This window comes from Conger conger, chromosome 3 (genome assembly GCF_963514075.1).
Source record: "Conger conger chromosome 3, fConCon1.1, whole genome shotgun sequence".
Lineage (NCBI taxonomy): Eukaryota > Metazoa > Chordata > Actinopteri > Anguilliformes > Congridae > Conger > Conger conger.
Genome location: NC_083762.1, coordinates 13,945,058 through 14,017,146, shown reverse-complemented (window position 1 = coordinate 14,017,146; position 72,089 = coordinate 13,945,058). Strand labels below are relative to the sequence as shown.

Below are 72,089 nucleotides of genomic sequence, written 5' to 3'. Positions count from 1 at the left end.
TTGAGTCAATGGCCAGAGAGACCATACCACAGAGCCAAGCATTCTTCCAGCAAGCAGGTCTCAGGATGTTAGAAACAGTCTATAATTAAAACTGACAATGCCCTGAAAATAGTTTTATTTTGATATTGAAAATGATATTCATCATTGCAAGCAGTATATCAGAAATATGAAGGATGCACACAAGCTAAAAACATATGTCTAAAACAGCATAATCAGACCAAAATGGCGTCAGTCTGAAGAGTTTTACATTGTATGCTGTTCTGCTCCCTACTGGTAAAATTCTGAATTGCACACATTTTAGAAGAAAACGTGAATAATGATAAAAAATTTAAGTAAATAGCCCTCTTTAACTATAGAGGGCAATACCAATCTTTTGTCACTAGAATTTAAGCACAATTTATGCAGGAACAGATTTTTTATTATTTGTATTTTGAAATGTTGTTTGTGCAGTGTTTTAAAGCCGCTCTTTTCTAGACAGTTGAAAAATGGAAAGATGGTCTAAGGCATGAGGGGGGAGTGCCAGTGTGGTTTCAGTGCTGAGAGAGGGAGGTGTGAACACAGCTCTCTACTGCAGGTCAGTCTTCCTGTGTAGCTCTGTCTGAGTAAAGCTGAATATATAAGGCTGTGGGTGGAAAATAAGTGAACCCCTGTCCCCACCACAGAACAGTCTGAAACGGACAAACGCATTGTACTTCTGATGAGTTTCTATGAGCTTTTTAGAGACAAGTTAATTTTTTCCAACAAAATTACCCCAATGGCTGACACACTCTTTCTCGATAGCATAATCTCTTATAACTGCTTGTGCTGGTGTTTGTGCATGTGTGTGTTGCGATATCTTCATGATATTTTTCCGTCCATAGACACAATTATTAGAATTTTCTAGAATTATTTGAATTTAGGTCATGAGAAGACAGTTAGCAGAAGCACTGGGGAGGATGGGCTCCCCCTTCAGTCTGGATCCATCCAAGCAACCAGAATCAAGTTCCTTGGGATGAACTTCTGTCACCAGGGAGTTTTTTCTTGCCACTGGTGCCCTAGGCTTGCTCTTATGAGGGTTTAGGTCAGAGTTTTTTAAATGTGTGAAACACATTTAAAAAATTAAAATTTAAAATCTCAACATTTTGTTGCAGTTTCGATGAGTTAGCGAGAAGCAGGATTTTCTTTCAAGTGTAGCATGCATCTGGAATCAAAGTTACCCCAATGGCAGACGCACTCTTTCACAATCTCGTATAGCACAAGTTTGACTCTGTGACATTTCTTTACATTACATTACATTATTGGCATTTGGCAGACGCTGTTATCCAGAGCGACGTACAACAAAGTGCATACCCATAACCAGGGATAAGTTCGCTGAAAGACCCTAGAGGGAAGTACAATTTCAACTGCTACCTGCAAAACAAAGATAAGGACAAGGGCCATTTTAAATACCGATACACAAAGCAAGTCACAGAGACAACAATTAAGGTTCACAGGGAGGTAGGGAGGGATGGGGAGAGGTGCTGCTTGAAGAGGTGTGTCTTCAGCTTGCGCTTGAAGGTGGGGAGAGATTCTATAGTTCTGACCTCAACGGGGAGTTCGTTCCACCACCGTGGAGCCAGAACAGACAGTAGTCGTGAGCGTGACTTTGTGTGTTATAGTTGTGTTATAGTTCAATGTATGAAATGCAATCAAGAGTATGTTCAAAAACATGTAGAAAAGTATTTGTCACGTTTCAGGTCTGTCTTGCCATGTTTTATGTTTATTCATTTTGTCTTAGTCACGTATTGTCTTATGTATTATGTTAGTCTAGGTTCGTTATGTTGTTTAGTTTATTTCTTGTTACGATTTATTTTCTCGTCATGTCTAGTTATGTTTCGTTACGATTATATTACCTTGTTATGTTGAGTGGTTATCATCTTAGTTTCGTTTTGTGTTAGGTTTTGATTCATGTTTATTGTTACGTAGACTGGTTACTGTTTAAACATTCACTTTTACTTTTACTTTTATGTCTTTCCGCAAACCTTGCATTCCGCCTTTTCTCTCTCTCTCTCTTTCTGTCATTCACACCCTAATTGTTTCCATTTGTCTATTTACTAAAACTACTAACGCTAGATCAGGATTGGGTAGAACTAACAAACTAATTATGTGTTCATGTTACCTTACGTTTCTCGTGCATGTCATTTACTAATTTACTAATGCTAGGGCAGGATAGGTTTATTACTAACGATTACTAATTACCTCGTTAAACTCGTCATCCATCGCACCTGTTTTTCATTTCCTTTCTGCGCTCTAAACCAATTGTCTACACCTGTCTATACCCGCATTTATAGCCCAGTCGCGCAACTGTTCTTGACAAAATTGTTTGCCTCTTGTTATCAACGCAACTCTTGAGCATTTACATTATTGCGTACACGTTACGATCCAAGCCTGTTTTACCGACCATTGATTATTGATTTCTGTTTTGTTGACCATCGTTTGTTTTTGACCACGTCCTCGCCTACCGATTTTGTACTTTTGCCTCGCTGTTTGTTTTATGGTTTCGACTTCCGCATCGCCCACGACTATGACCCTGCCTGCCGTCCGCCTGTACTTCAGCCTCGCTGCCAGCTTTCCTGCTACCGGACCTCCCTGCACGTCTACCGACTACGAGTTTGCCTCTTCCCTCGGCGCCGTGCTTTTTGTTTGTTTATTGTTTGTTTGGCTGGATCTTCGTGTATGGACTTTGCTTGTGTTGCCCACTCTCCTGGGATTCGTCCCGAATAAAGCCCTGACGGGACTTTATCTACTCATTGTTTCTGAGTCGTGCATTTTACATTTTTTACATTACATTATTGGCATTTGGCAGACGCTCTTATCCAGAGCGACGTACAACAAAGTGCATACCCATAACCAGGGATAAGTTCGCTGAAAGACCCTAGAGGTAAGTACAATTTCAACTGCTACCTGTAAAACAAAGATAAGGACAAGGGCCATTTTTTTTTTTTTTTTTTTTTTTTAACAAACAAACAAACAGAGCAAAAGTCACCAAAGTTAACTATCCAAACACTGCTTACCTAGCCAACTAAAATACCGATACACAAAGCAAGTCACAGAGACAACAATTAAGGTTCACAGGGAGGTAGGGAGGGATGGGGAGAGGTGCTGCTTGAAGAGGTGTGTCTTCAGCTTGCCCTTGAAGGTGGGGAGAGATTCTATAGTTCTGACCTCAACGGGGAGTTCGTTCCAACACCGTGGAGCCAGAACAGACAGTAGTCGTGAGCGTGAGGTGGAGGTTCTGAGAGGGGGAGGTGCCAAGCGGCCTGTGGAGGCTGAACGAAGAGGTCTGGCAGGGGTGTAGGGTCTGATGATTTTTTGCAGATAAGCTGGGGAAGACCCTTTAACTGCTTGGAAGGCTAGCACCAATGTTTTGAATTTGATGCGAGCCATGACAGGCAGCCAGTGGAGGGAAGTAAGCAGAGGGGTGACGTGTGAGTATTTGGGAAGGTTGAAGACCAGACGAGCTGCTGCATTCTGGATGAGTTGGAGGGGTCTGATGGCGGACGCTGGGAGGCCAGCCAAGAGGGAATTGCAGTAGTCCAGGCGGGACAGAACCATCGCTTGGACCAGGAGCTGGGTCGAGTAGGGGGTGAGAAAGGGGCGGATTCTCCGTATGTTGTATAGGAAGAACCTGCAAGACCGGGTCACCGCCGCAATGTTCTCGGAAAGGGACAGTCTGCTGTCCATCACCACGCCGAGGTTCCTTGCACTGGGTGACGGCGTGAGTGTGGTATCCCCGAGGGAAATGGAGAGATCCAGATGGGGAGAGGTATTAGCAGGGATGAATATCATTTCAGTTTTACCTGGGTTGAGCTTTAGATGGTGGTTGTCCATCCAGCTCTGGATGTCCCTCAGGCAAGCAGAGATACGGGCTGAAACCTGCGTATCAGACGGCGGGAACGAGACGAAGAGTTGGGTATCGTCCGCATAGCAGTGGTAGGATAGCCCATGTGCAGTGATCACAGGGCCAAGGGAGCGAGTGTAGAGAGAAAAAAGAAGTGGGCCAAGGACTGAGCCCTGGGGAACTCCTGTGGCGAGGGGCCGAGGTGTCGATACCGAACCAGCCCAGGCAACCTGGAAGGAGCGACCAGAGAGGTAGGACTCAATCCAGTCCAGGGCTGTGCCACAGATGCCCGGGTCCAACCCCAACGCACCCATCTCAGTATTAACACTAAAATAACATGCAATTGAAATGTTTGCCATCTTATTTGTGTGAGCCATTATACCAGTCTTATACCAGTAATTTTGCACATGTAGAGTAAGAGTCAAAGGATGTTATGATCATGCTCAGCTCTCTAAGTTAAATACTTTACTAAAGTCCATTCTGGGTAAGGGCATTACTCTCTCTTTGTTTCTCTAGATTATAAGTCCCTGTGAACACAGGAAGGTATCTGCCACTGAGTCATTCAGTCAGAAATTGCATCCAGTTCTCCTAAAACACACTGCGCAGCATCAATAACTGACAACACAAGAAAGCTGTCGCTGTGCATACAGGAAGTGCTTTGGCTATTGAAGGTACAGAGAGGGCTCTGGCTGCAGGAGGGGCCTTGTCTTCAGAAAGCATGTTCAGCAAAACATGCAGAAGAGTACACAGATTCACAGTGACCCTGGCTTAGAAGTGGCAGATTTTGTACTGTATGCCAGACGTGCTGGTGTGGATGTGCAAAGATACATTATCTCCACATGCCTCTCTGCTGTATGTGGAGTAAATATCCCTGTAAAACTTAAAATGACAGTATTTATACATTAAGCTGGATTGTGATAGCAATTCCTGACTGTCTGATCTGACCCCCCCCCCCCCCCCCCCCCCCCGCCCCCATACCAACAAAAACCTTCCCAGCAGGAATAAAAACACTCAAGTAGGAACAAGAAAAAACTTAGCTATCCTCTGCTATGTAATAGTTGAAATATAATTAAACTGCTTTTCACTCATAAAAAAAGACATGCAATTAACCTGGGTGCCCAAATGTTTGCACACCACTGTATTTCATGTCTATGATATTATATGAAAAGAGGTCGGGGCAGAATTTGACCTTTCACAAAGAGTTGGGAAATGACACTACTGTCCCCAGCAGACACTAGGCCTATTAACACTAAAATAAATGACTCTAGAACAGAATGTATTTTTATCACTGACTCTTTCCGAGCAGCAAAAACTGCATTCCAAAGCACTATGATCCTTTCTAATCAGTGAATCACTGATGAAACATTAGCAGTCTGATCTTGTTTTATAGTCTAATGTTTCACTTTTCCATCTCTGTTTAACATCACATTACTGGTATTTAGTAGGCTCTTTTACCCAGAGTGACTTACACAATTCTACATGTGTGCAGTTCCATATTAAATATACACTGAAGTAATTCAAGTTAACAGCCTTCTCAAAGGTACAAACGCAGTACATGACCTGAATGAGACTCACCTCCTCTTCCCTAACCACTGCAATACACGGCCGCCCTAAACTGTGTCAGATTTAGTAACATTGAACGACATAAACCTTGTGTTGTCTTAAGGGTGAAAAATGACCTGCCACTATGTTTAATAGCAGATAAAACTCCCTAACTGTTCTTTTTTCAACTTTAAATTTGATGACAAAGTTTGAGATGAGTGACAGATTGTTTTTTATGGCAAATTTACCGTTTACAGATACTGTGAAGGAGGACATAATTGTGATCATTCTTGTGATGAAGATGGATGGATGTGATGAAGCTTCACTCGTGGTGTTTAAATATCACAGCTGAATAAGCCGTTTCTCTCTCTTCCTCCCTCTTCTTCCTCCTCACTTTGGGTTTCTTCGTGGTGAAAGTCAAAGCAGCGTAATTCATCGCTTCATCTTGATGCTAAAAGGAAACGCATGAGACAAAAAAAATGGTTACTCCTCATTCCGATGATCATTTTACCAGGATGTTCAACACAGAAATTGCTTTAGTTTATTAAAAATATGAAATATAATATTTGTACCTGTTCGCCCGACAAGGACACTTGGTTATTTGATGCAGCCCCTGTTTGAGTAAAATTATTAATTTCTTTATTTATTATTCATTTATCTATATTTAACCAGGATAAGCTCATTGAGATTAAAAATCACTTTTTTCAAGAACAACCTGACCAGAATAGGCAGCAGCAAGTCAAAAGTTACTGAAACATATGCTACCACAAATTACAATACATGACAACAAATTACAAATAAATATAAACCAGTAGAATCTGAAAATAATTATTCAACTAATGCAACTACTTTATTATGTGTAATCAACTATGTAAGCAATATTTCCCCTTATTTTTATTATTATTATTATTATTATTATTATTATTATTATTATTAGGATTATTATTATTGTTGTTATTGTAGGGGTGGCCTGTAGCGTAGTAGTTATGGTACATGACTGGGACACGTAAGGGCGGTGGTTTGATCTCCGGTGTAGCCACAATAAGATCCTCACAGCCTTTGGGCCCTTGAGCAAGGCCCTTAACCCTGCATTGCTCCAGGGGAGGATTGTCTCCTGCTTAATCTAATCAATGGTGCATCGCTCTGGATAAGAGCGTCAGCCAAATGCAATTAATGTAATGCAATGATTATTTTAACTGACAGTACGTCATTTTATTCATGACAATAAGAGCAGTTTGTTTTCATACAGAGCATCCTATTCACCACAGTAGGGATTCAAACTTTTTGGTGGTCAGAATAATCTGCACGGTCTTCATACCTTTCGCTCAAGAGCCATTTTATTTTCACAATGAGTGACTGTCACATCACAACTGCCTCACATATCAAGTGGCTATACTTTAGTTCATGCCAGCTGATATACATTAATAAATTATCAGAAGCTGAAGTTTCATAAATTCAAGTGAGATTTGGCTTTTACATTACATGTGATACTGTATGACTAGATGTGCACATACCTACAGCACCAGTAGTGTGAGACAGTAATCTGTACCGATGGAGTAGCTTTACTTGTTATTTGGAGAACTGTACAGGGACTGCATATAAATATTACTGCATGCTATTCACAAAATGGCCTGACAATATTGTACTCAATTTTGTTAAACTACTTTACACAAACACTTAACATACTGTTCTCTCTTATTGAGTGTAATTGTGTATAAGCTGTTAAATAATACATATTACATGTACCACACATTGGTACCTTGGTCTCTTACCTTTGCAGTTCTCACAGTTTTTTCTCCTGCTCAGGGTGAGGATGATATTCACAATCACACTCAACATCAAAGCTGCCACCAAGCCATATGGGAGGACTTCTATTTCTGATATTTTAAAACAAGATTTAGTTTAGAGTACTTAACGAGTAATATTAACCAATTCATATGTGAGCTCATATACTGTATGTGATTACAGTGTTATTAACTGAACATTCTAATGCTGATGTCACAATCATTACAAATAATGGAAGGCAATATAGTTCTTGAACATTGACTTGGAATTTTTGGGAAAAAATAAAAATTTCAAGAAGATCATAATAAGACAGTGACAAAAATAGTATGAATTGATCTGGATAATAATAAGATGGAGGATATAAAAACTATTACAAAGTGACAAAATAACAAATTGCCAAATGTTAAACAATGATCAAATGACATTTGATGAATGTTCTAATAGTTTAAACTAAATATTAATGAATTGTTTTGCTCTAGTCTCACAAGAAAGTTTTCATTTCATGATTGATTTTGTTCCTACCCTTAAAGTCCAGCTTGGTCCCGTTCCCAAACAGGATCTCCCCACAGGTGGCCACAGCACAGTAGTAAGTCCCAGCATCAGAGAGGCTGAGGTTCCTCTTGGGGAAGTTGTAGACACAGCTCTGTGTGGGAGACACAGTCCCAGAGCTCCTCTGGCACTCATCACTCCTGTGTCCATGGGTGTGAATGATTCCTGGAGGGGACTCTCCTGAGCCTGGTCTGAACAAGTGCACACTGTGTTCTCCTGCACAGGTCTCAGTGTGTACTGTACACTGCAGAGTCACAGAGTCTCCTGGCTGCACTGACTCAGACACTACTGTCCTGCTCTGGGACTCTGGCCCTGTCAAAAGTTAGCACTCATTACACTCAATACAGAATTGTCCTTTGGATTCCACTGTATAAGGTTTACATATAAATGCGGTATGGCTTTGTATTATTGTAGGTTATACAGAGAGCTGAAGATGACTCCACTGATTATAATATAAAGTGCAGCATGTTTTTGCACATATGTGTGATTCAGCTGCAGTTGGTGCACTAGCAATGTTGTGTTAAAACGATTATTGATTAACTCAACGACATGTATTTTATTATACTAGAAATTAAGACCATTGTACTGAATACATTTTTAAAATTCTTTTCAAATGAAGCAATTCATTTTTAATGCTTCAATGTTTTCAACGAGAGGAGAAATGCTTAATATCTCTAAAAAAGATGACAGAGATACACTGCACACACTGAAACTTAATAAGAAATAAATGCAATTTATACAATCAGTTTTGAATGCTTTATTTTTGAATGCATTTTGAGTGATTGATTTCATGTTCAAAGAAACAATGGGCTACAGCTGATGCACCAGCAAAGAACAATGTTGAGAACCAACAGGACCCGACCGGACCCGGGTAGATTTTATATTTTTACTTTTTTATTTTTATTTTTTCATATTTTCTCATTGTGACGTGTCATGGATTCATAGCTGAACGATAGATGAGTATTTGAATATTCCAAATCTGCGCTTATCTCATTTTCAACCAAAATCGAATCAAACACAGTGTTTTTAAGTATTCTGTAAAACTGAGAACTCCACGATGTTACCCCCTTGGTCTCACATTAATAACCACACATTACAACAGTAGTATGCAGAAGAGCATCTCTGAACACAACATGCCAATCCTCTAAATGGACAGGCTGCACCAGCAGAAGACATATTAAGTCTAAAAAAAGTCTAGTCAAGTGCTCACTGAGTATATAAACGTAGCCTTTAAGATGTACAGCAAATGGCAGCTCTGCTTTTGGCGAAAGCATCACCATAAACAGTTCATATTGTAAATATACATTTTATGGCAAGGGACTTCAGAGTGTTTTTGTCAGATGAATTGAATCAGTACTTAATTTTCCTAAAAGTATTAGAAAAAAGAAGCATAGTTTCAATTTATAACGTAGAATTTAGACAAGTTAAGCTATGGAAAAATAAAATTTATACTTACCCATCACCATTAACGTACTTCCATCTCCAAAGCTGATCTCATCCAACACCATAAAAGTGCAGTAGTATGTCGCTGAATCTGATTGCTCTACATGTGAGACAGTCAGGTTAAAGGTTCCCTTTGCTTTCTTAGCTCTGAGACGTGTACTGTTTTTAAACTCATTCAAAAACACAGCATCTGATTGATAGTTCACCATCTTTGCGAAAGGCTGAGGCTGCTGTCCAAGTGGTTGCTTTATCCAGCTGACTGTAGGCACTCCATCATCCTGATAGAAACACGGGAGAGTCACGGTGTCTCCAAGCTGAGCTGTCACCACAGCGTTGGGCTGAACTACACTACCACCTGGAATACAACAGAAAGCAATAATTCAACTTCACTGACAATGGGGAGAAAAGACAAAGCAAAAACACCCACCATTCTCTGTGAACTCTCCGTACACTACTTAAAATGATTGTAAAATGATTTTGGTCAATAAGTCAGAAACAAGTAAACACTTACGCAGTTTGCTGAAAAACACAAGAATAACACAGAGGGATGCCATCGCTGTATCTGAGCTCTTCTGTCCTTGAGTCTCTCCTCTGGTTGAGACCCTGTTGTACCCTGCACTGTAAAACTCAAAGTGTACAGAGTAGGAGGACTTGAGCTGATCATTTTCCAGTGGGAGGTCACAAGTCAGGGGGAGATATTATTGGCTGTTCAAACAGGTAATTTATTGGGTGATAAAATTCCGCACGCGAACACTTTCAGTGCAACAAGAGAAAATGCTATTTCCAGTTTGATAAGAGGTATGTGTTATGTACATACTGGAGTCGTGTGGAAGTCTGAAAAAAAACACACTGAACCTCAAAATTTTACCCAGAGTGACTTACACAATTCTACATGTGTACAGTTTCATATTAAATATACACTGAAGTCATTCAAGTTAACCTTGTTAGCCTTCTCAAAGGTACAAATGCAGTACATGACCTGAATGAGGCTCACCTCCTTTGACCCTAAGGACAAGGGGAGTATGCAGAATCTTAAGACTACACAATGCTTAAAATGCAAACACATCAGTGTACAATTTTTGAAGTTTTTATTTGTTTATTTGAAAAAGCATTTAAGAATAAGCACCGCTCCAAGAGACTCTTTTAGTTTTTTATGGCAAATTTACCGTTTACAGATACTGTGAAGGAGGACTTCAAAAAAAAAAGGGGCACCATCAGCTCCACTGTGTTCTCCCTGTGCTGCACATAGATTTTTACTGGATTAGAGGAGGGAGAAGTGTGTCTTTCACTGAACCAACAGCTCCACATCCACCAATGCTGGGCTTCCTCAGACAGCTCATATGAGCCCTGATCAGACATAACCTGTGTGTATGTGTGTGTGTGTGTGTGTGTGTGTGTGTGTGTGTGTGTGAGAGTGTGTGTGAGTGTGTGTGTATGTGTGTATGTATGTGTGTGTGTGTGTGTGTGTGTGTGCGTGTGTAAATATGTGTGTGTATGTGTGTGTGTGTGTGTGTGCGTGTGTGTGTGTGTCTATAAATATATGTGTGTGCATGTTTGTGTGTGTTTTTCTGTGTGTGTGTGTAAATACATGTGTTTGAAAGTTTGTGTGTGTGTGTGCACATTTGTGCATGTGTGTGTATGCGTGTGTGTCCACGTTTGTGCGTGAGTGTATATGTGTGTGTGCACACATTTGTGCATGTTTTTGTGTATATGTGTGTATGTGTTTGTGTGTGTGTGCACATTTGTGCATGTATGTGTGTGTGTGTGTGTGTGTGTGTGCGTGTGCACGTTTGTGCTTGTGTGTGTGTATATGTGTGTGTATATGTATGAGTTTGCACGTTTGTGCACATGTATGTGTGTGTGTAAATATATGCGTGTGTGTGTGTGTGTAAGTCTATGTGTGGGTGTGTATGTGTGTGTGTGTGTATATGTAGGCATGTGCACGTTTATCCATGTGTTTGTGCATGTGTGTGTGCGTGTGTGTGTGTGTGTGCACGTTTGTGCATGTGTGCGTATATGTGTGTTTCATGTTTGTGCAGGTGTGTGTATATGTGCATGTGCGCACATTTGTGCATGTGTTCGTGTATATGTGTGTATGTGTGTGTGTGTGCACATTTGTGCATGTGTGTGTGTGTGTGTGTGTGTGTGTGTGTGTTTGTATGTCATGCAGCACTATGGACACGTGGCACAGATGAGGGAAGAGGTTGTGCGGTTGTAGTGGGAAAAAACTGTTTCATTTTACAACAAAGGTAAAAAGTGGAAACAGTTGTGGTAGAAAGGTATACAGAGAGGTGTGCTGCATGGTGGAAGCAGAGCCAGCATGCTGTCATGCCCATGAGTCTGTTAGGCTTCTCTGTCTGTGAGGGGGAGGCAAGTTCTGAAACTGAGTTCAAGAACTGCCTCTCTGGGAGGCAAACTGGTATTATCTAATACCTCTTTCGCACTAAAGCAATGAATGAGGAACCTGTGTTTGCCATCGCTGTGAATGAGGAAACCTGTGTCATTTGACCTGGGAGCACAACCCTAGTCATGACCTGAATCCTCAATCTTCTCGTGTTTAACTTGGGCAGAAATGATGTTCTGATGCCTAAAAATAATTTCTTCAGCAGTGACATGTACAGTTAAGATGAGCCCCAGTGCCCATGGGCCCTCCCAAACCAGGGGCCAAAGTGCCCATTGGCCCTCCCATACCAGGGGCCCCAGTGCCCATGGCCCCTCCCAAACCAGGGGCCCTGGTGCCCATGGGCCCTCCCAAACCAGGGGCCCAGGTGTTTATACCCCTGCTCAAACCAGGGGCCCTGGTGCTTTTGGTCCCTCCCAAACCAGTGGCTCCAGTGCTTATGGCCCGTCCCAAACCAGGCGCTCCAGTGCCCATGGCCCCTCCCAAATCAGGGGCCCCAGTGCCCATGGCCCGTCCCAAACCAGGGGCCCCAGTGCTCATGCCCCCTCCCAAACCAGGGGCCCCAGTGCCCATGGACCCTCCCAAACCAGGGGCCCTGGTTGCGCTGCACCTATATCACCTCCACTGGACATGTATGAAAGTTCACTTTGGGCTCCTGGGTCTTGAGTGAATGGTAAGGACCCCATTCTTTCCCAAGAACACAAGAGTTTAAATGGGACAAACGCATGTTTCGGTACCTCATGTGATCCCTGGGTTTTGTGTCTGAAAGTGGGCTGTCCCGGCTTGAGGAGCAGGGTGCTGAAGTTTCTCCTGGTCCTGCAGGCACTATCCGTGGTTCTGAATGTCCCTGCTGTGGAAAGGAAGAGGAGGAAGCCATATGTGTTGTTGGCACCTCCTTAATCAGATGCCTTTGAAAAACCTACTCATTTAATTAAAGAGTTTGATATGAAATATTGATTCTGTTTCACGGTTGATGGCCAAGGACAAAAAAGGCCTTGCAGAGCATGTTGTCCCTAGTAGACCTACCTGCTGGAACAGGAAGTGAGGTTTTCCAGGGTATTTAATTTCACATCCTGCTGCAGTTTCCCAGTGGTGAATTTTATAGCAGCGTAAAGTTGATAACAGTTTTGATCCTATTCACTAGAAAGGATCATGCAGGATGTCATGAGAGGATTGCAGGTTCCACTTTCCAAATTCTGAAAGACAAAACAAGGGTCAGGACAGCCCTATTACAATTGAAATTCCATTTCAATGAACCTTGGAATGAACACTGGCATTGAATCTACACACAGCTGGCACTTTATTCAGCATTTTAGACTTAGTTTTTAGACTTAAGTCTTCTGCTGCTGTAGCCTGTCCACTTAGAGTGATGATGTGTTGTGTAGTCAGAGATGCTCTTCCGCATGCCACTATTGTAATGTGTGGTGACTTTTCTGGCCTTTCTCCACTGATCTCTCTCATTAACAATGTGTAAGTTTCAGCCCGCAGAACTGCTGCTCACTGGATGTTTTTTGCACCATTCAATGCATGCTTTTACGCATTTAGTTGCTGCCACATGATTGGCTGATTAAATATTTGCATTAACACGCTGGTTTACAGGTCTGCCTAAAGTGATCACTGTGTGTACGTCCCTCATTTGGCAAAAACATTGCTCAGGCTGTAATTTTACACTGAAACCAGGGTGAGGTGTCAGTAGTTTCATGATTTTGTAATCATAATTGAAAAGTGTAGCATTTTCTGAACAAGCATCATCAATGAAACATAAGTAACTTCATAAATTCTGCCCATAATGCAGTTTGTCCATGACAAAGCACATGTGTCATCATCAGAGGCCTGACAGTCTGACACTTGAAGACCTATTCCCCACCCCCTCAAAACCAAACAAAATGAAACAATGCAACCAAAAATAAAGAGAGGAAGAGAGAGAAAGAGAGAGAGCAGAAAGAAGAGTGAGAATGAGAGATAGAGAGAGGTGCATGCTATGTTTGTTTTGAGTCAATGGTCAGAGAGACCAAACCGCAGAGCCCAGCATTCGTCCAGCAAGCAGGTGTCAGGATGTTATGAAGTTAGAAACAGGGATGAACTGCACACATTTGAGAAGAAAACATGTGAATGATGTTAAAAGCCCTCTTTAATTCAAGAGAGCAATACCAATATTTTGTCATTAGAATTTCTGCACTATATTTGGAATCTTGGGGACAGATTATTCTTTTTTTTTTTTTGGAATACAAGTGCACCGTTTTCATGCTTATCTTTTCTAGAATGTTGTTATGGAAATGTTGTCTGAAGGTGGTCGAGTTTGATTGGAGTTTGAGCGTCATTGTGGTTTCAGTGCTGAGAGAGGGAGGTGTGAACACAGCTCTGTGTTGCAGGTCAGTCTTCCTGTGTAAAGCTGAATATATAAGGCTGTGAGTGGAAAATAAGTGATGCTCCCCTGCCACCACAACAGAACAGTCTGAAACAGACAAACACATTGTACTACTGATGAAAAACAGAGCTGTGCATAAAAGATTTCAACAACAATAAGCAGCACAATGACCTTGAATGATTTTGTCTCCAGAGCATACTTTAGTAAAGAATCCTTGGGATGAACTTCTGTCACACTTCTGTCACCAGGGAGTTTATTCTTTCCACTGGTGCCCTAGTCTTGTGGGGGTTTAGGTCAGAGTTTTTTAATGTGTGAATTGGGAGTACTAGAGGAGTTACCAGAGGAGACCAGGGTTACCGGACAAGACTAGATAAGTTACCACTGAGGACTGCAGGTTCCACTTTCCAAATTCTAAAAGACAAAACTAGAGTCAGAACAACCAATGAAAATCATCCATTGTTCCATGCTGTATGTTCTATGAAACGATTATGCATAACAATATTGAGTGGAAACATATTGTGCATACTTATTTTCATGGATCAGTTACTGATTTCAAGTACATTTTAATTTCAATTCACAATGAACACTGGAAATGACATTGAATAGACACACAGTTAGCACTTTATTAGGTATTTTAGACTTCATTTTTAGACTTCATCTTTCTGCTGCTGTAGCTAATCCACTCAGAGGTCTGATGCGTTGTGTGTTCAGAGATGCTTTTCTGCCTACCACTGTTTTAATGCCTGGTTATTTGCATTACTGTCACCTTCCTGTCAGCTTTGACCAATCTGGCCCTTCTCCTCTGACCTCTCTCATTAACAATGTGTAAGTTTCTGCCCGCATAACTACTGCTCACTGGATGTTTTTCTGGTTTTTCGCACCATTCTCTGCATGCTTTTATGCATTTAATTGCTGCCACATGAAGCATAATCAATGAAACAGAAATAACTACATAAATTATTCGCATAATGCAGTTTGTCCTTGACAAAGCACGTGTATCATCACCAAAGGCCTGAGGGTCTGACACTTGATGACATCACAATGGCCCCATTAAGGGGACTTCCGCTTTCATCTCACTGGCCCTGTCTGAATGAAACACCAGGTAGACACTAAAATAATCATCTTAATAACCATCCATAAGGATGTCTAAGTTAGATGTCTAAGTTAAAGTGCAGTTAAAAAAATTAAGAAAATGCATGTAATTACTGTTCATCTGAAAAGAGCATGCATAGTTCTGTGTGAAGGACTGTAGGAGATGAGAGATAGAGAAATAGAGAGGGCAGAAAGAAGAGGGAGAGACTTTTGATGTTCCTTTATTGAAACACACAACCATCCAAAATTGCCTTAAAAACCATCTCCCACCCCCTCAAAACCAAATAAAAAGAAACAAAGGAACCAAAAATAAAGAGAGGAAGAGAGAAAGAGAGAGAGAGCAGAAAGAAGAGACAGAGAAAGTGAGAGAGAGGTGCATGCTATGGAAACCACAAAGGTGGAGCACAAGGGTTTTCTTTTGAGTCAGTGGCCAGAGAGATCAAACCACAGAGCAAAGCATTCTTCCAGCAAGAGGGTCTCAGGATGTTATGAAGTTGCCCTGAAAATGGTTTTATTGTGATATTGAAAATGATATTCATCATTGCAAGCAGTATATCAGAAATCTGAAGGATGCACACAAGCTTAAAACATTTGTCTAAAAGAGCATAATCAGTGCAAAATAGTGTCATTCTGAAAAGTTTTACAAATCACACATTTTAGAAGAAAACGTGAATGATGATGAATACAGAATATTAAAGTTAAAAGCCCTCTTTAATTATAGAGGGCAATACCAATCTTTTGTCTCTCGAATTTAAGCACAATTTATGGAGGGACAGATTTTAAATCATTTGTATTTTGAAATGTTGTTTGTGCAGTGTTTTAAAGCCGCTCTTTTCTAGACAGTTGAAAAATGGAAAGGTGGTTTGAGGCATGAGGGGGGAGTGCCAGTGTGGTTTCACTGCTGAGAGAGGGAGGTGTGAACACAGCTCTGTACTGCAGGTCAGTCTTCCTGTGTAGCTCTGGTCTGAGTAAAGCTGAATATATAAGGCTGTGGGTGGAAAATGAGTGAACCTCCCCTGTCACCACCACAGAACAGTCTGAAACGGACAAACGCATTGTGCTACTGATGAAAAAGAGAGCTGTGTGTAAAAGATTTCTGTCAGTTTCTATGAGCTTTTTTGAAACAAGTAAATTACCCCAATGGCTGACACACTCTTTCTTGATAGCATAGTCTCTTATAACGGCTTGTGCTGGTGCCTGTTTGAAGCATTTTTGAAGCTGTTATGCTTCAATGTATCAAATTCAATCAAGAGTACACTTGATCTCAACACAGGCAGTGTATCAGCAATAGGTATGTCCATGTGACATTTACTGCCTGCTTTTTTTACTGTCACCATTTTTCTAGGGTGATATTTAGTCAAAAAGTCAGATTCTCTCTCCAGATCATCCTAAAAACCACAAAAATGTTCTGCGTATTTTTGGGAGATTTTCTGAAAATTATATGAATTTAGGTCATGAGAAGACAGTCAGCGGAAGGACTGAGGAGGATGGGCTCCCCCTTCAGTCTGGATCCATCCAAGCAGCCCGAAGTTCCTTGGGATGAATTTCTGTCAGCAGGGAGTTTTTTCTTGTCACTGGTGCCCTATTCTTGCTCTTATGGGGGTTTAGGTCAGAGTTTTTTAAATGTGTGATTTCAAACATTTTGTTGCAGTTTCTATGAGCTAGCTAGAAGCAGGATGTATTTTTAAAGTGTTGCCCACATCTGGAATCAAAGTTACCCCAATGGCAGACACACTCTTTCACAATCTTGTAAAGCACTGGTAGAAGTTAACCTGGAGTGAAAGACCCGTTGGCTTAGCTGAGTACAGTATGTGCTTGTTTATTCAGTCTAATGAGTTTGACTCTGTGACATTTCTTTATGTGTTATAGTTCAATCAATGAAATGCAATCAAGAGTATGTTCAAAAACATGTAGGAATGCTAAAATCAGATGCAATTGAAATCTTATTTTTGTGTGATGGCCATTATACCAGTCTTATACCAGTAATTTTGCACATGTAGAGTAAGAGTCAAAGGATGTTATAATCATAATAATAATTATAATTATAAGCCCCTGTGAACACAGGAAGGTATCTGCCACTGAGTCATTCAGTCAGAAAATGCGTCCAGTTCTCCTAAAACACACTGCGCAGCATCGATAACTGAGAACACAAGAAAGCTGTCGCTGTGCATACAGGAAGTGCTTTGGCTATTGAAGGTACAGAGAGGGCTCTGGCTGCAGGAGGCCTTGTCTTCAGAAAGCATGTTCAGTAAAACACACAGAAGAGTACACAGATTCACAGTGACCCTGGCTTAGAAGTGGCAGATTTTGTACTGTATGTCAGACGCACCGCTGGTGTGGATGTGCAAAGATACATTATCTCCATATGCCTCTCTGCTGTATGTGGAGTAAATATGTGAGCTTACAATGAAAGTATTTATACATTAAGGTGGATTGTAATAGGAATTATGTATGTACCCTGACTGTCCGATCTATGGAAAGCATGAACAATATTTACCATGACAAATAATTCTGCATTAAACTTCATGGAAATATATCACATTTTATTTGTATAGAGCATTTTAAAGAGGCATTTTCATAAAGATGCTTTGAAGTTCCTTCCCAGCAGGAATAAAAACACTCAAGTAGTACATGGCTGGGCATTGGCATGAAAGGGGGGACATGGGTTGGGCTACTACACTCGGTAAAGTTAGTTAGTTGAACAGATCCTCAATCTTTGACCTGGTTGCCCAAATGTTTGCACACCACTGTATTTCATGTCTATGATATTATATGAAAAGAGGTCAGGGCAGAATTTGACCTTTCATAAAGAGTTGGGAAATGACACGACTGTCCCCAGCAGAAACTAGGCCTATTAACCCTAAAATAAATGGCTCTAGAACAGAATATATTTTTATCATCGACTCTTTCTAAACCTCAAAAACGACATTCCTTTCTAATCAGTGAATCACTGATGACACATTAGCAGTCTGATCTTGTTTTGTTGTCCTAATATTTCACTTCTGTTTGATATCACATTTCTGGCATTTAGTTGGCTCTTTTACCCAGGGTGACTTACACAATTCGACAAGTGTGCAGTTTCATATTTAATATACGCTGAAGTCACTCAAGTTAACAGCCTTCTCAAAGGTACAAACGCAGTACATGACCTGAATGAGAGTCACCTCACCTACCACCCTAACCACTGCAATACACTGCCGCCCTAAACTGTGTCAGATTTAGCAACATTGAACGACATTTAAACCTTGTGTTGTCTTAAGGGTGAAAAATGACCCACCCGTATGTATAATAGCAGAGAAAACTCCCTAACTGTTCTTTTTTCAACTTTAAATTTGATGACAAAGTTTGTGATGAGTGACAGATTGTTTCTTCATGCAAAATACATTTGGGATTGAGGGGTTGAGTGAAAGTGGACCATTTTTGACCCTTAGGACAAGGAGAGTATGCAGAATCTTAAGACAACACAATGCTTAAAATGCAAGCAGATCAGTCTACAATTTTTAATTTGTTTCTTTGAAACAATTTTAAGGCAAATTTACAGTTCACATATACTGTCATGTGCACCAATGCGAAGGAGGACATGTTTGATAAATTGTGATCATTCTTGTGACGAAGATTAATTTTGATGGAAAGCTTCACTCGTGGTCTTTAAATGTCACACCTGAATAAACCGTTTCTCTCTCTTCCTCCCTCTTCTTCCTCCTCACTTTGGGTTTCTTGGTGGTGAAAGTCAAAGCAGCGTAATTCATGGCTTCATCTTGATGCTAAAAGGAGATGCACTTATGATTTCAGCACATATGATTATAGTATATTCACCGGATAAATTTTTGCAGCCCCTGTTTGAGTAAAATAAAAAGTAAAAATACAAAACAATTAATGCAGTGATTTTTTAAATGAGAAATGATGATGATGAGTATTATTATTATTATAATTATTATTATTATTATTATTATTATTATTATTATTATTATTAGTTTTATTATTTTCCTTTTGTAATTGTTAGGCGTGAAAATGTGTGCAAATGGGGTCAATATTACTCAATGTGACTCAAATCAAGTCAAAATCTGACAATGGAGTTGATTTAACAGATTTAATACTACTGTGCAGAGGTCCCCAAGGCAAATGTTGAACACAGGAATATCATACAGCCTGACCCTACTGTGTTAGCCCCTTGTAATACAATGCAGTATGCACTAAAAACAGTTCATGGGCTTGCAGTTGTACAGTGTTTAAGTATGTATGCAGCTTACGTTCTGATCTTAGCTTGGCCTTCTGAAACGGTAGATGATGACACATATCATCACAGCGCCAAAAAGAACCCCGGTCCTCAGGATGGACAGCCGGGAAAGGATGGTCACACCTCCTGGGTGAAATAGCATTAACCAATGCATATGCACTTTTTGAAGTGGGATTACTGTAAAAACTGTATACTGGATTTAAATACTGTATATTTAAAGCTGCGCGGCACGGATGGTGCTGTGGGTAGCACTGCCGCCTCACAGCAAGGATGTCCTGGGTTCGAATCCCGGTTGGTCGGGGCCTCTGTGTGGAGTTTGCATGTTCTCTCCGTGTTTGCGTGGGTTTGCTCCGGGTACTCAGGTTTCCTCCCACATGCTGGGATAGGCTCCAGCCCCCCCGCAACCCTGTTCAGGATAAGCGGATTATGATAATGAATTAATTAATTAATTAATATTTAAGGCTTACTCTCAACATCCAGCTTGGTCTCGTTCCCAAACAGGATCTCCCCACAGGTGGCCACAGCACAGTAGTAAGTCCCAGCATCAGAGAGGCTGAGGATCCTCTTGGGGAAGTTGTAGACACAGCTCTGTGTGGGAGACACAGTCCCAGAGCTCCTCTGGCACTCATCACTCCTGTGTCCATGGGTGTGAATGATTCCTGGAGGGGACTCTCCTGAGCCCGGTCTGAACCAGTGCACACTGTGTTCTCCTGCACAGGTCTCAGTGTTTACTGTACACTGCAGAGTCACAGAGTCTCCTGGCTGCACTGACTCAGACTCGGGCTGCTGCAGCACTACTGTCCTGCTCTGGGACTCTGGCCCTGTCAAAAGTTAGCACTCATTACACTCAATACAGAATTGTCCTTTGGATTCCACTGTGTAAGGTTTACATATAAATGCAGTATGGCTTTGTATTATTGGAGGTTATACAGAGAGCTGAAGATGACTCCACCGATTATAATATAAAGTGCAGCATGTTTTTGCACATATGTGTGATTCAGATGCAGTTTGTGCACTAGAAATTTTACTTTACTAGAAACTAAAACCATTGTATTAAAATTTTTTTTAAATTTGTATTCAAATGTGTTGTGTTCTGAATACTCGCCAGTAGGTGGCGAGAACACAATATGCATAGTAAATATGTAATGTCCAGAAGGAGAGTGAGAGTTGGAGCTGTTTATTCATTAGTATATGTATCTACAGTAGCCTAACTTTAGTTCAGTCTTTACACGTGCAAACATAACAAAATGAAGCAATTAATTTTTAATGCTTCAATGTTTTCCACTCGAGCAGAAATGGTTAATATCTTTACAAAAGATGACAGGGACACACTGCACACACTGAAACTTAATAAGATAAACAAGAAAGAAATTAAATTTCTACAATCAGTTTTGAATGCTTTCTTTTTTTATTCAAAAAATGTAAAAGCTATACAATTTTCTAAAGCTGCTTTGTTATATACAGGATGCAAACCATCATGATACATCATCATACAATGTACATCACAAAATCAGTCATCCGATTCTAGTGACAATAATTAATCCCACAAATCTTCAACATCTTCATCACGAGGGCAATTTCAGTGAATGCATTTTTAGTGATTGATTTCATGTGCAAAGAAACAATGGGATACAGCTGATGCATCAGCAAATAAGAATGTGAAGAACCAACAGGAAATGTGACCGGACTCGACTAGATTTTATATATATTTTTTTTTTCTTCATATTTTCTCATTGTGACGTGTCATGGATTTATTGCTGAACAATAACATGTCAATCCTCCAAATGGACAGGCTACACCAGCAGAAGACGTATTAAGTTTTAAAAAAATGCTCACTGAGTATATACACTTAGCCTTTAAGATGTACAGCAAATGGCAGTACTGCTATTGGCAAAAGCATCACCATAAACAGTTCATACTGGAAAAAATCTATTTTATGGCAAGGGACTTCAAAGTGTTTTTATCAGATTAATTGAATCAATACTTAAGTATTGTAAAAAAGAAGCATAACGTCAATTTATAACGTAGAATGGCAAATTACAATTTCAACAAGTTAGGCTATGGAAAAATAAAATATGTTTCATACTTACCCGTCACCATTAAGGTACTTCCATTTCCAAAGCTGATCTCATTGAAGAGGTGTATAAAAGCGCAGTAGTATGTTGCTGAATCTGATGGCTCTACATGTGAGACAGTCAGGTTAAAGCTTCCCTTTGCTTTCTCAGCTCTGAGACGTGTACTGTTTTTAAACTCATTGAAAAACACAGCATCTGATTGATAGTTCACCATCTTTGCGACATCCTGAGGCTTCTGTCCAAGTGGATGCTTTATCCATCTGATCGTGGCCGCTCCTTCCATATCAGAAAAGAAACATGGGAGAGTCACAGTGTCTCCAAGCTGAGCTGTCACCACAGCGTTGGGCTGAACTGCAATTTGCCCAAGCAGACCACCTGGAATCCAACAGAAAGAAATATATCAACTTCACTGACAATGGGGGCAAATAACAAAGCAAAAACATCCACCATTCTCTGCGTACTCTCTGTACACTACTTAAAATGATTGTAAAATGATTTTGGTCAATAAGTCAGAAACAAGTATGCACTTACACAGTTTGCTGAAAAACACAAGAATAACACAGAGGACTGCCATCGCTGTATCTGAGCTCTTCTGTCCTTGAGTCTCTCCTCTGGTTGAGACCCTGTTGTACCCTGCACTGTAAAACTCAAAGTGGACAGAGTAGGAGGACTTGAGCTGATCATTTTCCAGTAGGAGGTCACAAGTCAGGGGCAGTTTTTATTGGCTGTTCAAACAGGTAATGTTTTGGGTGAAAAAGTTCAGCCCTTTAACTATAAAAAGGGCACCATCAGCTCCAGTGTGGTCTCCCTGTGCTCCATATAGATTTTGACTGGATTAGAGGAGGGGGAAGTGTGTCTTTCACTGAACCAACAGCTCCACATCCACCAAAGCTGGGCTTCTTCAGACAGCTCATATGAGTCCTGATCAGACATAACTTGTGTGTGTATGTGTGTATGTGTGTGTGTGTGTGTTTGTGTGTGTGTATGTGTGTGTGTGTGTGTATATGTGTGTGTATGTGTGTGTGTGTGTGTGCGTGTGTAAATATATGTGTGTTTTTCTCTGTGTGTGTATATATGTGTGTGTGTGTGTATGGCTATAAATATATGTATATATTCAATCCCTTATCAAGACCTATACACCAAAAAGACCCCTCCGTTCTGCCACTTCGTGCCTTCTGGCGCCTCCCCCTCGCCACACCTATAGATATCGTTACTTGTATAGGTATTGTTGTTTTTATTGGCTGTTGTATTGTTGTATTCTAGCTGCCAACTGTGGTATGCTAGTTTGAAAGTTGATTATACTCTTCAAGGGTTCTGAATTTCTGTATGTTTACACTTGGACTGTACTGTCCTCTCAGGTCCACTTTTGCACGTGTTCTTGTGTTTGATTTGCACTTTGTTGTACGTCGCTCTGGATAAGAGCATCTGCTAAATGCCACGTAATGTAATGCAATGTAATATTTGTGTGCATGTTTGTGTGTGTCTTTGTGTGTGTGTGTGTGTGTGTGTCTGTGCGTGTATAAATAAATGTGTGTGTTTCTGTGCGTGTGTTTATGTGTGTGTGTGTGTCTATAAATATATGTTTGTTCATGTTTGTGTCTGTGTGTCCCTGTGTGTGTATATGTGTGGATGTGTATGTGTAAATACATGTGTGTGAAAGTTTGGTGTGTGTGTGTATGTGTTTATGTTTGTGTGTGTTTGTTTGGATGTTTATGCATGTGTGTGTATGTGTGTGCACGTTTGTGCATGTGTGTTTATGTGTGTTTGCACATTTGTGCATGTGTGCATGTGTTTGTGTGTGTGTGTGTGTGCATGTTTGTGCATGTGTGTTTGTGTGTGTGTGTGTGCACGTTTGTGCATGTGTGTGTGTGTGTGCACGTTTGTGCATGTGTGTGTGTATATGTGTGTGTGTGTGTGCACATTTGTGCATGTGTGTGTGTGCATGTGTGCACGTTTGTGCATGTGTGTGTGCATGTGTGTGTGTGTGCATGTTTGTGCATGTGTGTGTGTGTGTGCACGTTTGTGTATGTGTGTGTATATGTGTGTGTGTATATATGTGTGTATGTGTGTGTGTATGTGCGGTTGTAGTGAAAAAAAAAGTTTAATTTTACAACAAAGGTAAAAAGTGGAAACAGTTGTGGTAGAAAGGTCTACAGAGAGGTGTGCTGCATGGTGGAAGCAGAGCCAGCATGTTGTCTTGCCCATGAGTCTGTTAGGCTTCTCTGTCTGTGAGGGGGAGGCAAGTTCTGAAACTGAGTTCAAGAACTGCCTCTCTGGGAGGCAAACTGGTATTATCTAATACCTCTTTCACACTAAAGCAATGAATGAGGAGCCTGTGTTTGCCATTGCTGTGAATGAGGAAACCTGTGTCATTTGACCTGGGAACACCACCCTAGTCATGACCTGAGATTTATGTGGTTGCATAAGGCACATGACTGGGCTTTGGCATGAAAGGGGGGACATGGGTTGGGCTACTATACTTGGTAAAGTTAGTTAGTTGAACCAATCCTCAATCTTCTCGTGTTTAACTTCGTCTTTGTTCTGAAGCCTAAACATAATTTCTTCAGCAGTGACATGTACAGTGCAGGCAGCTAGTTAAGATGAGCCCCAGTGCCCATGGGCCCTCCCAAACCAGGGGCCCCGGTGCCCATAGGCCCTCCCAAACCCGGGGCCCTGGTGCTCATGGCCCCTCCCAAACCAGGGGCCCTTGTGGCGCTGCACCTGTATCACCTACACTGGACATGTATGAAAGTACACTTTGGGCTCCTGGGTCTTGAGTGAATGGTAAGGACCCCATTCTTTCCCAAGAACACAAGAGTTTAAATGGGACAAACGCATGTTTCGGTACCTCATGTGATCCCTGGGTTTTGTGTCTGAAAGTGGGCTGTCCCGGCTTGAGGAGCAGGGTGCTGAAGTTTCTCCTGGTCCTGCAGGCACTATCCGTGGTTCTGAATTCCCCTGCTGTGGAAAGGAAGAGGAGGAAGCCATATGTGTTGTTGGCACCTCCTTAATCAGATGCCTTTGAAAAACCTACTCATTTAAAAAAAGAGTTTGACATGAAATATTGATTCTGTCTCACGGTTGATGGCCAAGGACAAAAAAGGCCTTGCAGAGCATGTTGGCCCTAGTAGACCTACTTTGCTGGAACAGGAAGTGAGGTTTTCCGGGGTATTTAATTTCACATCCTGCTGCAGTTGCCCAGGGCTGACTTTTCTAGCAGTTCTGAATCAGAGTAGATCGCAGTAATGTTGATAACAGTTTTGATCCTATTCACCATAGATGATCATGCAGGATGTCATGAGTTAGGTTTACTGGGAGAGGACTGCAGGTTCTTCTTTCCAAATTCTAAAACTAGGGTCAGGACAACCCTATTACAACCCTAGTACAATTGAAATTACATTTAAATTTCATGAATTCTGGAATGGACACTGGGATTGAATCTTCACACAGCTGGCACTTTATTCAGCATTTTAGACTTATTTTTTAGACTTAAGTCTTCTGCTGCTGTAGCCTGTCCACTTAGAGTGATGATGTGTTGTGTATTCAGAGATGCTCTTCTGCATGCCACTATTGTAATGTGTGGTGACCTTTCTGGCCTTTCTCCACTGACCTCTCTCATTAACAATGTGTAAGTTTCAGCCTGCAGAACTGCTGCTCACTGGATGTTTTTCGCACCATTCAATGCATGCTTTTATGCATTTAGTTGCTGCCACATGATTGGCATAACCAATGAAACAGAAATCTTCAAAACTTCATAAATTCTAAACAATCATTGTTACATTCATTGTAAGTGCAATTTTATTGGGATATCGGAAAGGGCCGGGGGGAGGGATGGGGATCAGGAGGGAGGACTAAGTTAGTTTGAAACAGTGTGTTTTTAGTGGGGAGGGCGGATTCTGAGAGAGAGAGAGAGAGAGAGAGAGAGAGAGAGAGAGAGCAGAAAGTAGAGTGAGAATGAGAGATAGAGAGAGGTGCATGCTATGGCGGAGCACAAGGGTTTTGTTTTGAGTCAATGGCCAGAGAGACCAAACCACAGAGCCCAGCATTCTTCCATCAAACAGGTCTCAGGATGTTATAAAGGTAGAAACAGTCTATAATTAATACTGACAATGCACTGAGAATGTTTTTTTATTTGAAAATGATATTCATCATTGCAAGCAGTATATCAGAAATATGAAGGAAGCACACAAGCTAAAAACATATGTCTAAAACAGCATAATCAGACCAAAATGGCGTCATTCTGAAGAGTTTTACTTTGTATGCTGTTCTGCTCCCTACTGGTAAAATTCTGAATTGCACACATTTTAGAAGAAAAACGTGAATGATGATGAATAATTAAAGTTAAAAGCCCTCTTTAATTATAGAGGGCAATACCAATCTTTTGTCACTAGAATTTATGGAGGGACAGATTTTTAATTATTTGTATTTTGAAAAGTTGTTTGTGCAGTGTTTTAAAGCCGCTCTTTTCTAGACAGTTGAAAAATGGAAAGGTGGTCTGATGCATGAGGGGGGAGTGCCAGTGTGGTTTCAGTGCTGAGAGAGGGAGGTGTGAACACAGCTCTGTACTGCAGGTCAGTCTTCCTGTGTAGCTCTGGTCTGAGTAAAGCTGAATATATAAGGCTGTGGGTGGAAAATAAGTGAACCTCCCCTGTCACCACAACAGAACAGTCTGAAACAGACAAACACATTGTGCTACTGATGAAAAAGAGAGCTGTGTGTAAAACATTTCTGCCAGTTTCTATGAGCTTTTTAGAAACAAGTTCATTTTTGCCTACAAACTTACCCCAATTGCTGACACACTCTTTCTTGATAGCATAGTCTCTTATAACTGCCTGTGCTGGTGCTTGTTTGAAGAATGTTGTTATGCTTCCATGTATCAAATTCAATCAAGAGTACACTTGATCTCTGCACAGGCAGTGTATCAGCAATAGGTATCTCCATGTGACATTTACTGCCTGCTTTTTTTACTGTCACCATTTTTCTAGGGTGGCATTTAGTCAAAAAGTGAGATTTTCTCTCCAGATCATCCTAAAAACCATAAAAATATACTTTTTTGGGAGATTTTCCAAAAATAATTTGAATTTAGGTCAAGAGAAGACAGTCAGCAGAAGCACTGAGGAGGATGGGCTCCCCCTTCAGTCTGGATCCATCCAAGCAACCAGAATCATTCCTTGGGATGAACTTCTGTCACCAGGGAGTCTTGCCACTGGTGCCCTAGACTAGCACTTATGGGGGTTTAGGTCAGAGTTTTTTTTTTTATGTGTGAATTTAAACATTTTGTTGCAGTTTCTATGAGGTAGCTAGAAGCAGGGTTTATTTTTAAAAGTGTCGCCCACATCTGGAATCAAAGTTACCCCAATGGCAGACACACTCTTTCACAATCTTGTATAGCACTGGTATAAGTTAACCTGGCCAGAAAGACTAGTTGGCTTAGCTGAGAACAGTATGTGCTTGTTTATTCAGTCTAATGAGTTTGACTGTGTGACATTTCTTTGTTAATGACATTTCTTTTTGTTCAATGTATGAAATGCAATCAAGAGTATGTTCAAAAACATGTAGAAATGTATTAACACTAAAATAACATGTATGAAATGTTTGCCATCTTATTTATGCGTGATGGCCATTATACCAGTCTTATACCAGTAATTTTGCGCATGTAGAGTAAGACTCAAAGGATGTTATAATCATGCTCAGCTCTCTAAGGTAAATACTTTACTAAAGTTCATTCTGGGTAAGGGCGTTACTCTCTCTTTGTTCTCTAGATTATGAGTCCCTGTGAACACAGGAAGGTATCTGCCACTGAGTCATTCAGTCAGAAAATGCGTCCAGTTCTCCTAAAACACACTGCGCAGCATCGATAACTGAGAACACAAGAAAGTTGTTGCTGTGCATACAGGAAGTGCTTTGGCTATTGAAGGTACAGAGAGGGCTCTGGCTGCAGGAGGCCTTGTCTTCAGAAAGCATGTTCAGTAAAACATGCAGAAGAGGACACAGATTCACAGTGACCCTGGCTTAGAAGTGGCAGATTTTGTACTGTATGCCAGACGCACCGCTGGTGTGGATGTGCAAAGATACATTATCTCCACATGCCTCTCTGCTGTATGTGGAGTAACACACAATCCCTGTAAAACTTCAAATGACAGTATTTATACAGTAAGGTGGATTGTGATAGGAATTATGAATATACCCTGACTGTCTGATCTATGGAAATATCAAAGAAAAAAGCATGAACAATATTTACCATAACAAATAATTCAGCATTAAACTTCGTAGAAACATATCACTTTTTATTTACATAGAGCATTTTATAGAGGCATTTTCACGGGTGGCCTGTAGCATAGTGGTTAAGGTAAATGACTGGCACACGCAAGGTTGGTGGTTCTAATCCCGGTATAGCCACAATAAGATCCACACAGCCGTTGGGCCCTTGTACATTGCTCCAGGGGAGGATTGTCTCCTGCTTAGTCTAATTAACTGTACGTCGCGTCTGCCAAATGCCAATAATGTAAAGATGCTTTGCAGTGGAGCAGGAAAAGGAGTCCCCCCCCACACACACACCAACAAAAACCTGCCTAGCCTGAATAAAAACACTCAATAGTAACAAGAAAAAACTCTCAGCTGCCCTCTGCTAGGTAATAGTTAAACTAGAATTAAACTACTTTTCACTCATAAAATCAGCAAGAGATGCAATTGACCTGGGTGCCGAAACTTTTGGACACCACTGTATTTCTGGTCTATGATATTATATGAAAAGAGGTCAGGACAGAATTTTCCATTTCATAAAGAGTTGGGAAATGACACTACTGTCCCCAGCAGAAACTAGGCTTATTAACCCTAAAATAAATGGCTCTAGAACATAATGTATTTTTATCACTGACTCTTTCCAAACCTCAAAAACGACATTCCAAAAATGCTATGATCATTTCTACTCAGTGAATCACTGATGACACATTAGAAGTCTGATCTTGTTTTGTAGTCCTAATGTTTCACTTTTCCATCTCTGTTTAATATCACATTATTGGCATTTAGTAGGCTCTTTTACACAGAATGACTTACACAATTCTACATGTGTACAGTTTCATATTAAATATACACTGAAGTCACTCAACTTACCAGCCTTCTCAAAGGTACAAACGCAGTACATGACCTGAATGACAGTAACCTCCTCTTCCCTAACCACTGCAATACACGGCCGCCCTAAACTGTGTAAGATTTAGCAACATTGAACGACATTTAAACCTTGTGTTGTCTTCAGGGTGAAAAATGACCAACCACTCTGTTTAATAGCAGAGAAAACTCCCTAACTGTTCTTTTTTCAACTTTAAATTTGATGACAAATTTTGTGATGAGTGACAGATTGTTTCTTCATGCAAAATACATTTGGGGTTGAGGGGTTGAGTGAAAGTGGGCCATTTTTGACCCTAATCGTAAGACTGCACTAGGGTTAAAATGCAAGCACATCAGTGTAAAATTTTTGAAGTTTTCATTTGTTTATTTGAAAAAGCATTTAAGAATAAGCACCGCTCCAAGAGACTCTTAGTTCTTTTGGGCAAATTTACAGTTTACATATACTGTAATCTGCACCAATGCGAAGGAGGACAGGTTTGATAAATTGTGATCATTCTTGTGACAAAGATTAATTTTGATGGAAAGCTTCACTCGTGGACTTTAAATCTCACACCTGAATAAACCGTTTCTCTCTCTTCCTCCCTCTTCTTCCTCCTCACTTTGGGTTTCTTTTTGGTGAAAGTCAAAGCAGTGTAATTCATCGCTTCATCTTGATGCTAAAAGCAAACGCATGACACAGCGCATATATTATGATTATTCCTCCTTCTGATTATCATGTAATATTCACCACAGGAATTGTATATTTTAGTTTTTTTTAATATAATTTCACAACATAATACAGCATTTGTACCTGTTTACTCTTCAAGTCTGTTCTGGACACTTGGCTTGAGGCAGCCCCTGTTTGAGGAAGATTAGAAAGAAACCACTGAAGGTTCATTAAAATAATTTGAAGTGTCTTTTTATGGTGTATATTCAAATAAGAAAGCAGTTATTTTTCTTCTTCTGCTTGATTATTATCATTAATATTTTTTTTAATTATTATTCATAGTAGTCGTTTCAGTAGTGGTGGTAGTTATTCATACAGCTAATTATATTCACCACGGCAGGAAGGCAAGTTGCTACAAGTTGCATGGCAGCCAATTGCCGTTGGTGTGTTAGTATGTGTTTGAACGGGTGAATGAGAAACATCAATTGTACAGCACTTTGGATGAAGGTGCTATATCAATACCAACCATTTACCATTAAAAAATGAATAAATACAATTTTGCACTCATGATTTGATGTTTTTAACTTTAAGTTGCTTTGGATTAAAAGCATCTGCTAAATGACTAAAATGTAAATGTAATCAGTGTACATAAGTTGCACCAACCTAAAAGTAACTTTTTGCGATGTCATTTTACAGCTGTGCAGGGATGCTTTAAGATGTTGAGTATTTTTATGATCTTGTAGGTGTCAGACTAGTCTGATTTCAGACTTATACCACACATTGATGAATTGGTCTCTTACCTTTGCAGTTCTCACTGTTTTTTCTCTTGCTCAGAGCGAGGATGATGTTTAGGATCACACTCAACGCCAAAGCTCCCGCCAAGCAATAAAGCGGGAGGACATCATTTCCTGATATTTTAGTAGCAAAATTTAGTATGACAAAAAAATGCACAAAAACAAGGTTTCACAATGTGACTGTGTTGTTCCTACCCTTAAAGTCCAGCTTGGTCCCGTTCCCAAACAGGATCTCCCCACAGGTGGCCACAGCACAGTAGTAAGTCCCAGCATCAGAGAGGCTGAGGTTCCTCTTGGGGAAGTTGTAGACACAGCTCTGTGTGGGAGACACAGTCCCAGAGCTCCTCTGGCACTCATCACTCCTGTGTCCATGGGTGTGAATGATTCCTGGAGGGGACTCTCCTGAGCCCGGTCTGAACCAGTGCACACTGTGTTCTCCTGCACAGGTCTCAGTGTGTACTGTACACTGCAGAGTCACAGAGTCTCCTGGCTGCACTGACTCAGACTCGGGCTGCTGCAGCACTACTGTCCTGCTCTGGGACTCTGGCCCTGTCAAAAGTTAGCACTCATTACAATCAATACAAGTTGCCCCTTGGGGGCTGTTCTGTAGGTTTCTATATAGATATGACTTGTAGTATTTCAGGTTATACAGGTTAAGATGTACTAAGGCCTGTTTTTCATTTTCACATCTATACTGTTAATTGCATTTTTTGTTGTTCCCATAAGAATTATTTGTCTATGGGTACAGGATCAATGCAATTATCAGTGTCAATTATTTTTATTATTAAATTATAAATCTCTTATCAATACATTTTGTCAATATAATGTGTAATTAAGCAAGATTAGATGAGTGTGCATTCTTTACCATGCCAGCCAAAAGGAGAGTTCTTCCATTTGTGTCGACTGCTTCAATTTTACAACAGATTACCGCTCAAATTTAAAGCTAAAAACTAGAGTTACACCAGTGATGGAACAGCCCCCAGTCTATAATCTCAGAATCTTAGACACAAAAAACATGAAAGGTTAAAACTGTAAAGCAACTGACGGTTGAGGGGGTGCTTACAAGTGGAGGAGTAGAAGATGCCGAAGAGGTGAGCGATAACTGTAAGATAAGGCTGTTGCCCCTCTCTTTACCACTAGTTAAGCATCAGCAAATGCATTTTGTCTCAGTGAAAATCCAGCACTATATTGTCCATTGGACACTATAAATTATAATATAAAAAATAAAAAAACACCACTATGTACTAAGGTTGTTAACTGCACAACTATTGTATTTTAGTTGATAGTTTGTCAATCATGTTTTCCATCATAGCAGAAACAGTTAATATCTCTAGGAAAAAGATCACCAAGATACAGTGAAGCTAGTACCTGCTTTTTTAATTGTTAAAAAATGTAAAAGCTACAAGATTTTAGTTATTTGGCAATGACAATGGCTTGGTTTTGTTTTCTATAGTTATTAACATAATGTAAATGATCGAATGATCCTACAGGCTTGAAATTGGTAATGGTTTCTATTTTTATGTTGCATTCAGTCTTTAACAATCTATATAATAACTTTCTTTTCTATATAATAACTTTCTTTTTTATTTTGGCGGAAAAAGCACAGGTACTGCTATTTTGTACTTAGGCTGAGCATATATTGATGGTTTAACAGAATGGGAGCGTTAAAAACATGATAAAATAGTGTACCCAATCATTTTCAGTCACCACCGTTGTGCAAATAACAAATGAAAGATCTGCTTTTCAGTGAAATATCACTAAAACTGTGATATACCTGTATGCGGTAAAACATTTGAGTGTCACATTTAAAGTTGAAGCGGTGCATTTTTCATTACATTTCTGTCACCATTTTATTTTTCTTGAGCGCTTTTGTTTAATGAATTTAATAAATTCTTCTTTTTTTCTGTGGCTTTCTTCAAATAAATGTACCAATAGCTTTTACGTGTGGGGTGTGTAATGGTTGCATCAGAAAGATGGTTTGGTTACCCCTGCTATAGAATGACGATTTACAATTACAATAGGCTTTGGAAAAAGGAATTAAGTTTCATATTTACCCAGCACCATTAAAGTAGTTCCATCTCCAATGCTCATCTCTCTGAAGCGTGTAATAGCGCAGTAGTATGTGGCTGAATCTGACAGCTCTACATGTGAGACAGTCAGGTTAAAGGTCTCATTTGCTATCTGAGCACTAAGACGTTTACTGTTTTCAAACTCATTGAAAAATGTAGCTTCTGTTTGATAGTTCCATGTCCTTGCTAATATCTGAGGCTTCTGTCCAATAGATTGTTTCATCCAGCTGAAATTTGGCGGTGCTTTCTCAAGATATAATAAACATGGGAGAGTCACGGTGTCTCCAAGCTGAGCTGTCACCAGTGCGTTAGGTTGAACTATGCTTCCAAGATGGCCATCTGAAACACAGAAAGCAATATTTCAACTTCACTGGTAATGAAAATACTAAGGAACTGGCTGATAAGGTAATAATAGTAATAAACTTACACACTTTGCTGAAAAACACAAGAATAACACAGAGGGCTGCCATCGCTGTATCTGAGCTCTTCTGTCCTTGAGTCTCTCCTTTGGTTGAGACCCTGTTGTACCCTGCACTGTAAACTCAAAGTGTACAGAGTAGGAGGACTTGAGCTGATCATTTTCCAGTAGGAGGTCACAAGTCAGGGGCAGTTTTTATTGGCTGTTCAAACAGATTACTATGTGATGAAGATCCACAAAAAAACCCTCTCAGTGCAACAGGCAAAAAAAACAAAAACCAGTGAGGTAAAGGAGAATTTGTTCATAACAGACCATTCTGGTTAATCGGGGTCTATTAACAGTAATACATTTGTTTATTACGTATTGTAAACATGCTGAAATCTGCATGAAGTGTGAAATATTTTACAGTACATAGAGTATAAACACACATTTAGACCGTAATGACACTTATGTATAGATATCGTTACTTGTATTGTATTGTTGTTTTTATTGGCTGTTGTTGTATTCTAGCTGCCAACAGTGGTATGCTAGTTTGAATGTTGATTGTACTCTTCAAGGGTTCTGAATTTCTGTATGTTTACACTAGGACTCGAAAATGTACTGTCCTCTCAGGTCTACTTTTGCACTTGTTCTTGTGATTGATTTGCACTTTGTTGTACGTCGCTCTGGATAAGAGCGTCTGCTAAATGCCACATAATGTAATGTAACATTGGAAACTGCATTTCAATCCGTGTTACGTGACCCCTGCCAGGACATTCCACTGACTCCATTTTGTTCCTGCCTAAAGTATCAGGGTTTGGGAATTAACTCAGACAATGTAATGTGTTATATACTGTAGGCAACAGAAAATATGTATTAATTAATGATTGGATAACCTTTGCCCTTGGATAAGGATTGGCTGAGCGTGCCAGGTTAAATAGCACCACCCTGTGCATTTGGCGCGCTCTCAAGTTGAATGCCTAAAAAACATGCTCCTTGTCTGTTCTGCAAGTGTTGAGCATGAACCGTGCTTTTTGGGTTAGCAAATAAAAATAACTAAGTAAAAGTTCCCATTGTGTCTCGTTACGTGTGTATATAGTCTGTCTCTTTCCTTCTGTTCCCTGCCAGATTGTTATGTGCCCTGCTTCCTGCTTGCCATATGCTCCAGCGGGTTCTCCTGTTTCCTGTTTCCTGTGTCACGACTTAGCTGTTCCTGTGCACGGCTTACTTGTTCCTGTGTTCCTGTGTCCTGCTCCTGTGTTCCCGGTTCCTTACCCCTCCTCTCTCCAGCAGTCAGCCTCCTTTCCTCCTTCCCGCTCTTTCCCCGTTCCTGCCCCATTGGACTGACTTCTTGGTTTCAACTCTCGCTGGCTCTGGACCTTGTTCTGTCTGTTCTGCAGTGCCCTGTCTTCCCAGTTTCTGACCAGCGCCTGTCGCCTTCACTGCCTTGTCTGTGTTACTTCTGTTTGCTGGCTATTGAACTCAGGCTGTATAACCTTGAAACTAAATCTACCTGTTTTGCCATTTATGAATCCGCGATTGGTTTTGAGTGCCTTTTTTCTTACTGAAAATGTACCGTAACAACTTCATTAGAAGAAGATCAATTCAGAGGACAAGAACAGCATTTAGTTTAGTATTTTAACCAAAAGACGGTTAGGTCAGTCTTTCACTGAACCAGTGGCTCCACATCCACCAGCAAAGCTGGCCTTCCTCAGACGGCTCAGCTGATCAGACAGAGCCCTGCATAGCAACTGTGTGTGTAGGTGTGTGTAGGTGTCTGTATGCGAAAAAGAGAACAAACTCAAACTCAAAAAGATCTCCTGGGAAAACTAAGTTTCTGGTGGAAGTGGTGTTGGGGCCAGTAGGAGGCATTCTTCTCTCTGGTCAAACAAATGCCCCTGTGTAGCGATGGGGACACTATGCTCTAGGAGATGCCGTCTTTCAGATAAGTCCTGACTCACAGAGGTCCCTGACAAAGAGCAAAGAGCAAGTGTTGAGTAAATTTCCAACCTGGCTCTCTCAGCCTGCCACCTAATCATCCCCTGATTTAATTGGCAACAAATAAATATTGTTCTCTCCTCTCCACCTTAGCTGACGTGTGGTGAGCATTCTGGTGCAAAATGGCTGCCATTGCATTTCCCAAGTTGGTGCTCCTGTAAATGTTGGTGGTGCTTGAGCCCAGCTTTCCTCTCATCAGATGATCATAATTCATTAAACAAAACCAGTTGAGCCCACTACTGGCCACATTACAGTCATATACAAAAATTTGGGCATCCTTGGTAAAAAAGCCTTGCAATTAATATCTTGGTGAATCGAAGCGAACCTGACCTCCAAGTGGTACAAAGTTAAACATGATACATTTCTTCAAAATCTAAAGCAAGTGGCTTTTTATTTAAATTTTTTACCTTTTTTTTTACATATAAAAAAAAGAAGAAATAAAACGAAGTAAGCAAAGTTTGGGAACCCTCTCAGTTAGTACTCCAAATATAACAGCTTGCAAACACTTCTTGTAGACAGCTAGGAGTCTTTCAATTATCCTGGCAGAACAACTCTAGCTCAGAAATATCTGGCTGGAATATCCACCCTCTCTTCCACATCAGTGTCTGTACTGACCTTTGAACATTAGCCTCTAGAATTACTTCAGATTAAAAAGTTCAGCCCCGGAGTTATATGCACTAAACTCATTGAAGCCCTAACAAGTAAATCACCTGGTCTGGGCCTTAGTAATCATCTTTTTTAAAAGTAACAAGGAATAATCCAAAAGGATCCCCAACCTTTTGCTCAGGGCCCTTTTCCTTTTTCATCAATTATAAACCGTAAACAATTTAAAGAAAAAGCAATGTTGTTTAAAAAAAGAAAGGTCTCAGTACAGATTTACAGATCAGGTTTGCTTCCCCTCACATACAGATTAATTGTATCGGACATTAAACCAGTGGTGCCCAAATATTTACACCCCGCTGTATATGCAGGGCCAGGCTTGCCCAGGTTTGCCACCTCAGCTAAAGACCCTTGCAACCCCAACACCGGCTTCCTGAAAGAAACTGACAAACAAACTGCAGAACCCAGCAGAACCCAGAAGACAGAGTAGGAGAGGCATCACAGTGTGTGTGTTTGTGTGTGTGTGTGTGTGTGTGTGTGCGTGTGTTTGTTACTGTTGCTGTGTGCACGTGCATCGATGTCCCTGTGTGCCTGTGTGCCTGTGTGTATTTCTGTGTGTGTGTGTGTGTTCATCGATGTGCCTGTCTGTATTTGTGTGTGTGTGTGTGTGTGTGTGTGTGTGTGTGTGTGCATCGATGTGCCTGCATATGCATGTCTGTGTGACTGTGAGTGAGTGTGTGTGACTGTGTGTATGTGTGTGTCCATCTATATTCCTTTGTATATATGTGTGTGTGTTTCTGTGCATGTGTTTCTTCCAGTGGGTTTTTTTTTTCACGTCTGCTGTATGTTTGCGTGTTTGTCTAGATGTCTTTGATGAGAAGTCATGAGGGCACATCCTGCCAAACCCCAGGCTGAGTAAATAAGTTTTGGCGCAAATGAAATATAAGCCCCTCTGCCTTCTTGGATGCTCATTCCAAGTAAAAGTGGAACACTCACTGAGCACTTCATTAGGCATTTATTAGACTTAATTTTTTAGACTTATTGGTCTTCTGCTACTGCAGCCTATCCACTTAGAGGTTTGTGTGTTCAGAGATGCTCTTCTGCATACCGGTGTTGTAATGTGTGGTTTTTTGCAGTACTGTCACCTTCCTGTCAGCTTTGACCAGTCTGGCCCTTCTCCTCCAACATCTCTCATTAACAATGGGTTTTTCCTACAGAACTGCTACTCATTGGAGGTTTTTTTGTTTTTCGCACCATTCTCTGAAAACTCTGACTGTTGTACATGAAAATCCCTTTTCAAAAACCTTCATCACTGCTTTCTGTGAACATTTTTTTTTTTTTGTGGGGGGGGGGGGGGATTTTAGAGACTAAAACTAGGAAGAGACTACTACTGTAATAACTACTGTACGTAATACATTCAGTATGCTGTGCTGCTCTCTACTGGTGAAACTCTGAACAGCACACATTTTAAAAGAGGATCATGATGGCCATGCAGTGTATCAAAAGGCAACTAAGAAGCAAATGATGAATATAGAATAGATTATAGAATAGAAATGTGAAATGTCCTCTTTAATTCCAGAGAGAAATGCTGACCTTTTGTCACAGCAATTCTGGGACTATATTTGTAAACGGCCTGTAGCGTAGTGCTGAAGGCACATGACTGGGACACGCATGGTCTGTGGTGTAGCCGCAATATGACCTGCACAGCCGTTGGGCCTTTGAGCAAGGCCCTTCACCCTGCATTGCTCCAGGGGAGGATTGTCTCCTGCATAGTCTAATCAACTGTACATCGCTCTGGATAAGAACATCTGCCAAATGCCGTTAATGTAATGTAAACTTAGGGACAGATTTTTTATATAGTTTTTTTGAAATGTTTGTGCAGTGTTTGAAAGCCACTCTTTTCTAGACAGTTGAAAAATGGAAAGGTGGTCTGAGGCATGAGGGGGGAGTGCCAGTGTGGTTTCAGTGCTGAGAGAGGGAGGTGTGAACACAGCTCTGTAATGCAGGTCAGTCTTCCTGTGTAGCTCTGGTCTGAGTAAAGCTGAATATATAAGGCTGTGGGTGGAAAATAAGTGAACCTCCCCTGTCACCACAACAGAACAGTCTGAAACAGACAAACGCATTGTACTACTGATGAAAAAGAGAGCCGTGTGTAAAAGATTTCTATCAGTTTCTATGAGCTTTTTAGAAACAAGTTAATTGTTGCCTACAAACTTACCCCAATGGCTGACACACTCTTTCTTGATAGCATAGTCTCTTATAACTGCTTGTGCTGGTGCTTGTTTGAAGCATTTTTGAAGCTGTTATGTAATGTATCAAATTCAATCAAGAGTACGCTTGAAAAACATGTAGAAATATATTAATGCTAAAATAACATGCAATTGAATGTTTACCATCTTATTTATGTGTGATGGCTACTACAGCAGTGTTATACTAGTAATCTTCCACATGTACTGTAACAGTCAAAGGACAGTTGGAGGGTTATCGGTTCAATCCCTTGCCCTCGGTGTGTCGAAGAGCAGAGCAGGACACCTAACCTGACGAGTTGATAGACACATTTCATGGCAGTCTATCACCATTAGTGAATGAGCGACATCAATTGTAAAACGCTTTGGATAAAAGCGCCATATAAATTCAGATATTTACCATTTAAAACATATACAATACAATACAGTAAGACGGATTGTGAAAGGAAAGTTTCATATTTAAATATCCTGACTCTGGGATTGGCAAAGCATACAAGCATTAACAAAATATTCCACATGAAAAGCAATTGTGCATTACAGCAACAGAGATATGTATTTTTATAGAGCATATTTACAGAGACATTGTCACAATGATGCTTTACCATGGAAAACAGAAAATAAAATTTGTCAAAACCCTGATCTGAACCCCCCAGTAGGAAGAAAAACACCCAAACAGTAGCTAGACAAATCTCAGGAGGAACCGGGCTATCCTCTGCTGGGTGACTTGGTGTAGTATTTACGCAAGAATGAGACTTCTTTTCACTCATAAAATCAACAAGACATGAAATTGGAGCAGGGTGGCACAACTTTTGACCACCGCTGTATGCGATGTCTATGATTTTATATAAAAAGAGGTCAGGGCAGAATTTGACCTTTCATAAAGAGTTGGGAAATGACACTACTGTCCCCAGCAGAAACTAGGCCTATTAACCCTAAAATAAATGGCTCTAGAACAGAATGTATTTTTATCACCGACTCTTTCCAAACCTCAAAAACTACATTCCAAAACACTATGATCCTTTCTAATCAGTGAATCACTGATGACACATTTGCAGTCTGACCTTGTTTTGTAGTTCTAATGTTTCACTTTTCCATCTCTGTTTAACATCACATTAAAGGCGTTTGGCAGGGTGGGTATTTTACCCCGAGGGACAGTTTCATATTAGATAGCTAAGTATACACTGAAGTCATTCAGATGAAGAGCCTTGTCAAGGGTACAAGCGCACCACATCTTTTGAAAGTTTTACTTTGTTTATTAAAAAAACTGCTTAAATTTAAGTACAAGTACTGATCCAAGAGGCTCTTAGTTCCATACAGTATGTCAGTTACATATTACAATGCTCACCAATGCCAGTGAGAAATGTTCAATGAATTATGATCATTCCTGTGACGAAGATGAAATCTTATGGAAAGCTTCAGTCGTGGTCTTTAAAACTCATATCTGAATAAACAGTTTCTCTCTCTTCCTCCCTCTTCTTCCTCCTCACTTTGGGTTTCTTGGTGGTGAAAGTCAAAGCAGCGTAATTCATCACTTCATCTTGATGCTAAAAGGAAACGCATGAGACAACACATACGGCTAGTCCTCATTCCGATGATCATTTTACCAGGAAATTCAACACAGAAATTGGCTTGGATTCTTAAAAACGTAATATTTGTACCTTTTTGCTGGACAAGTCTTCTTTAAACAGTGGATTGTTTGATACAGCCCCTGTTTGAGTGAAATACAAATGTAAACCACTGCAGGTTGTCTGATGCATGCAGTGTAAGAGTATATAATCAAATAAGAAAGATGTTCTTCTTCTTTTCATAATTATTATTATTACTTGTATTATTATTGTTGTTGTTATTATTATTATTATTATTATTATTATTATTATTATTATTATTATTATTATTCATAGCAGTGGTGGTAGTGGTAGTTTTTCATGTATTACATCATAATCATCACATTGTTGCCCCAATGAGTACAATACTTGTAGGGAGAACATATACTAACATTATAGTATAATCGCCAGGGAATAGGGCTCAGCTTCAATGGAGAAAACATCTGTTGCAAAATATGTTAAGTTCTTTGGATGGCAGAAAATTCTGCTTACTCTGCACTCTCTTTTAGTGCCTTTTGCTCAAAAGCGATTTTAGGTAATTTTTTTGTAATTCCCATGACATATACCACACATTGATAATTTGTCTCTTACCTTTGGAGTTCACATTGCTTTTTCTCCTTCTCAGAGCGAGGACAATATGTAGGATCACACTCAACGCCAAAGCTCCCGCCAAGCAATAAAGGAACGCTTCATTTCCTGAAACTTTAGAAGCAAAATTCTATTTTAGAATTCTTCATTAACCTTTCAAGATTGGAGATCACAAATACGTGATTAGAATGTCCGTAAGTGAACATTGTAATGTACAGTAGATGCACAATAACTCCTTTGTCTTCAATGTCTTTTAAAAGCAAAATGTATTGTGCCTGTTTTGTTCCTACCCTTAAAATCCAGCTTGGTCCCGTTCCCAAACAGGATCTCCCCACAGGTGGCCACAGCACAGTAGTAAGTCCCAGCATCAGAGTGGCTGAGGATCCTCTTGGGGAAGTTGTAGACACAGCTCTGTGTGGGAGACACAGTCCCAGAGCTCCTCTGGCACTCATCACTCCTGTGTCCATGGGTGTGAATGATTCCTGGAGGGGACTCTCCTGAGCCCGGTCTGAACCAGTGCACACTGTGTTCTCCTGCACAGGTCTCAGTGTGTACTGTACACTGCAGAGTCACAGAGTCTCCTGGCTGCACTGACTCAGACTCGGGCTGCTGCAGCACTACTGTCCTGCTCTGGGACTCTGGCCCTGAAGAAATATGTTTCATAATTAAAATTATGAATAGATATGTGCTTGGATTCTATCATTATACATTCAGTTTCCGCTTAATTAGGTAGACCTGTACCCCAGATTGTAAATGCAAATATTTAATCAGCCAATCATACTAAATGCATAAAAGTATGCAGATGTGGTCAAGAGGTTCAGTTCTTTTTCAGACCAAATGGGAAAGAAATTTGATCTGAGTGACTCTGCCCGTGCAATGATTGTTGGTGCCAGACAGGGTGGTTTGAGTATCTCTTGGGATCTTCACGCATGTCTCTATAATTTGTAGAGAATGGTGTGAAAAACAAAAAACTTCCACTGAGTAGCAGTTCTGCTGGCAGAAATGTGTTTTTTATGAGTGAAGTCAGAGGAGAAGGGCCAGACTGGTTGAAGCTGACAGGAAGGTGATAGTAATGTAAATATCTATCATCATCTGATACACAGGTTTCAGCCCGTATCTCTGCTTGCCTGAGTGACATCCAGAGCTGGATGGACAACCACCATCTAAAGTTCAACCCAGGTAAGACTGAAATGATATTCATCCCTGCTAATACCTCTCCCCATCTGGATCTCTCCATTTCCCGAGGGGATACCTCACTGATGCCATCGCCCAGTGCAAGGAACCTCGGCGTGGTGATGGACAGCAGACTGTCCCTCTCCGAGAACATTGCGGCGGTGACCCGGTCATGCAGGTTCTTCCGATACAACATACGAAGAATCTGCCCCTTATCACCCCCTACTCGCCCAAACTCCTGGTCCAAGCGATGGTTCTGTCCCGCCTGGACTACTGCAATTCCCTCTTGGCTGGCCTCCCAGCGTCTGCCATCAGACCCCTCCAACTTATCCAGAATGCAGCAGCTTGTCTGGTCTTCAACCTTCCCAAATACGAACAAACTCCCCGTTGAGGTCAGAACTGTAGAATCTCTCCCCACCTTCAAGCGCAAACTGAAGATGCACCTCTTCAAGCAGCACCTCTCCCCGTCTCTCCCTACCTCCCTGTGAACCTTAATTGTTGTCTTTCTGTGATTTATTTTTTTGTGTATCGGAATTTTTAGTTTGGCTAGGTAAGCAGTGTTAGGCTAGTTAAGTTAGGTCACTTTTGCTTTGTTTTGTTTGTTTTAAAAAATAAATTAATAAATAAATAAACAAAAGAGAAAATCAAATAGGCCCTGGTCCTTATCCTTGTTGTACAGGTAGCAGTTGAAATTGTACTTCCCTCTAGGGTCATTCAGCGCGCTTATCCCTGGTTAATGGATAAGAGCATCTGCTAAATGCCATAAATGTAATGTAATGTAAAAATAACCAATAATCAATGACTTTAGAAAATGAATTATGCAAATTAACATGTTTGGCTTAACACACAGTATAAGTAGTAACAAACCATAATACCATAATACTGTATATCTCAATTTCTTAACACTTACACAACCCAAGGACACACAAAGCAGAGTTTGAATGACACCCCAAAAAATATTTCCTTTCTTAGGGTAATTTAAATTTAAAAGGAATTTAAAGTTATTTATAATAAAATATTGATCAGGAGATTTCATAGATGTCTATATACATATGCATCAGTTCTATATGATTCCACTGGTAATGTGTCAGTGTGAAAGTAAATTGTTGAAAACTTGTACATGAAAAAACAAATGTAACTCATGAACTACATTTCATATTTACCCGTCACAATCAAAGTAGTTCCATCTCCATAGATGATCTCTCTGAAGAATGTAAAAGTGCAGTAGTATGTGGCTGAATCCGACTTCTCTGCTTGCAAGACAGTCAGGTTAAAGATCCCCTTCGCTGTCTTAGCACTCAGGTGTGTGCTGTTTTTAAAATGATTGAAAAATTCAGCCTCTGATTGATAGTTCAATATCATTGCTACAAGCTGAGGCTTCTGTCCAAGCGGTTGCTTTAACCAGCCGACATATTTCACTTCACCGTCAGGATAGAAACACGGGAGAGTCACGGTGTCTCCAAGCTGAGCTGTCACCAGTGCGTTAGGCTGAACTACACTCTGCCCAAGCAGACCACCTGGAATCCAACAGAAAGCTATATTTCAAATTCACTGACAATGGGAGAAAAAAACATTAATTGCTGTATAAATAAGTTAAGAACACTTATACACTTACACAGTTTGCTGAAAAACACAAGAAGGGCACAGAGTGGTGCCATCATTGTGTCTGTATTCTCTTCTTGAGACCGTCCTCTCCCTATGCCCCTGAAAATCTAGCTGTACAGAGACGGAGGACTTGACGTAATAGTTTCCAGTGATTCTCAGAACAGTAGGAGGTAAGTTGTCAGCAGCAGATTTGATTGGCTGTTCAAACAAGCAAAGTATTTGGGGCAAATATCAATAACTCAACACCCAAAGAACAAAAGAAAACCCTTATACTTGGAATCATTCCCACTTCACTTCAATGTGTTATGTCTATACAGTTGTTACTCATATATTGCAATCATCTGAACCTCCTAAAGTTTTAAATAGATTCCATTGAGAATGATTAGGCAATGGAAACTTCACCTCAGTCCCTACTGATATGTAACCCCTGCTTTCATATTCCACAGGATCATTTGTGTACCAACTTATCATAAAACTTCAGGGGGCCGGGATTCATTCAAGTAAAGTAACCTGGAAGATGACAGATTGACCTCCTTACTTCTTAATGAATATGCACCATCAAAACTTTAATAGATTTAATACACAAAATTGATTAATTTATAAGATTATGAAGATAATGAGTGTGGATGTTGGTTTAGCCTTTTACATAAAAGAGGGCACCACCTGCAGTTCCGTATGTGCCTGTGTGTGTGTGTGTGTGTGTGTGTGTGTGTGTGTGTGGGTGCGCGTGTGCGTATGTGTGTGTGTGCGTGTGTGTGGACAGGACTACAGCGGTCTGACACAGATGAGACTTCTGGGAGGAAAAAAAAAATAATGTGCAGAGACTGTGTGAAGAGAGTGAGAGGAGAGTGGTGGAAGCCATGTCAGGGTGCTGTCCTGACCATGAGTTTCTGTAAGGGCGAGGCAAGCAGACAGGTTTGTGAGTTCTGAAACCAAGAACGTCCTCTCTGGCAGGGAGCCAGCCAGTTATCTAAATTGGCTTCAGCCTGGTTCAGCAATAGTCCCTCATACAGCTGTCTCGGCTTGATGAGCAGGGTGCTGAAGCTTCCCCTGGTCCTGCAGGGTTTATTACATTGCATTACATTACATTACATTATTGGCATTTGGCAGATGCTCTTATCCAGAGGGATGGACAGTTTATTAGACTAAGCAGGAGACAATCTTCCCCTGGAGCAATGCACCCCTACAAATGTATCAATGGCACTGAATTTTCCTGCTGTGTAATGGGACAGTAGGAGTCAGCACAGCCTGTAGATGGACCGGAGAATATAGAATTCCCACAGAATATTGGATATTTGGATAAACCAATTTATCTACCATGAATAAATTCCATCCATCCATCATCTTAACCTGCTTATCCTGAACAGGGTCACTGGAGCCTAATACACTGGGCGAAAGGCAGGAATACACCCAGGACAGGTCGCCAGTCCATCGCAGGGCACACATACCATTCACTCACACACTCATACCCACAGGCAATTTAGACTCTCCAATCAGCTAGACCTGCATGTCTTTGGACTGAGGGGGGAAACCGGAGTACCCGGAGGAAACCCACGCAAACACGGGGAGAACATGCAAACTCCACACAGAGAGGCCCCAGCCAACCGGGATTCGAACCCAGGACCTCCTTGCTGTGAGGTGGCAGTGCAACCCCTTAAATAAATTCCGCTGAAATAAATAAGTGCAGTACCCAATATATTTCTACAAATCGTTCCTACATTTATAGTGCCTTTATTTACTACACTCGTGGCCTTGCTCACAGCATAACTTTGTGCTCTTTTTGAAATGACGTATAAGTTCAGAGGAATTATGAGCGCACATCCTGCCAAAACCCACAGATTCAGTAAATAGGTCTTGGCCTAAGCTAAATGCAAGCCCCTGATTGGGTGAAACTTGCACATGTGTATTGCCGTAACCTTTTGCCTTGACCCAGATTTTTCACCATCAAATTTAGATTCTGACACAAGGTTTATAGCTGACGACAAAAATGTTCTTGGACAGGATGTTGAACCCAGAAGACCTACTTTGTGTAACAGCAAGTCATATTTTATTGCATTATTAGAGGCCCATATTTCTGAGCCAATTATACAAACAAAAAGATCACATATTATTTCATGAGTTACATATACTGGTAGAGTTACCAGAGAGGACTAGTGGAGTTACCATTGAGTACTAGATGATTTTCCAGGGAGTACTATAGGAGTTACCAGAGAAGACTAGAGGAGTTTCCAGAGTGGACTAGAGGTGTTACCAGTTAGTACTAGAGGAGTTACCAGGGAGTAATAGAAGTGTTACCAGGAAGTACAAGAGGAGTTACAAAAGGAGACTGCATGTTACCCAGTTTTCAAATTGTCTGAGTTGGCTGAAATAAGAAATATTGGAGCAGACAGAGCTCAGAGCAACACAGTGTTTAATGAACAGGGAGACTGGCGTTTTCCCAAACTCCAGTGTTCTTTATGTCAGCCTAGTCCCTGTGAAATTGACTGTTCAGTTAAGAACATTCTAATTACACAGTTCACAATTCAAAAGGGAAACATTTTCCGAACATAGCATAAGCAATAAACCAGAAATAACTTCAGCAATTCTACCCATAATGCAGTTTGCCCATGACAAAGCACCTGTGTCAACATCAAAGCCCTGAGGTTCTGACACTCGATGACATCACAATTACCCCATTAAGGGAACTTCCTCTTTTATCGAAATGGGCCCTGTCTCAAGTCAATGATCATCAATCAATGGTGATTGTATTTAAAGCAAATGGCAAAGTAGACTAAAAATGACATGGATGAACTGTCGTTAAACTGCCCATTTGATTGAACATTTTAGCTCTGTAGATTGTGGTGTGCTGTCCCATCAGTACCCATGCATCCCAGCATCCTGGGGGTGAAGGAAGGCCATGGACCACACCGGTGGCCCCACTCACAGGCAGGCTGGGAGATGCAGCTCATTGGAATTATGCCAGCTGATATCCATTGCCTTCATTGAGCCTTGAAGGGATAATTCACTTTGGTGTAAAACAAATAATTTTGTGAGCTCAGTCCATTTTATTTGCATTGACTGAACACTGGCAGCATGCCGTCTCTGCCAACCGTTAACAATGTCGCTCTATTGCCCGGCTTTTTTTAACATTTTTGAGATGTCGCTGAAATAAATATTTAAAAAGCACACAGTATCTATGGATGGACGATAAAAAAAGAATACCAAGCTCAAATAACGATGATGACGAAAATGCATCAGACATAAAAAAGAATAATAATAACATAATTGGTAGCCTCTTTTGTCGATCTATTACATTCTGTAGTTAGTACAATGATTAATGCGACCCCTCGAAAACAAGAGGATACCTCTCAAGGGGCTTATCCCGTTACAATAAATGTCCTACATTTTGAGTGAATTGCGACATAAGGGAAATGCAGCGGTAGCGATAACGGTCAGTAGGCACAGCTGATGTTCGTAGTGTTTAAGAAAGGGCCTTGTACTGGGCGACTTTTTCTCCAAATGGATGATGTTTTGTTTGAGGGTTTGTTTGTTGTGGCTGTTCTTTCAAAGTTCCGGGATTGTTGTATTTATGACTTCATTTCGGCTGGCCATCACGTGATTGTGACCACACCCAGCGCTTCATCTCCAGGTCAATCAGGATGTAGGAAATGTGTTTGGTTTGTAGGAGTGTTTGGATGCTAACCTTACCATGGTTTACCAAAAATGCTCCAAAATGTGTACCTCTGTAAAATGTTCTACGCAAAAAGTCTTTTCAAGTCAAATTATGGTTTGAGAGAAACACGTCAAATTGTGGTTTGAGCTGGGTAATTATCAACCTAATGGCCGAAGACTGCTTGTGGACACCGCAATAATAATAATAATAATAATAATAATAATAATAATAATAATAATAATAGAAAAACTGCATGTAGTCAGTGATTATTTCAAAAGCACAAACAAAGCTTTGACTCCCTGAAGTACTGCAGGAAACAAGAATGAGAAAGTGAGGAGTGTGAGAGAGAGAGCAAAAGAGAAAGAGAGTGAGCAAGTGAGAGAGAGAGCGAAAGAGAGAGAGAGGGAGAGAGAGAGAGAGAGAGAGAGAGCAGGTAACATATCAAAGGGGGGCATGCTGTGGACCACAAAGGCAGAGCACATGAGTTTTGTTTTGAGTCAATGGCCCGAGAGTCAGACCAAACCACAGAGATACCTGCCGCCCCAACATTCTGCAAACCCCCCCCACCCCCATCGGACCTCAGATTGTGCTCACTAGGCTGCTTTCACATGGTAAGCAGTAACAAACAGGAAACAAAAACATTAGCAGCCTGCCCCCAAACCCCAGTAACCAATGGAACATAAATTACAAGAATAGTACTCTCTTTGCTGCTGTTTGCTGCTGTTTACACACACACACACACACACACACACACACACACACACACACAGACACACACACATACACACACACACCAGCGCTTTGGATAAAGGCGCTATATAAATTCCAACCATTTACCTTTTTACATTTACCTTTTACACACATACGTACACATAGACACATACACACATATACACACATACACACATATACACATACACATACACACACACATAGACACACACACACACACACACATACACACATACACACACATACACATACACAAACATACACACACACACACTTCCCCCTCACGCATGCACTCACTCCTGCACACCATAGCAGGCTGATATTAGATGTCAAAAATACAAGGCAACATCGAAAAAGTGTTATTACCACAGTGTAAAATACATAATCATACAATTTATTTACTAATATTTACAGAAACAATCACCGAAAAATGTGCACATAAGCTGAAATTAAATATATTACATAAGAATTATGTGGTGATTCTTGAACATTTTTTATCTTAATATCATAATTTATCATCACAATAATACAGATGCAATTACATAACTTTCACTTTAATATCATTACCATACTGTTCTGCCTCCCAGTGGCAACACTGTGAACTACTCACATTTGGGAAGAAGCTCACATGACATTCAGCGCATACAGAAAGGCAACAAATGTGTTTTAATTACAGGGTGTAATACTGACCTTTGGTCAGTGCGATTTATGCATTAAAAAAGGAAAATCCCATGATTTTGAGTCATTTACAGCCACATACACTCACTGAGCACTGTATTAGGAACACCTACTTATTTGTGTGATTATCTAAACAGCCAATTGTGTGGCAGTAGAGCAATGCATACAATCATGTAGATACAGGTCAGGAGCTTCAGTAAAATCAGTCACTTTCACCATCTGTTATGTTCCTGTGTTCTGTCCTGTGTTAGTTCATCTTTGTTTATCATCATTATTCTTGTAATTTATTATTTTTCATATTTCATATCTGGTGTTCTGTTTATAGTCATTCGTCTTTGCACTCGTCTTCCCCTGTGATGTCTGACTCTGAATGTTTACTCGCCCAGTCACTCCCTTGTCTGAGTGCCCCACTATTCGGGTGTTTAAGGTAGTTCCGGGGTTCAGTCTTCCTTCCAATCTTGTATTCTTTACTTCCTGCTTTCTCTCCATTTCATGTTTGTACATAGCACTAATATACTAATCCCAACTCACATAGAATTTGTACAGTACTAATTATACTAACACACTAATATGTTTGTCAAACTAACAAACTAGCATTCACTAGTTTTCGGTATTTGTAATTTAAATCACTTAACTAACTTACTAAAACATCTCCAGTTTCAATTCTGTTCTGTAACTTCGCCTCCCTTTTCTATCACTGATTACTTGCTTAGTTTCAGCGAAGTATTCGCACCTGTCTCTCTGTATCTCTGCATCTCCTGATTCTCTGCAATTGTCTACTCTCTAGTCTGGAGCCGTTTGTATTACATGTGTGTCTTTGTGAATCCAGTCCACGTTTTCATTTCCCCCTCATTATTGTCCTATTACCCTTTCATGTGTCTCACCTCATGTTTATTTGTTAGACCGCCCTCACTCCCATGGCCCGCCTAGTTTGTCTCATTCCCCTATGTATTTATACCTGTCCTTTTCAGTTGCACGCTGCTAGTTCGTCTTGTCCTGTCTTGAGCCCAAGCCCTGTATTCCTTCCCCCGGTTCTAGCCTCCTTGTTCCCGAGTCCTTGCCCTTGTTTTTTTCCCAGTATTTCCGGTTCCCCTGCCTGCTTCCCTGGACTCTTCTTTGCTTGTTGGATATTTGTACCTCTACCTTCTTGGACTTTTTGACCCTGGCCTGTTTTTTGACTCCGCTCTGTCTGCCCCTTTTGAAATTAAATCTGCCATTTTTCTGCACCACTGTCTGCTTTTGGTTCCTCTGTTCACCCCAGCATAACAACATCAGAATGGGGAAAAAATGTGACTTTGACCGTGGAATGATTGTTGGTGCCAGATAGGGTGCTTTGAGTATCTCAGGAACTGCTGATCTGGGAGTTTCACGCACAACAGTCTGTAGAGTTTGCAGAGAATGGTGCGACAAATAAAAAACATCCAGAGAGCAGTAGTTCTGCGGGCAGCAATGCCTTGTTAATGAGGAGTTTAGAAGAGAAGGGCCTGACTGGACAAAGCTGACCGGAAGGTGACAGTAACGCAAATAACCACACATTACAACAGTGGTATGCAGAAGAGCACACGATGCCTCAAACCTATAAGTGGATAGGCTACAGCAGCAGAAGACCTAATCAGTCTAAAAAAGCAGTCTCATAAATACCGAATAAAATGCTCACTGAGTGTATAAGCCAAAGCAAAAGAGAAAATGTTGAAGATTTTGATAGAAAGCTTCACTCATGGTCTTTAAATCTCACACCTGAATAAACCATTTCTCTCTCCACCTCCTTTTTATTCCTCCTCACTTTGGGTTTCTTGGTGGTGAAAGTCAAAGCAGCGTAATTCATCGCTTCATCTTGATGCTAAAAGGAAACATGAGACAACACATACGGTTACTCCTCATTCCGATGATCATTTTACCAGGATATTCAACACAGAAATTGCTTGAGTTTATTAAAAATATGAAATATAATATTTGTACCTGTTCGCCCGATAAAGACACTTGGTTATTTGATGCAGCCCCTGTTTGAGTAAAATTATTAATTAATTCATTTATGATTCATTTATTTAATTTATTTAACCAGGATAGGCTCATTGAGATTAAGAATCACTTTTTCAAGAGCGACCTGGCCAAAACAGGCAGCAGCAAGTCAAAAGTTACTGAAATATATGCTACAACAAATTACAATACATGTAACAACAAATTATGAATAAATATAAACAACTAGAGTCTGAAAATAATTGTTCAACTAATACAACTACTTTAATGATGTGGAATGAAATATGTAAGAAATATTTCCTCTTCTTTTTATTATTATTATTATTATTATTATTATTATTATTATTATTATTGCTATTATTGTAGGGGTGGCCTGTAGCATAGTAGTTAAGGTACATGTCCGGGACATGCAAGGTCGGTGGTTTGATCCCCAATGTAGCCACAATAAGATCTGCACAGCCATTGGGCCCTTGAGCAAGGCCCTTAACCCTCTCATAGCTCCAGGGGAGGATTGTCTCCTGCTTATTCTAATCAACTTTACGTCGCTCTGGATAAGAGCATCAGCCAAATGCTATTAATGTCATGCAATTATTATTTTAACTTATGTCATTTTATTAATGAGAATAAGAGCAGTTTGCTTTCATATAGAGCATCATATTCACCACAGTAGGGAGAAAAACTTTTTGGCGGTCAGAAAATTTTGCACTCTCTTCATACCTTTCTCTCAAGAGCTATTGTATTTTCACAATGAGGGACTGTCACATCACAGCTGTCTTACATATCAAGTGGCCATACTTTAGTTCATGCCAGCAGATCTATATTAATAAATTATCAGAAGCTGAAGTCATAAATTCAAGTGAGATTTGGCTTTTACATTACATGTGATACTGTATGACTAGATGTGCACATACCTACAGCACAAGTAGTGTGAGACAGTAATCTGTACCGATGGAGTAGCGTTACTTGTTGTTTTGCAGAACTGTACAGGAACTGCATATAAATATGACTGCATGCTATTCACAAAATGGCCTGACAATATTCTACTCAATTTTCTTAAATTATTTTACACAAACACACATACTGTATTTTCTAAATTCTCTCTTATTGAGTATTTGTAATATTGTCTATGCATCATACTTTTTGATGCAACACAAATTTCATTGTGTATAAGCTGTTAAATAATCCATATCACATGTACCACACATTGATACCTTGGTCTCTTACCTTTGCAGTTCTCACAGTTTTTTCTCCTGCTCAGAGCGAGGACAATATGTAGGATCACACTCAATGCCAAAGCTCCCGCCAAGCAATAAAGAAATGCTTCATTTCCTGACGCTTTAGAAGCAAAATTCTATTTTAGAATTCTTCACAAGTAGCATTAACCTTTCAAGATTGGAGATCACAAATACATGATTAGAATGTCCTTAAGTGAACATTGTAATGTACAGTAGATGCACAATAACTCCTTTGTCTTCAATGTCATTTAAAAACAAAATTTCACAATGTGCCTGTTTTGTTCCTACCCTTAAAGTCCAGCTTGGTCCCATTCCCAAACAGGATCTCCCCACAGGTGGCCACAGCACAGTAGTATGTCCCAGCATCAGAGAGGCTGAGGTTCCTCTTGGGGAAGTTGTAGACACAGCTCTGTGTGGGAGACACAGTCCCAGAGCTCCTCTGGCACTCATCACTCCTGTGTCCATGGGTGTGAAGGATTCCTGGAGGGGACTCTCCTGAGCCCGGTCTGAACCAGTGCACACTGTGTTCTCCTGCACAGGTCTCAGTGTGTACTGTACACTGCAGAGTCACAGAGTCTCCTGGCTGCACTGACTCAGACTCGGGCTGCTGCAGCACTACTGTCCTGCTCTGGGACTCTGGCCCTGTCAAAATTTAGCACTCATTACACTCAATACAGAATTGTCCTTTGGATTCCACTGTGTAAGGTTTACATAGAAATACAGTCTGTCTTTGTATTATTGTAGGTTATACAGAGAGCTGAAGATGACTCCACCGATTATAATATAAAGTGCAGCATGTTTTTGCACATATGTGTGATTCAGATCCAGTTTCATGTCTATAAGCAATGTTATGTTAAAACGATTATGGATTAACTACATGCATTTTACAATACTAGAAACTAAAACCATTGTATTCAATACATTTTAAAAATTATATTCAAATGAAGCAATTAATTTTGAATGCTTCAATGTTTCCCACTACAGTAGACATGGTTGATATCTCTAGAAAAGATGACAGGGACACATTGCACACACTGAAACTTAATAAGATAAACAAGAAAGAAATGCAATTTCTTCAATCAGTTTTGAATGCTATCTTTTTTATTCAAAAAATGTAAAAGCGATTACATTTTCTAAAACTTATTTGTAATATACAGCATGCAAACCATCATACATCATCATACAATGTACATCAGAAAATAAGAGTAATCAGTCAACTGATTCTATATTAGTCACAATAATTAATCCCACAAATCTTCAACATCTTCGTCACTAGGGCAATTTCAGTGAATGCATTTTGAGTGATTGATTTCATGGGCAAAGAAACAATGGGCTACAGCTGATGCACCAGCAAAGAACAATGTGGAGATCCAACAGGACCCGCCCGGACCCGGGTAGATTTTATATTTTTACTTTTTTATTTTTATTTTTTCATATTTTCTCATTGTGACGTGTCATGGATTCATAGCTGAATGATAGATGAGTGTTTGAATATTCCAAATCTGCGCTTATCTCATTTTCGACCAAAATCGAATCAAACACAGTGTTTTTAAGTATTCTGTAAAACTGAGAACTGCACAATGTTACCCCCTTGGTCTCACATTAATAACCACACATTACAACAGTGGTATGCAGAAGAGCATCTCTGAACACAACCTGTCAATCCTCTAAATGGACAGGCTGCACCAGCAGAAGACGTATTAAGTCTAAAAAAAGTCTAGTCAAGTGCTCACTGAGTATATACACGTAGCCTTTATGATGTACAGCAAATGGCAGCTCTGCTTTTGGCGAAAGCATCACCATAAACATTTCATACTGTAAATATATAATTTATGGCAAGGGACTTCAGAGTGTTTTTGTCAAATTAATTGAATCAATACTTAATGAATACTTAATGTAGAATTACAAATTACAATTTCGACAAGTTAAGCCATGGAAAAAAAAAATTCAAACTTACCCATCACCATTAAAGTAGTTCCTTCTCCAAAGCTGATCTCTTGGTAGTGAAAAAAAGTGCAGTAGTATGTCGCTGAATCTGATGGCTCTACATGTGAGACAGTCAAGTTAAAGCTTCCCTTTGCTTTCTTAGCTCTCAGACGTGTACTGTTTTTAAACTCATTCAAAAACTCAGCATCTGATTGATAGTTCAGCATCTTTGCGACAGGCTGAGGCTTCTGTCCAAGTGGTTGCTTCATCCAGCTGACTGTAGGCACTCCATCATCCTGATAGAAACACGGGAGAGTCACGGTGTCTCCAAGCTGAGCTGTCACCAGAGCCTTGGGCTGAACTACACTCTGCCCAAGCAGACCACCTGGAATCCAACAGAAAGCAATATTTCAACTTCACTGACAATGGGGGGAAAAAACAAAGCAGAAACACCCACCATTCTCTGTGTACTCTCTGTACACTACTTAAAATGATTGGAAAATGGTCAATAAGTCAGAAAAAAGTATACACTTACACAGTTTGCTGAAAAACACAAGAATAACACAGAGGGCTGCCATCGCTGTATCTGAGCTCTTCTGTCCTTGAGTCTCTCCTCTGGTTGAGACCCTGTTGTACCCTGCACTGTAAAACTCAAAGTGTACAGAGTAGGAGGACTTGAGCTGATCATTTTCCAGTAGGAGGTCACAAGTCAGGGGCAGATATTATTGGCTGTTCAAACAGGTAATGTATTGGGTGACAAAGTTCCGCACACGAACAGTGCAACAAGAGAAAACGTGATTTCCAGGTTGATTATGGGTATGCGTTATTTACATACTGGAGTCGTGTGCAAGTCTAAATTAGAGGAGGGGGAAATGTGTCTTTCACTGAACCAACAGCTCCACATCCACCAAAGCTGGGCTTCCTCAGACAGCTCATATGAGCCCTGATCAGACATAACCTGTGTGTATGTGTGTGTGTGTGTGTGTGTGTGTGTGTGTGTGTATATGTGTATGTATGTGTGTGTGTGTGCGTGTGTAAATATATGTGTGTGGGTGTAGTGTGTGTCCCTGTATGTGCATATGAGTATATGTGTGTGTGTGAAAGTTTGTGTGTGGATGTGTGGAGTTATGTGTGGATGTTTATGCATGTGTGTGTGTGTGTGTGTGCAAGTTTGTGCATGTGTGTATGTGTGTGTGTGCACATTTTTGTATATGTGCGTGTCTGTGGGTGTGTCTATGTGTGTGTGCACGTTTGTGCCTGTGTGTGTATAAGTGTGTGTGTGTGCACGTTTGTGAATGTGTGTGTGTTATGCAGCACTATGGACACGTGGCACAGATGAGGCAAGAGGTAGTGCAGTTGTAGTGGAAAAAAAACTTTTAATTTTACAACAAAGGTAAAATGTGGAAACAGTTGTGGTTGTGGTAGAAAGGTATACAGAGAGGTGTGCTGCATGCTGGAAGCAGAGCCAGCGTGCTGTCATGCCCATGAGTCTGTTAGGCTTCTCTGCCTGTGAGGGGGAGGCAAGTTCTGAAACTGAGTTCAAGAACTGCCTCTCTGGGAGGCAAACTGGTATTATCTCATACCTCTTTCACACTAAAGCAATGAATGAGGAACCTGTGTTTGCCATTGCTGTGAATGAGGAAACCTGTGTCATTTGACCTGGGAGCACAACCCTAGTCATGACCTGAGATTTATGTGGGTGCATAAGGCACATGACTGGGCTTTGGCATAAAAGGGGGGACATGGGTTGGGCTACTATACTCGGTAAAGTTAGTTAGTTTAACCGATCCTCAATCTTCTTGTGTTTAACTTGGGCAGAAATTATGTTCTGAGGCCTAAACATGATTTCTTCAGCAGTGACATTTACAGTGGCGGCAGCTCGTTAAGATGAGCCCCAGTGCCCATGGGCCCTCCCAAACCAGGGGCCCCAGTGCCCATGGGCCTTCCCATACCAGGGGCCCAGGTGACGCTGCACCTGTATCACTGCCACTGGACATGTATGAAAGTACACTTTGGGCACCTGGGTCTTGAGTGAATGGTAAGGAGCCCATACTTACCCAAGAACACAAGAGTTTAAATGGGACAAACGCATGTTTCGGGACCTCATTCGGTACCCCTCCCTGGGTTTTGTGTCTGAAAGTGGGCTGTCCCGGCTTGAGGAGCAGGGTGCTGAAGTTTCTCCTGGTCCTGCAGGCACTATCCGTGGTTCTGAATGTCCCTGCTGTGGAAAGGAAGAGGAGGAACCCATATGTGTTGTTGGCACCTCCTTAATCAGATGCCTTTGAAAAACCTACTAATTTAAATAAAGAGTTTGATCTGAAATATTTATTCTGTCTCACGGTTGATGGCCGTGGACAAAAAAGGCCTTGCAGAGCATGTTGGCCCTAGTAGACCTACTTTGCTGGAACAGGAAGTGAGGTTTTCCAGGGTATTTAATTTCACATCCTGCTGCAGTTGCCCAGGGCTGAATTTTCTTGCAGTTCTGAATTCGAGTAGATCAGAGTAAAGTTGATAACATTGCCTAAAGTGATCACTGTGAGTACGTCCCTCAGGCTGTAATTTTACACTGAAACCAGGGTGAGGTGTCAGTAGTTTCATGATTTTGTAATCATAATTGAAAAGTGTAGCATTTTCTGAACAAGCATAATCAATTAAACATAAATAACTTCATAAATTCTACCCATAATGCAGTTTGTCCATGACAAAGCACATGTGTCATCATCAGAGGCCTGAGGGTCTGACACTTGAAGACCTATTCCCCACCCCCTCAAAACCAAACAAAATGAAACAATGCAACCAAAAATAAAGAGAGGAAGAGAGATAAAGAGAGAGAGCAGAAAGAAGAGTGAAAATGAAAGATAGAGAGAGGTGCATGCCATGGAAACCACAAAGGCGGAGCACAAGGGTTTTGTTTTGAGTCAATGGCCAGAGAGACCAAACCGCAGAGCCCAGCATTCGTCCAGCAAGCAGGTCTCAGGATGTTATGAAGTTAGAAACAGGGATGAACTGCACACATTTTAGAAGAAAACATGTGAATGATGTTAAAAGCCCTCCTTACTTCAAGAGAGCAATACCAATCTTTTGTCATTAGAATTTCTGCACTATATTTGGAATCTTGGGGACAGATATTAATTTTTTGAATTTTGGAATACAAGTGCACTGTTTTAATGCCTCTGGTTTCTAGAATGTTGTGATGGAAATGTTGTCTGAAGGTGGTCGAGTTTGGAGCGTCAGTGTGGTTTCAGCGCTGAGAGAGGGAGGTGTGAACACAGCTCTGTGTTGCAGGTCAGTCTTCCTGTGTAAAGCTGAATATATAAGGCTGTGAGTGGAAAATAAGTGACGCTTCCCTGTCAGCACAATGACCTTGAATGATTTTGTCTCCAGAGCATGCTTCAGTAAAGAATCCTTGGGATGAACTTCTGTCACACTTCTGTCACCAGGGAGTTTATTCTTTCCACTGGTGCCCTAGTCTTGTGGGGGTTTAGGTCAGAGTTTTTTAAATGTGTGAATTGGGAGGACTAGAGGAGTTACCAGAGGAGACCAGGGTTACCGGACAGGACTTGATAAGTTACCACTGAGGACTGCAGGTTCCACTTTCCAAATTCTAAAAGACAAAACTAGAGTCAGAACAACCGATGAAAATCATCCATTGTTCCATGCTATATGTTATATGAAATGATTATGCATATCAATATTAAGTGGAAACATATTGTGCATATTTATTTTCATGGATCAGTTTCTGATTTCAAGTACATTTTAATTTAAATTCACAATGAACACTGGAAATGGCATTGAATAGACACACAGTTATCACTTTATTTTAGACTTCATTTTTCTGCTGCTGTAGCCAATCCACTCAAAGGTCAGATGCGTTGTGTGTTCAGAGATTCTCTTCTGCATACCACTGTTGTAAAGTGTGGTTATTTTCATTACTGTCATTTTCCTGTCAACTTTGACCAATCTGGCCCTTCTCCTCTGACCTCTCTCAATAACAATGTGTAAGTTTCTGCCCACATAACAACTGCTCACCAATCTCTGCATGCTTTTATGCATTTAATTGCTGCCACATTAAGCATAATCAATGAAACAAAAATAACAGCATAAATTCTACCCAGAATGCAGTTTGAGAGAAAGAAAGAGAGAGAGAGAGAGAGAGAGAGAGAGAGAGAGAGAGAGAGAGAGAGAGAGAGAGAGAGAGAGAGAGAGAGAGAGAGAGAGAGAGAGAGAGGTCAATACTATGGAAACGACAAAGGCGGAGCAGAAGGGTTTTGTTTTGAGTCAATGGCCAGAGAGACCAAACCACAGAGCCAAGCATTCTTCCAGCAAGCTGGTCTCAGGATGTTATGAAGTTAGAAACAGTCTTTAATTAAAACTGACAATGCCCTGAAAATAGTTTTATTGTGATATTGAAAATGATATTCATCATTGCAAGCAGTATATCAGAAATATGAAGGATGCACACAAGCTAAAAACATTTGTCTAAAACAGCATAATCAGACCAAAATGGTGTCATTCTGAAGAGTTTTACATTGTATGCTGTTCTGCTCCCTACTGGTAAAATTCTGAATTGCACACATTTTAGAAAAAAACGTGAATGATGATGAATACAGAATATTAAAGTTAATTATAGAGGGCAATACCAATCTTTTGTCACTAGAATTTAAGCACAATTTATGGAGGGACAGATTTTAAATTATTTGTATTTTGAAATGTTGTTTGGGCAGTGTTTTAAAGCCGTTCTTTCTAGACAGTTGAAAAATAGAAATGTGGTCTGAGGCATGAGGGGGGAGTGCCAGAGTGGTTTCAGTGCTGAGAGAGGGAGGTGTGAACACAGCTCTCTACTGCAGGTCAGTTTTCCTGTGTAGCTCTGGTCTGAGTAAAGCTGAATATATAAGGCTGTGGGTGGAAAATAAGTGAACCTCCCCTGTCACCACAACGGAACAGTCTGAAATGGACAAACGCATTGCACTACTGATGAAAAAGAGAGCTGTGTGTAAAAGATTTCTGTCAGTTTCTATGAGCTTTTTAGAAACAAGTTAATTTTTGCCTACAAACTTACCCCAATGGCTGACACACTCTTTCTTGATAGCATAGTCTCTTATAACTGCTTGTGCTGGTGCATTTTTGAAGCTGTTATGCTTCAATGTATCAAATTCAATCAAGAGTACACTTGATCTCTGCACAGGCAGTGTATCAGCAATAGGTATGTCCATGTGACATTTACTGCCTGCTTTTTTTACTGTCACCATTTTTCTAGGGTGGCCTTTAGTCAAAAAGTCAGATTTTCTCTCCAGATCATCCGAAAAACCACAAAAATGTACTGTGTATTTTTGGGAGATTTTCTGAAAATAATATGAATTTACATCAAGAGAAGACAGTCAGCAGAAGGACTGAGGAGGATGGGCTCCCCCTTCAGTCTGGATCCATCCAAGCAACCAGAATCAAGTTCCTTGGGATGAACTCACTGGTGCCCTAGGCTTCCTCTTATGGGGGTTTATGTCAGAGTAAATTTTTTAAACATTTTGTTGCAGTTTCTATGAGCTAGCTAGAAGCAGGATTTATTTTTAAAATGTCGCACACATCTGGAATCAAAGTTACACCAATGGCAGACACACTCTTTCACAATCTCGTAAAGCACTGGTAGAAGTTAACCTGGAGTGAAAGACCCGTTGGCTTAGCTGAGTACAGTATGTGCTTGTTTATTCAGTCTAATGAGTTTGACTCTGTGACATTTCTTTATGTGTTATAGTTCAATGTATGAAATGCAATCAAGAGTATGTTCAAAAACATGTAGAAATGTATTAACACTAAAATAACAGGCAATTGAAATGTTTGCCATCTTATTTATGTGTGATAGCCATTATACCAGTCTTATACCAGTAATTTTGAATAGGTAGAATAAGAGTCAAAGGATGTTATAATCATGCTCAGCTCTCTAATGTAAATACTTTACTAAAGTCCATTCTGGGTTATGGCATTACTCTCTCCTCGTTCTCTAGATGGTAAGCCCCTGTGAACACAGGAAGGTATCTGCCACTGAGTCATTCAGTCATAAAACGCATCCAGTTCTCCAAGAACACACTGCGCAGCATCGATAACTGAGAACACAAGAAAGTTGTCGCTGTGCATACAGGAAGTGCTTTGGCTATTGAAGGTACAGAGAGGGCTCTGGCTGCAGGAGGCCTTGTCTTCAGAAAGCATGTTCAGTAAAACATGCAGAAGAGTACACAGATTCACAGTGACCCTGGCTTAGAAGTGGCAGATTTTGTACTGTATGCCAGATGCACCACTGGTGTGGATGTGCAAAGATATATTATCTCCACATGCCTCTCTGCTGTATGTGGAGTAAATATCCCTGTAAAACTTGACAGTATTTATACATTAAGGTGGATTGTGATAGGAATTATGTATGTACCCTGACTGTCTGATCTATGGAAAGATCAAAGAAAAAAGCATGTACAATATTTACTATAACAAATAATTCAGCATTAAATTTAATAGAACTATATAATTTTTTATTTGTATAGAGCATTTTAAAGAGGCATTTTCACAAAGATGCTTTGCAGTGGAGCCAGAAAAGAATGTATTTTATCATCGACTCTTTCCAAACCTCAAAAACTACATTCCTAAACACTATAATCCTTTCTAATCAGTGAATCTGATCTTGTTTTGTAGTCCTAATGTTTCACTTTTCCATCTCTGTTTAATATCACATTACTGGCGTTTAGTAGGCTCTTTTACCCAGAGTGACTTACACAATTCTACATGTGTACAGTTTCATATTAAATATACACTGAAGTCTTTCAAGTTAACAGCCTTCTCAAAGGTACAAACGCAGTACATGACCTGAATGAAAGTCACCGCCTCTTCCCTAACCACTGCAATACACTGCCACGTTAAACTGTGTCAGATTTAGCAACATTGAACGACATTTAAAGCTTGTGTAGTCTTAAGGGTGAAAAATGACCAACCACTATGTTTAATAGCAGAGAGAACTCCCTAACTGTTCCTTTTTCAACTTTAAATTTGATGACAAATTTTGTGATGAGTGACAGATTGTTTCTTCATGCTAAATACATTTGGGGTTGAGGGGTTGAGTGAAAGGGGGCCATTTCTGACCCAAAGGACAACGGGAGTATGCAGAATCTTAAGACTGCACTACGGTTAACAGGGCTGCACATCAGTGTACAATTTTTGAAGTTTTAATTTGTTTATTTGAAAAAACATTTAAGAATAAGCACAGCTCCAAGAGACTCTTTTGGTTTTTCAAAGCAAATTTACAGTTTACAGCTCATATACTGTAATCTGCATCAATTCAAAGGAGGACATGTTTGATAAATTGTGATCAGTCATGTGACGTAGATTAATTTTAATGGAAAGCTTCACTCGTGGTCTTTAAATGTCACACCTGAATAAACCGTTTCTCTCTCTTCCCCCCTCTTCTTCCTCCTCACTTTGGGTTTCTTGGTGGTGAAAGTCAAAGCAGCGTAATTCATCGCTTCATCTTGATGCTAAAAGGAAACACACATATGATTACAGCACATGTGATTACAGTATATTTACTGGAGAAATTGTCTAGTTTAGGTTTTGATGCAGCCCCTGTTTAAGTAAAATTAAAATTAAAAATTAAAAATAATTAATGCAGTGATGATGATGAGTATTATTATTATTATTATTATTATTATTATATATATTTGTTTTATTATTATCCTTTTGTAAATGCCAGGCGTGAAAATGTGTTCAAATGTGATCAATATTACTCAATGTTACTCTAATCAAGTCAAAGTATGACATTGGATTTGATTTAACAGTCCATATTACTGTGCAGAGGTCCCCAAGGCAAATGTTGAACACAGGAATATCATACAGCCTGACCCTACTGTGTTAGCCCCTTGTAATACAATGCAGTATGCACTAAAAACAGTTCATGGGCTTGCAGTTGTACACTGTTTAAGTATGTATGCAGCTTACCTTCTGATCTTAGCTTGGCCTTCTGAAACGGTAGATGATGACACATATCATCACAACGCCAAAAAGAACCCCGGTCCTCAGGATGGACAGCCAGGAAAGGATGGTCACAACTCCTGGGTGAAATAGCATTAATCCATGCATATGCACTTTTTGAAGTAGGATTACTGTAAAAACTGTATACTGGATTTAAATACTGTATATTTAAAGCTGGGCGGCACGGATGGTGCCGTGGGCAGCACTGCCGCCTCACAACAAGGAGGTCCTGGGTTCGAATCCCGGTCGGCCGGGGCCTCTCTGTGTGGAGTTTACATCCCGTGTTTGCGTGGGTTTCCTCCGGGTACTCCGGTTTCCTCCCACAGTCCAAAGACATACAGATCAGGCTGATTGGAGAGTCTAAATTGCCCGTTGGTATGAGTGTGTGAGTGAATGGTGTGTGTGCCCTGCGATGGACTGGCGACCTGTCCAGGGTGTATTCCTGCCTTTCACCCAATGTATGCTGGGAAAGGCTCCAGCCCCCCTGCAACCCTGTTCAGGATAAGCGGGTTAGGATGATGAATTAATTAATTCATTAATGAATATTTAAAGCTTACCCTCAACATCCAGCTTGGTCCCATTCCCAAACAAGATCTCCCCACAGGTGGCCACAGCACAGTAGTATGTCCCAGCATCAGAGAGGCTGAGGTTCCTCTTGGGGAAGTTGTAGACACAGCTCTGTGTGGGAGACATAGTCCCAGAGCTCCTCTGGCACGCATCACTCCTGTGTCCATGGGTGTGAATGATTCCTGGAGGAGACTCTCCTGAGCCCGGTCTGAACCAGTGCACACTGTGTTCTCCTGCACAGGTCTCAGAGTGTACTGTACACTGCAGAGTCACAGAGTCTCAGACTCAGACTCGGGCTGCTGCAGCACTACTGTCCTGCTCTGGGACTCTGGCCCTGTCAAAAGTTAGCACTCATTACACTCAATACAGAATTGTCCTTTGGATTCCACTGTGTAAGGTTTACATATAAATGCAGTATGGCTTTGTATTTTTGTAGTTTATACAGAGAGCTGAAGATGACTCCACCGATTATAATATAAAGTGCAGCATGTTTTTGCACATATGTGTGATTCAGATGCAGTTTGTGCACTAGAAATGATCACGTCTAGAAGCAATGTTATGTTAAAAAGTCTATTGATTAACTCAACTACATGTATTTTACTATAGTAGAAACTAAAACCATTGTATTAAATACATTTTAAAAATGATATTCAAATAATGCTTCAATGTTTTCCACGAGAGCAGAAATGGTTAATATCTCTACAAAAGATGACAGGGACACACTGCACACACTGAAACTTAATGAGATAAACAAGAAAGAAATGCAATTTCTGCAATCAGTTTTGAATGCTTTCTTTTTTATTAAATTTAATGAATTTAAAAGCTATTATATTTATTATAAACTTTTTTTGTGATATACATCATACAAATCATCATACATCATCATACAATATACATCACCAAATAAGAGTAATCAGTCATTCGATTCCATATTAGTCACAATAATCCTACAAATCTTCAACATCTTCGTCACTAGGGCAATTTCAGTGAATGCATTTTGAGTGATTGATTTCATGTGTGAAGAACCAATGGGCTACAGCTGATGCACCAGCAAAGAACAATGTGCAGAACCAACAGGAAATGCGACCGGACTCTAGATTTTATATTTTTAATTTTTTTTCATATTTTCTCATTGTGATGTTTTAGGGATTCATAGCTGAACGATAGATGAGTATTTGAATATTCCAAATCTGCGTTTATATCATTTTTGACCAAAATCGAATCAAACACAGTGTTTTTAAGTATTCTGTAAAACTGAGAACTGCACAATGTTACCCCCTTGGTCTCACATTAATAACCACACATTACAACAGTGGTATGCAGAAGAGCATCTCTGAACACAACATGTCAATCCTCTAAATGGACAGGCTGCACCAGCAGAAGACGTATTAAGTCTAAAAAAAGTCTAGTCAAGTGCTCACTGAGTATATACAAGTAGCCTTTAAGATGTACAGCAAATGGCAGCTCTGCTTTTGGCGAAAGCATCACCATAAACAGTTCATCCTGTAAATTTCATGGCAAGGGACTTCAAAGTGTTTTTCTCAGATAAATTGAATCAATACTTAATTTTCGTAAAAGTATTGGAAAAAAGAAGCAAAACAATTGCTTCAATTTATAATGTAGAATGACAAATTACAATTTAGGCAAGTGAAACAATGGAAAAATAAAATTCTTACTTACCCGTCACCATTAAGGTACTCCCATCTCCAAAGCTGATCTCATCGTAGAATATAAAAGCGCAGTAGTATGTCGCTGAATCTGATGGCTCTACATGTGAGACAGTCAGGTTAAAGCTTCCGTTTGCTGTCTTAGCACTGAGACGTGTACTGTTTTTAAACTCATTCAAAAACACAGCATCTGATTGATAGTTCAGCATCTTTGCGACAGGCTGAGGCTTCTGTCCAAGTGGTTGCTTTATCCAGCTGACTCTAGGCACTCCATCATCCAGATAGAAACACGGGAGAGTCACAGTGTCTCCAAGCTGAGCTGTCACCAGAGCCTTGGGCTGAACTACACTCTGCCCAAGCAGACCACCTGGAATCCAACAGAAAGCAATATTTCAACTTCACTGACAATGGGGGAAAAAACAAAGCAAAAACATCCACCAATCTCTGTGTAATCTCTGTACACTACTTAAAATGATTGTAAAATGATTTTGGTCAAAAAGTCAGAAACAAGTAAACACTTACACAGTTTGCTGAAAAACACAAGAATAACACAGAGGGCTGCCATCGCTGTATCTGAGCTCTTCTGTCCTTGAGTCTCTCCTCTGGTTGAGACCCTGTTGTACCCTGCACTATAAAACTCAAAGTGTACAGAGTAGGAGGACTTGAGCTGATCATTTTCCAGTAGGAGGTCACAAGTCAGGGGCAGATATTATTGGCTGTTCAAACAGGTAATGTATTGGGTGACAAAGTTCCGTGTACGAACACTCTCAGTGCAACAAGAGAAAACGTTATTTACAGTCTGATTATTGGTATGTGTTATTTACATACTGGAGTCGTGTGCAAGTCTGAAAAAAATTACTTTGAGAATAAACACACACTGAGCCTCAAAATCTATTGAGACTTCAGGGGGTGGAGATTCATTCAGGAAAAGCAACAAGGCGATCTCTTGACCACACTATCTCTTTTCTTTGTTAAAATACACAGTAAATACTGCACTATAATACTATTAATTACGATTAACATGGTAATGAGAGTGGCTGTTGGTTCAGCCTTTTAACTGTTAAAAGGGCAGCTACAGTGTTTTCTCCCTGTGCTGCACATAGATTTTTACTGGATTAGAGGAGGGAGAAGTGTGTCTTTCACTGAACCAACAGCTCCACATCCACCAAAGCTGGGCTTCCTCGAACAGCTCATATGAGCCCTGATCAGACATAACCTCTGTGTATGTGTGTGTGTGTGTGTGTGTGTGTGTGTGTAAATATGTGTGTGTGGGTGTAGTGTGTGTCTGTGCATGTTTGTGTGCATGTTTCTGTGTATGTGTGCGAATATATGTGTGAGTGTGTAGTGTGTGTCTGTGTGTGTGTGTGTGTATGTGTATATCTGTGTGGATGTTTATACATGTGTGTGTATGTGTGTGTGCAAGTTTGTGCATCTGTGTGTGTATGTGTGTGTGTGAACGTTTGTGCATGTGTGTGTATGTGTGTGTAAATATGAGTGTGGGCTTGTGTGTGTAATTATGTGTGCATGTGTCACGTTTCAGGTCTGTCTCACCATGTTTTATGTTGATTTATGTTTTTTCATGTTGTCTTAGTCACATAGTGTCTTATCATGTATTATGTTAGTCTAGGTTCGTCATGTTGTTTAGTTTATTTCTTGTTACGATTTATTTTCTCGTCATGTCTAGTTATGTTTCGTTACGATTATATTACCTGGTTATGTTGAGTGATTATCGTCTTAGTTTCGCTTTGTGTTATGTTTCCATGCATGTTTATTGTTACGTTAACTGGTCGTTGTTATGCATACACTTTTACATGTGTTTCCGCAAACCTTGCGTTCCGCCTTTTCTCTCTCTCTCTCTCTCTCTCGTTCTGTCCTTCACTCCCCTAGTGTTTCTATTTGTCTATTTACTAAAACTACTAACGCTAGATCAGGATTGGGTAGAAACTAACAAGACTAATCATGTGTTCATGTTACCTTACGTTTCTCGTGCATGTCATTTACTAATTTACTAATGCTAGGGCAGGATAGGTTTATTACTAACGATTACTAATCTCCTTGTTAAACTTGTCATCCATCGCACCTGTTTTCCATTTCCTTGCTACGCTCTAACTAATTGTCTACACCTGTCTACACCTGCATTTATAGCCCAGTCGCGCAACTGTTCACTGCGAAATTGTCTGCCTCTGTTTACCACGCAACTCTTGAGCATTATTTACTGTTTGATTACACGTTACGATCCACGCCTGTTTACCGACCATTGTTTATTGATTTCTGTTTTGTGACCATCGTTTGTTTTTTGACTTCGTCCTTGCCTACCGTTTTTGTACTTTTGCTTCGCTGATTGTTTCATGGTTTCGACTCCCGCTTCGTCCACGACTACGCCTCTGCCTGCCGTCCGTCTGTTCATCTGCCCCGCTGACAGCTCTCCTGCTACCGGACCTCCCTGCACGTCTACCGACTACGAGTTTGCCTCTTCCCTCGGCACCGTGCTTTTTGTTTGTTTACTTTTTGTTTGGCTGGATCTACGTGTATGGACTTTGCTTGTGTTGACTACTCTCCTGGGATTCGTCCCGAATAAAGCCCTGAGGGGTCTTTATATTACTATTGTTTCTGAGTCGTGCATTTTGGGTCCAACCCCCACGCACCCGTCTCAGCATGTGTGTGTGTGTGCACATTTGTGCATTTGTGTGTGTGTTTGTATGTCATGCAGCACTATGGGCACGTAGCACAGATGAGGGAAGAGGTAGTGCGGTTGTAGTGGGAAAAAAACTGTTTAATTTTACAACAAAGGTAAAAGGTGGAAACAGTTGTGGTAGAAAGGTATACAGGGAGGTGTGCTGCATGGTGGAAGCAGAGCCACCGTGCTGTCATGCCCATGAGTCTGTTAGGCTTCTCTGTCTGTGAGGGGGAGGCAAGTTCTGAAACTGAGTTCAAGAACTGCCTCTCTGGGAGGCAAACTGGTATCTAATACCTCTTTCACACTAAAGCAATGAATGAGGAGCCTGTGTTTGCCATCTCTGTGAATGAGGAAACCAGCGTCATTTGACCTGGGAGCACAACCCTAGTCATGACCTGAGATTTATGTGGGTGCATAAGGCACATGACTGGGCTTTGGCATGAAAGGGGGGACATGGGTTGGGCTTCTATAATCGGTAAAGTTAATTAGTTGAACTGATCCTCAATCTTCTCATGTTTAACTTGGGCAGAAATGATGTTCTGAAGCCTAAACATAATTTCTTCAGCAGTGACATGTACAGGTAAGATGAGTCCCAGTGCCCATGGGCCCTCCCAAACCAGTGGCCCCTGTCCCCATGGGCCCTCCCAAACCAGGGGCCCCAGTGCCCATGGGCCCTCCTAAATCATGGGCCCCAGTGCTTATGGCCCCTCCCAAACCAGAGGCCCCAGTGCTTATGGCCCCTCCCAAACCAGGGGCCCCAGTGCTTATGGCCTCTCCCAAACCAGGGGCCCCGGTGCCCGCGGGCCCTCCCAAACCAGGGGCCCTGGTGCTTATGGCCCCTCCCATACCAGGGGCCCTGGTGCTTATGGCCCCTCCCATACCAGGGGCCCTGGTGCTTATGGCCCCTCCCAAACCAGGGGCCCAGGTGGCGCTGCGCCTATATCACCTCCACTGGACATGTATGAAAGTATACTTTGGGCTCCTGGGTCTTGAGTAAATGGTAAGGAGCCCATTCTTTCCCAAGAACACAAGAGTTTAAATGGGACAAACGCATGTTTCGGTACCTCATGTGATCCCTGGGTTTTGTGTCTGAAAGTGGGCTGTCCCGGCTTGAGGAGCAGGGTGCTGAAGTTTCTCCTGGTCCTGCAGGCACTATCCGTGGTTCTGAATGTCCCTGCTGTGGAAAGGAAGAGGAGGAAGCCATATGTGTTATTGGCACCTCCTTAATCAGATGCCTTTGAAAAACCTACTCATTTAAATAAAGAGTTTGATATGAAATATTGATTCTGTCTCACAGTTGATGGCCGAGGACAAAAAAGGCCTTGTAGAGCATGTTGGCCCTAGTAGACCTACTTTGCTGGAACAGGAAGTGAGGTTTTCCAGGGTATTTAATTTCACATCCTGCTGCAGTTGCCCAGGGGTGAATTTTCTTGCAGTTCTGAATAAGAGTAGATCAGAGTAATGTTGATGATCCTATTCACTATAAAGGATCATGCAGGATGTCATGAGTTTACTGGGAGAGGACTGCAGGTTCCTCTTTCCAAATTCTAAAAGACAAAACTAGGGCCTGGACAACCCTATTACAACCCTATTACAATTGAAATTACATTTTCACAATGGCCGCCATCATGGCGACTTCCTCTTTCATCTCGCTGGCCCTGTTTCAATGAAGCACCAGGTAGACACTAAAATAATAATCTTAATAACAGTCATTATAAAATCCATAAGGATGTCTAAGATTTACGATTGCAGTTGATTGCAGAGAGAGAGAGAGAGAGAGAGAGAGAGAGAGAGAGAGAGAGAGAGAGAGAGAGAGAGAGAGAGAGACAGAGAGAGAGAGAGAGAGAGAGAGAGAGAGAGAGAGAGAGATACATGCTAAGCCACAAAGGAGCAGAACAAGGGTTTTGTTTTGAGTCAATGGCCAGAGAGACCAAACCACGGAGCCAAACATTCTTCCAGCAAGCAGGTCTCAGGATGTTATAAAGTTAGAAACAGCCTATAATTAATACTGACAATGCACTGAAAATGGTTTTATTGTGATATTGAAAATGATATTCATCATTGCAAGCAGTATATCAGAAATCTGAAGGATGCACACAAGCTGAAAACATATGTCTAAAACAGCATAATCAGACCAAAATAGTGTCATTCTGAAAAGTTTTGCACTGCACACGTTTTAGAAGAAAACATGTGAATGATGATGAACACCGAATATTACAGTAAAAAGCCCTCTTTAATTATAGAGGGCAATACCAATCTTTTGTCACTAGAATTTAAGCACAATTTATGCAGGAACAGATTTTTCATTATTTGTATTTTGAAATGTTGTTTGTGCAGTGTTTTAAAGCCGCTCTTTTCTAGACAGTTGAAAAATGGAAAGGTGGTCTGAGGCATGGGGGGGGAGTGCCAGTGTGGTTTCAGTGCTGAGAGAGGGAGGTGTGAACACAGCTCTGTACTGCAAGTCAGTCTTCCTGTGTAGCTCTGGTCTGAGTAAAGCTGAATATATAAGGCTGTGGGTGGAAAATAAGTGAACCTCCCCTGCCACCACAACAGAACAGTCTGAAACGGACAAACGCATTGCACTACTGATGAAAAAGAGAGCTGTGTGTAAAAGATTTCTGTCAGTTTCTATGAGCTTTTAAGAAACAAGTTAATTGTTGCCTACAAACTTACCCCAATGGCTGATACACTCTTTCTTGATAGCATAGTCTCTTATAACTGCTTGTGCTGGTGCTTGTTTGAAGTATTTTTGAAGCTGTTATGCTTCAATGTATCAAATTCAATCAAGAGTACACTTGATCTCAACACAGGCAGTGTATCAGCAATAGGTATCTCCATGTGACATTTATTGCCTGCTTTTTTTACTGTCACCATTTTTCTAGGGTGGCCTTTATTCAAAAAGTCCGATTTTCTCTCCAGATCATCCTAAAAACCACAAAAATGTACTGTGTATTTTTGGGAGATTTTCTGAAAATAATATGAATTTAGGTGAAGAGAAGACAGTCAGCAGAAGGACTGAGGAGGGTGGGCTCCCCCTTCAGTCTGGATCCATCCAAGCAACCAGAATCAAGTTCCTTGGGATGAACTTCTGTCACCAGGGAGTTTTTTCTTGTCACTGGTGCCCTAAGCTTTTTAAAGAGTTTTTTGAATGTGTGAATTTAAACATTTTGTTGCAGTTTCTATGAGCTAGCTAGAAGCAGGATTTATTTTTAAAATGTCGCACACATCTGGAATCAAAGTTACCCCAATGGCAGACACCCTCTTTCACAATCTCGTATAGCACTGGTATAAGTTAACCTAGAGTGAAAGACCAGTTGGCTCAGCTGAGAACAGTATGTGCTTGTTTATTCAGTCTAATGAGTTTGACTCTGTGACATTTCTTTATGTGTTATAGTTCAATGTATGAAATGCAATCAAGAGTATGTTCAAAAACATGTAGAAATGTAATAACATTTAATTAACATGCAATTGACATGTTTACCATCTTATTTATGTGTGATGGCCATTATACCAGTCTTATACCAGTAATTTTGCACATGTAGAATAAGAGTCAAAAGACGTTATAATCATGCTCAGCTCTCTAAGGTAAATACTTTACTAAAGTCCATTCTGGGTAAGGGTGTTACTCTCTCTTTGTTCTCTAGATTATAAGACCCTGTGAACACAGGAAGGTATCTGCCACTGAGTCATTCAGTCAGAAAATGCGTCCAGTTCTCCTCAAACACACTGTGCATCATCAATAACTGACAACGCAATAAAGCTGTCGCTGTGCATACAGGAAGTGCTTTGGCTATTGAAGGTACAGAGAGGGCTCTGGCTGCAGGAGGCCTTGTCTTCAGAAAGCATGTTCAGTAAAACATGCAGAAGAGTACACAGATTCACAGTGACCCTGGCTTAGAAGTGGCAGATTTTGCACTGTATGCCAGACGCACCGCTGGTGTGGATGTGCAAAGATACATTATCTCCACATGCCTCTCTGCTGTATGTGGAGTAAATATCCCTGTAAAACTTAAAATGACAGTATTTATACAGAAAGGTGGATTGTGATAGGAATTACGTATGTACCCTGACTGTCTGATCTATGGAAACATCAAACAAAAAGGCATGAACAATATTTACCATAAGAAATAATTCTGCATTAAACTTCATAAAAATATATCGTATTTTATTTGTTTAGAGCATTTTAAAGAGGCGTTTTCATAAAGATTTTGAAAAAAACTTTGCAGTGGAGCCAGAAAAGGACACCCCCCCCCCCCCCCCCGTAACTAGGGCAGCTCCGACCAAATAAAGGAAATAGCCCCAAAAACGAATAACCCAACCAAAATGAGTGCTAAAAGGCGAGCACTGCAACCCCGGACCGGGGATCCCAAAATAAAAGTACAACCCAGTATAAAAGACTAGGTAAGCAAAATAAAGAGCCGTGAGTCGCAGCTCAGGAAAACGCACAAACAAAAATACATACCGGGGACAACGTCCCTCACCCACAGGCTCACCCGAGCTTGAAAACAAAAGAGAAAAACAAAAGAACCTATAGGAAGGCGTTCGCAGTGTACACAGACTAGCGAGCAGAACACCTTCCTTACCTTATTTCCTTTTAAATGAATGCAAAAACCCAAAACCAGCACAATACCTGACTCATGTAATCACTGAGTCTACCGTGTGCTTTACCAGCTTGGTGACAGAGCGAACAGTGACACCAAAGCGTCGACCGATTGTCCGCGAGTGCTTTATATACAGCTTCAGGAGGTAAGGTACCCTTGGCACTAATGAGGGCCAGGTGAAAATAATAAAGCCTGGTACTACCTCCCAACCCTGACATCCTAATGTTTCACTTTTCCATCTCTGTTTAATATCACATTACTGGCGTTTAGTAGGCTCTTTTACCGAGAGTGACTTACACAATTCTACAATTTATATTAAATATACACTGAAGTCATTCAAGTTAACAGCCTTCTTGCAAAACATGGCCTGAATGAAAGTCACCTATTCTTCCCTAACCACTGCAATACACTGCCGCCCTAAACTGTGTCAGATTTAGCAACATTGAACGACATTTAAACCTTGTGTTGTCTTAAGGGTGAAAAATGACCCACCACTGTATTTAATAGCAGAGAAAACTCCCTAACTGTTCTTTTTTCAACTTTAAATTTGATGACGTTTGTGATGAGTGACAGATTGTTTCTTCATGCAAAATACATTTGGGGTTGAGGGGTTGAGTGAAAGTGGGCCATTTGTGACCCTAAGGACAAGGGGAGTATGCAGAATCGTAAGACTACACTAAGGTTGAAGTTTTAATTAATTTATTTGAAAAAACATTTAAGAATAAGCACAGCTCCAAGAGACTCTTTTTGTTTTTAAAGGCAAATTTACAGTTTACAGCTCATATCCTGTAATGTGCACCGATGCGAAGGAGGACATGTTTGATAAATTGTGATCATTCTTGTGACAAAGATTAATTTTGATGGAAAGCTTCACTCGTGGTCTTTAAATCTCACACCTGAAAAAAACGTTTCTCTCTCCTCCTCCCTCTTCTTCCTCCTCACTTTGGGTTTCTTGGTGGTGAAAGTCAAAGCAGCGTAATTCATGGCTTCATCTTGGTGCTAAAAGGAAACGCGCATATGATTACAGCACATGTGATTACAGTATATTTTCCGGAGAAATGGTCTATTTTACGTTTTGACGCAGTCCCTGTTTGAGTAAAATAAAAAGGAAATTCATAACAAAATAATTAATGCAGTGATTTTTCAAATGAGAAATGATGAGGAGTATTATTATTATTATTATTATTATTATTATTATTATTATATTATTATTCTTTTGTAATATTACTCAATGTTACTCTAATCAAGTCAAAATCTGACATTGGAGTTGATTTAACAGTCCATATTACTGTGCAGAGGTCCCCAAGGCAAATGTTGAACACAGGAATATCATACTGCCTGACCCTACTGTGTTAGCCCCTTGTAATACAATGCAGTATGCACTAAAAACAGTTCATGGGCATGCAGTTGTACACTGTTTAAGTATGTATGCAGCTTACGTTCTGATCTTAGCTTGGCCTTCTGAAACGGGAGATGATGACACATATTGTCACAACGCCAAAAAGAACCCCCGTCCTCAGGATGGACAGCCAGGAAAGGATGCTCACAACTTCTGGGTAACCTGCCAGCCATTATTTCAGAAATTGAGGGCAGCAAATAAGGATTTGTATTGAGATTACATTGTAACTAAAATTGTTAAACATAAAACAGTTTGTGAAATTTAGTATGACTAAAAATTAAATGTACAAAAACAATGTTTCACGATGTGACTGTGTTGTTCCTACCCTTAAAGTCCAGCTTGGTCCCCTTCCCAAACAGGATCTCCCCACAGGTGGCCACAGCACAGTAGTAAGTCCCAGCATCAGAGAGGCTGAGGATCCTCTTGGGGAAGTTGTAGACACAGCTCTGTGTGGGAGACACAGTCCCAGAGCTCCTCTGGCACTCATCACTCCTGTGTCCATGGGTGTGAATGATTCCTGGAGGGGACTCTCCTGATCCCGGTGTGAACCAGTGCACACTGTGTTCTCCTGCACAGGTCTCAGTGTGTACTGTACACTGCAGAGTCACAGAGTCTCCTGGCTGCACTGACTCAGACTCGGGCTGCTGCAGCACTACTGTCCTGCTCTGGGACTCTGGCCCTGTCAAAAGTTAGCACTCATTACACTCAATACAGAATTGTCCTTTGGATTCCACTGTGTAAGGTTTACATATAAATGCAGTATGGCTTTGTATTT

At 40.6% G+C, this 72,089-nt stretch overlaps 4 protein-coding genes, 1 long non-coding RNA gene and 1 pseudogene across 5 annotated transcripts in view; all 6 read right to left on the bottom strand.

The window, feature by feature from the left end:
- Window positions 1–17,561: 17,561 nt before the first annotated feature.
- LOC133125204 (uncharacterized) lies at window positions 17,562–20,002 on the bottom strand. Its single transcript, XR_009708390.1, has 2 exons — window positions 19,290–20,002; window positions 17,562–18,803 (listed from the first exon to the last, which is right to left on the bottom strand). It is a non-coding gene; the product is annotated as an uncharacterized LOC133125204 (long non-coding RNA).
- A 9,122-nt stretch (window positions 20,003–29,124) lies between these two features.
- LOC133123218 (uncharacterized) lies at window positions 29,125–33,724 on the bottom strand. The gene is made up of 5 exons (XM_061233556.1): window positions 33,614–33,724; window positions 31,974–32,235; window positions 30,115–30,468; window positions 29,926–30,033; window positions 29,125–29,135 (listed from the first exon to the last, which is right to left on the bottom strand). The coding sequence occupies exons 1-5, from the start codon at window positions 33,722–33,724 to the stop codon at window positions 29,125–29,127; spliced, it is 846 nt and encodes a 281-aa protein (XP_061089540.1).
- Window positions 33,725–34,043: 319 nt separating this feature from the next.
- LOC133123217 (uncharacterized) lies at window positions 34,044–41,956 on the bottom strand. Its single transcript, XM_061233555.1, has 6 exons — window positions 41,758–41,956; window positions 39,712–39,918; window positions 39,425–39,535; window positions 38,888–38,937; window positions 38,728–38,773; window positions 34,044–34,162 (listed from the first exon to the last, which is right to left on the bottom strand). The coding sequence occupies exons 1-6, from the start codon at window positions 41,954–41,956 to the stop codon at window positions 34,044–34,046; spliced, it is 732 nt and encodes a 243-aa protein (XP_061089539.1).
- A 7,134-nt stretch (window positions 41,957–49,090) lies between these two features.
- On the bottom strand, window positions 49,091–54,349 carry LOC133123216 (uncharacterized). The gene is made up of 5 exons (XM_061233554.1): window positions 54,267–54,349; window positions 52,935–52,942; window positions 52,431–52,784; window positions 50,762–51,115; window positions 49,091–49,101 (listed from the first exon to the last, which is right to left on the bottom strand). Exons 1-5 carry the CDS (start codon window positions 54,347–54,349, stop codon window positions 49,091–49,093), a joined length of 810 nt encoding a protein of 269 aa, XP_061089538.1.
- A 5,542-nt stretch (window positions 54,350–59,891) lies between these two features.
- Window positions 59,892–63,202, bottom strand: LOC133123214 (junctional adhesion molecule A-like; annotated as a pseudogene).
- Window positions 63,203–71,613: 8,411 nt separating this feature from the next.
- The window catches only part of LOC133123213 (uncharacterized), a 5,226-nt gene continuing 4,750 nt past the window's right edge, over window positions 71,614–72,089 (bottom strand). The window contains exon 5 of the mRNA XM_061233550.1: window positions 71,614–71,993. Coding sequence (XP_061089534.1) covers window positions 71,614–71,993 — 380 coding nt within the window. The remainder of the gene's footprint in view (window positions 71,994–72,089) is intronic.

Bases quoted from the DNA above. Each gene is read 5' to 3' on its own strand.
- LOC133123218 (XM_061233556.1), bottom strand. From the start codon at position 33,724: ATGGGGCAGGAACGGGGAAAGAGCGGGAAGGAGGAAAGGAGGCTGACT. The intron at 32,236-33,613 runs GTAAGCCGTGCA...TTATATCTTGAG, and splicing joins ACACAGGAACACAGGAACAA to AAAGCACCGCCAAATTTCAG. The intron at 30,469-31,973 runs GTAAATATGAAA...AACTTTTGACAG, and splicing joins AACTACTTTAATGGTGCTGG to GGCCAGAGTCCCAGAGCAGG.
- LOC133123217 (XM_061233555.1), bottom strand. From the start codon at position 41,956: ATGATATTGAACTATCAATCAGAGGCTGAATTTTTCAATCATTTTAAA. The intron at 39,919-41,757 runs GTAAATATGAAA...GACCGGGCTCAG, and splicing joins AACTACTTTGATTGTGACGG to GAGAGTCCCCTCCAGGAATC. The intron at 34,163-38,727 runs AGAAACCCAAAG...TTTCGCATACAG, and splicing joins TGCTTTGACTTTCACCACCA to ACACCTACACACACCTACAC.
- LOC133123216 (XM_061233554.1), bottom strand. From the start codon at position 54,349: ATGGGAAGGCCCATGGGCACTGGGGCCCCTGGTTTGGGAGGGCCCATG. The intron at 51,116-52,430 runs GTAAGTTTGAAT...AAATTTTGACAG, and splicing joins AACTACTTTAATGGTGATGG to GGCCAGAGTCCCAGAGCAGG.